Raw genomic sequence first — 70618 nt, 5'->3', positions numbered from 1 at the left:
GGAAGGTGTCCATGAAGATAGAAACTACAACAAACAATAAAAGGGAATTTCATGGGCACAGAGAGCTGAAAGAAAACAACGCTGTGAAAAACTTTTTGATTTTTCAAGTGAAAAGATATTTTTCGTCTTCTTCAACAATGGAGAAAAGATAACAAAATGTAAAAATAATATAAAAACCCTGTTCTCGTTGTTTTATGTAAAGTTTTTGTTATTGTAAGAAAAATATTGCATCAACAATAACAAACGAAACTTGTGATGGTAACAACAAATTTGCTGCCTTTTATACACAATCCATTGGACCGGAAATGTATTTTTATTTAAGGGTAACTTATATACTTACTCTTTCTCTCAAGGTTGAACAAACTTAATTCCTAACAAAATACAAGGAAGAAAAACAGTTCACTTTTCCCCTTTTTCCCTGGAATGAAAAAAGTAACAATAATTTACAATAAATAAAATCATAAATTTTCCTATGAGAGAATAATAATGTAAACAAAAAAGCTCTGTTAAAAAGCTGAAAGCCTTGCTAAATGGAATTTATACATAATAAAATTACACCATTTCTCTTGAAGTAGGAAACTAAAACTGTAGAGTCTTGCATCGTAAATATGTCAGCACATTCTTTTACATACCTACTATACAAAGAAAATGTTTTTCATGTTAAGAAAGAGAACGGATTTTTCAGTAAACAATGATGCTGAAATGAAAGTATGAGAGGAGAGAGGAGAGCCTTTGAGAACAGTTTCAGAGTTTAGGCAGGTGACAATGTGACCCACTGCCTCCAACATTCTTTTAAGTGAAATATTTAAAGCTGCCTCCTCTATTGTTTAAGAAGTACACGAACACTGCTTCTTTCTGATGATGTTCCGTGGAACGGCACCTACTCGTATTATCTCAGAGACCGTGTTCATGTACTATCTTGTGAGACTGTTCTTCAGTGGGGAAAAAATTCCTACTCGGTAGTTTTTCTTCTAGTCTTGAATGTTCTCAAAGCAATAATTCCTGCAAGTTAGTTATTAATCCCGTAATACAATTTTATAATGTCAAGTTCGAAGGACACAGGTAGGTAGTATAATGCTAGTAATGCTCTACTATTATGCTGCACAGGGAACTGAAAATTTATACTGCTTGATTAAATCGTGACATTCATAAAAAATGTAAATGAAATTAATGTATGAAAATCTCGAAACGAACGAACAAATAAGTAAAACTATAATTCATTTTGAAAAATGAAACTCCATTACACAAAGTAGCTACGAACATAGGTGGAAATAAGTTGCTATAAAGTTGCTAATGCAGACAAAACTTGCACTCACTGGAACACCCCCAAAGTAGTTTGAAAAAATCCAACTCATTCTTATCCAAAAACACAAAAGTCTGCAACTGTCCTGTAAAAAACTAAAATAAAGAGTATTTCTTTTCTTAATTTACCAACTAACAGTTTTCGCATGAGTTGCCAAGAGTGTAAATGAAAATAGTTTTTTTTTTTTTAAATTTCTCCCAAATAAAACTCATCAGATGCATGCACCTTCTTAGTTAAAGAAGTAAAACTTGAAGAACGCCAAACCTTGAGGAGGAATATTTCATGAAAGGCCATTGAAAAACATTTTGTACACAGTATTAATCTTAAAAGTACACATGTTAGAATCGATTAAAGCTTTTTCCTAAGTAAGAATAACCACAACTCTGAATGCAGAATAGGGAAAGTAACAAACGTTATTACTTGTGAAATACACAAGTAAAATGTATAATCACGAACATTAAAATTATTACTTAGGTAGGGTAAGTGTACCATTTATTCGCCCACCTAAAAAACGTACCATTTATTGGCCCACCTGCCCACATTTATTTTTCTAATTTTTGTTTTTATGACTACAATTTTTGAATAGCACTGGTTCGATAGCAGTCTTTAAGCCCTTTCTTTTGATGAAATTGGATCTTGAAAAAGTTCGTCCAGTTCAGACTTGTGTGGCGTATGGTACAGGTGGGCCAATAAATGGTACGTTTTTTAGGTGGGCGAATAAATGGTACACTTACCCTACCTTACCCGGCTTTACTATTACCTCTTCCTCCCTTTTTAATCCCTTACCTACTTTGACTTCCCTCTCCCTCCCTCTTTACCTGTCGTCTGGCGTACGGTGTACGATTTGTGACTAGTATTTTCTTTATTCACCCAGGTGTGATTATTACTTAACGCTTTGTCATGGTAATGGTTTGTGCCTAGATTATACAAAACATTTTCCAGCCCTTGAACGAATGCAGAATTCCTGATCCTATGACCTAGCTTGCGGCCGGTCTCTTAAAATTATTTCATCAGACACATACATACTACATAGGTACCTACCTACTAAATGTACCTTTTTCACGAAAGGAGAGAGAGAGAGAGAGAGAGAGAGAGAGAGAGAGAGAGAGAGAGAGAGAGAAGGAGAGAGAGGGAGGGAGAGAGAGGGAGAGAGAGGGAGAGAGAGAGAGAGGGAGAGCGAGAGAGAGTACGTCATTCGTGGTACAATCGACGTCATTTAAAGTCTCTTTCAAGGATCTTCCCCCTCCCGAATTATTTTCCCATTAGTCCCTCGAACTTTAGAAGGGTCAGAAGGGGAGAGGGGGTTATGATCTGACCATTTTTATAGTTTGCTCCGATCTCGGACTTTTCTCTATAATATACGAGATTCTTCTCCACGCAGCATTTATGCTGTGGTACAAAAACAAAAGCATTACGATAGCAAATATTTGAACAGCTGAAACTGTTTCCCACATTCTTACAGCGGGCGGGAAGTGTGTGTGTGCTGCAAGAGAAGTGAAGATACAAGAGAGAAGATGGAAGAAGAATTGGAGGAGATGGAAGAAGAAAGGAGATGAAAAGAGAACATGTGAAGCAAAAGGGAAATTCCTGTTTCGTTTTCCTTTTTTGGAGGATTCCTCTCCTTTATTTTATTTTTTAGATAATTTCCCTCCCGCAGTTTTAAAAAATAGACTCCCATATTCTCATGGGTTCTTGCGGGTGGAGTTTTTTTGATGCTGCTTTTTTCTGAAAATCGAGGAAAAAAAGTCGTTGTTTTGATAGCATGTTTTACAAAATGGAACGAATACCCCAAAACGTTTCGTATGAATTCCTATCTCTCTACCATGGACCGTGGTACACATGTGGTCAGTTGAGCATTTCTTGTGTAGATCAGTTCTACTTGTCCAGTGGGATTGCTTGAGTTTGTTCTAATTTTCAGATACATAACTAAATAATGTTTTTCTTCTCCCAAAGAAAACGTAGGACCCTCTTTTCTCTCTCATTAGTCTCTATTTCCTTTCATTCAAAATTAGAAAAAAAATTTTGAGGTATTTTTGGCACATCCACTAATATTCTACTTTTTCTCTCTCTCCCTCCCCCTCTTTCTCACCTAGTAAACTATACTGGAGAAAAGTACTTGTATCCCAAATGCAAGAACCTTGTTATCCTTTTTATGCAAAACTGCATGTCGTACAGCGTAGAACGTCGTAATAATTTCATGTTAATCCACCCGACGCAACGATGCGACGTCCATATAATTCTAGCCCAGTGCTTCTCAAAGTTGTTGTCATTGTCACCATGGTACACTTTTCAATACTTCTCTCTTTCCGCGGTACACCCCCCATCCCAGCACATACATACATGTTGTGTAAGAGCGAACATAAATATATTCTTTCAATAGCGCCACGGGCCTTTTTTTAATTTGGCCTGCGGTCTTTCTTTACAAAAATCCCAAAACTCGCGGCATATCTAAGGCGACCTCGCGGGACACTAAAGTACCGCGGTACACAGTTTGAGAAGCTCTCTCTAGCATGACATAAAATGCAACATAGTAGATACGTAGGTACATACTTGATGTGTATTATAGGGCACCTACTAGGTATGTTTTATGCTGATGATATGATAACAAATTATGTTCATAATGTATTGAAATGTACCCCCAGAGCAAAGATACATAGAAATAGCTATTATTATATATCTCTGTGGTCCTGGGGAAACATGATAACCAATTTATAGGTACGGTTATAGTCAGGTTTAGAGAGGGTGGATAATTAGGTACATACAGGGTGTTTAAACGGTTCTCGAGTTTTCAGGGGTGGCAACTTTTTTTTTTCAACACCCTGTATTTACGCAAATCTATAATTTTGTTCCCCGTTTCTTTCATAACCTCCGTGCATTTATGGTACCTACTCTTTGTACTTTAGCAAGTACATACCTACCATTTATTTTATATGTAGGAAAGAAGGTAATGAATGCTTCATTATTATTATTATTATTATTATTATTATTATTATTATTTTCTTTTTTCAGAATTTAGGGATTTAAAGTAAAGCGCTGACATTTCTGGCCCTCTTTAGGAGATGTGTATAGGAACCTGCTGCAAATGCCTGAATCTCGCATGCACACATTTTAGCAGGTATAATATTATTGACAGTATTGCATCATTTTATTAGACTCATAATACAGACTGATATATTCCGACTCAATGTATCGTTATTGCATATTGCCTCCGTATTATTGCAATGATAGGAATAGGAACTGAACTCAGGCTCGAATTCATAGCTCTGTGCCTCTGTGAGAACAAGTTAGTACCTTGGTGTTATTCAGTAGCGTGAGGGAGAGATAAATGATAGAGAAGAACAATGCGAAAATAGAGGAAAGAAAGATAGATCTCTTTGTATTGAGAAATAGAAAGAAGTCAAAGAAAGAAATAGGAAGACAAAGGAAAGGAATAGAGAGTGAGAGAGAGAGAGAGGAGAGATGGAGAGAGAGGGAGAGATAGAGAGAGAGAGAGGGAGAAAGGTTGGGGTGGGAGAGAGAAAGAGATAAGAAGAAAGAAAATGGAGAAATATTGGAATGTATTGGTGTGAACAATTAAACATGGCAGGTAAAAAGGGTCCACGTCTAATGAGGGCCCTACCCCTACCATTTCTAATGGGGGCCCGTGAATTCCCTCCGCCAACAACTGAAACCCGGGCCTGTCACAAACGTACATATTGACAGATAAATAGATACCCAGGTACCTACGACCTACTCATACTCTTCTGAATTCACAATATTATTTCCAGTTCAATTCAATTTTCAAATCTTCACCCAGGGGACCCCTCAGGAACACACAAGAATAGAACTCTATTGCTGTGCACGAAAGTAAACATTTAAATTCTTAATACCCCCCCCCCCTGGTCTTCCCTCTGCCATGTTCCTACAGCATTATACTGTACTTTTTATTTGAATTGATTTCTAATCATATGAATACACACAACATGTTAGGAGAGGGAGGTACTTGTATACCTTTAGGTACCTACTTGTACCTTAATACGGAATATTACCATGTCTACCAAGACCAAGACCAAGCTACCTAAGCTACGTTTGTATAGGTATAATGTGTCCACATATAGACGACACCGTCGATCGACGCGACGAGGTGAACCTGCATATTTATATGATGTATGTTCTTGAGGCAGTGTAAGGTTTCAGTCGACTTCGATCGAGCCGATCGACGGCGTCAACTGTGTGTGGACACAGCTGGTTGTAATGTTGTATGGAAATTTTACAACTTGCCTAAGTATGTGCTACTTGTAATATCATATTGGTAGGTATATAGATTTGGTTTCACTTCATCCGCTTCATCGGTATCCTAATTTCTCTTTGTTGGTCCAAGGAATTGTTCCTCAAAGGGTATTCAAAAATACGACGCGACCTGGCGACGGAGTTAGTCATCGTCATATTAACCGTGTTGACCAACTCCATACACAGAAAGCCCACTCCAAGGCTTAGGTGTGGGGGCAACTGCCCCAAAGGATGAGTTTAGCTTGTACGAATCTACGAAACCGTGTTGACCATAGCAAATTAAAAAGGCTGAAACAGCTTTACAACAAATTAATGACATTTCAGTCACAACACTAACGTTACTTTACACCTGAATTCCATCTTTTCAAAGTGGAAGCACATTCCTGTGGCGGAAACATAAATATGAAAATCACAATCACAGGCGCTGTAATGGTGAAATAAAACAGCAACATTATTAACTTGTGAAACATGTCATAACACAGGAGCTGTGAACTGTTGCATTGACGTTTTAGTGGAAATAATAAATTACTCGCATACCTAAATAGTGGCAAAAAATGTATCATAAATTATGTCCCATGGTTGCGTGCAAAGTAAGAAATGTATAAACATGGCGTCTATATTTTGTACAGGATGCTAAGAAAATTTTCCTGAGAGCATTCCGGGCAATCTGCTGTGCTGCAAACGTTGTAAAGGCCATATTGCTCTAAGAGTGATTTTTTTTCCATAATAAAAATGGATCAGTTGCTTTGTATCTGTACCTAGGTATACATTACAGTCATTATTGTATTGTGGACAATATTGCATTATGAACTCTTAGGAGACAATGATACCCCAACTTACAGTAATATCTGTTTTCATAATAATCTCAGTAAATATTTATAAAAACAACTGGATGTTATTTGAAAATTCTCCAACTTTTTTTTTTATTTTATTTATTTATTATTTTTTATTTTTATTATTATTATTTTTTTTATCAACGAGGGAAGTGATTCTAATAATAAAACACCTGCCCATAGGCATTTAGTTATCCATGTCGAATAAGCCAGCTTGTCTGATTTTTTTTTTTTTTTTTTTTTTTCAAATTACACAACGTTTCTATTGTTCCCGTCACGTCACGCTTGAGAGAACTGTGAAAATTATTATCCAAATTAATATCTAAATCAGATTCATTGATGAGTGAAACTTTTTTTTACTGCAAAAAAATTACATAAAATTTGAAATTTACTCCTGTCCCTTTTAGCCCTCCTTCTCCTCCCCCGAATGTTTTTCGTCTGATAAATCTCGTTCATGTAGAAATTTGAACACAGTAATTAACACGTTCGAATGCCCCTGGATTTTTTTTTACTATGTAAGTACTTGCGTACACTTTGCATTAGATTTCTTCCACCTTGAAGCTCAAGTTTTACATACTTTTTTCTTCTTCCATTACTAATTTCCACTTTCCTCCCAAGAAATCTAGAAATATTTCCGTTGTTTTTTCATCCTCTCTTCAATATCTGTCTGAACAAGTGAACACGGGAAAAGGCGAAGAAAAAGAATAAAATTAATACTTACCTAATACCTATACTCTTTTCCTCGAGAATTCCACATGAATTATTAGTTTCATTGTCTCATATCATCCAGGACACAGACAGGGGAGTGTTAAAATCTGGAACAAAACAATAATTATTATTTTGTGCAGATCCCCAGTTTTAATTAAACAATGTATTTCCTAAATAAATAATTATATTAATCAGCTTGGAACGCGAATATTTTTTATGAATGTAACTATGTATGGTACATATGTAGGTATATTGTGTTTTTAAATATGAAAAAAATCCCTTTTTGAATAAATTTAAAATATTCCAGATTGAATGTGACATATTTTTTGCATGCGAATATGAATATTTTGATAGAGTTATTATTATTATTAGGTAGGTAGGTACATAGATTTTAAAATAATAATGATGTTGCCCTACAAAGGATATTACCAGAACGATAGTGTAGGTTGGCCTAAACTTTAATTGGGAACTATGTATTTAACGTAGATACTTTCAATAGGTACCTATCTACATATCTACAGAGGAAATAAAAAGTAAATATCCAGAGAGTAGGTACCTATATTTACTTTATGTAGGTACCTATATAGGTATTATATGAAAAGTTGTAGTATGTGTAGATGAAAAGCTGTACCTACCTACCTTGTATTCAGGGAAGTATAACACGAAACTATACGAGACTCAGACTCCATTGTCTGTGTAAGTTTTGAGTGTTAATTACAGGCTCGTTATGCTTGTGTTAATGAATGACTGCCTTCCCCTTCTCACAGCTCCCTTTTCATTACTTCCTCCCTCCACCCCTGGCCTTGTACCCCTCATCTCTTCCTCCCAAATGCTTTTTCTTCTCCCGTTAGCTTTTGCCTTTTTGCTTATTCAATGTTGCCTTGTTTAAGCTCTAATTACATACATACAGTGAGAGCGAAACTGGGAGGGAGAGGGAGAGTATAGACATTTTCAATTTAAATTTCTCTTGTTTCTGTCTCCAGTTACAATTTCTCTGTCGTGTCTGTTGACGGCGGAAAGGCGTGCTTTATCGGCACCCTAAGAAAGACCGCACTGAATCAGCAGTGATACCAATTTCAAGCTCTTATTTCTTCGTTAGGAGGACTGAGTCCTATGTTGACATATATGAACGTTTTCCTTAAACGTGTTAGATGTTTACAGTCCTTGGAAAGAATTCAAATGTCCAAGTGATATTTGCAGCAAATAGAAATTGGCGACAAAGTCAATATTCAACATCTGTCGCAGTAGAGATGCTCTCAATGCTAATAGATTAACATGTCTACAAGATGGATTCCAACTAGAGCAAATGAGTTTAGAATAGTATTTGGGTAAAGAATAGTGAAGATCTGAAACTAATTTTGTTTGTAAATTAGGTAGGTACCAAGCTACCAAGGCTTTTTCAGGTCTCTAATTTCCCAGGGGTCCAAGTGATGCAACTTTCCTCGACGTTTTGACTTGTCGTTATTGTAGTTTATTCAAAACACTTGCTTCACTTTCCTATCTACAGGGTGATGACCTTCACTGAGGCTATGATAAGTAGAAAGCTACAATAATAAATACCTAGTGTTCGAATAAGACTATTAAGTCCCTTTACTTTAACCTCAACCCCGGATACAATTTCATGAATGAGCTTTCGATTACCAAAGAATTCACACCTCAAATACCCTATGAACGAAGACAGCACAGGTATGTCGAGTACCTTCTGGGAAAAAGTGCACATCCACCAATGATACTTGCATAATTTACACATACTCATTGGATCATCATTTTTACATGGGTTAATGATTTTAATCGGGTATTTGACGGGTAACCGGGTCTTAAACTAGGGCTGTTTAGTCCTAGTTTTGGTCGTTATCTAGTTGGACCAAATTACAAAATATGTAAGAAGGTAATAGTAATGATAGGTTCTTATAGCTAATACGTTCATACTATGATGGGTTCATACAGGCACGTCACACCCTTTATAAATCACAAACTTGGTACAATTTCGTCTTTGTGTACATACTCGTACGTACATATGGATAGAACAAAACATCACATCATATTATACGGCACACTCTCATCATCTACAAAACATACATTGTACAAAATCTCGTGCCTCTTTTATGTGATTTTTAATAACACGACAAGCAGGAGATATGGAAAAGGCCTGAATGAGAGCGCGTCGGAGATTTCAAGAGGGTTAATCATAAAAGCTGAACAAACTTGAAGAGCCCCTTGACAAAGATGAGAGTGTTGAGAGAGGAGAAGGAAAAGACGTGAGCCGTACAGCTAGAATCGTGAGCATTTCTAAAGCATTCATCATACGGAGGATATTCGAGAGGGAGGTGTTTCCAAAGAATCTCCCGGGGAAATAAACTTCACAATCTTCATGTGAATTCAAAGGGAACAGGTTCCTTTTTCATTCCGAGGAAGATGTATTGTAGCATTTATCTCCATGAGTTGCCCGTTTCAGTGTGTATATGCTCGTTTCGGCGTGCATACATACGTCCATCCAATTTGTCCAAGTATCCACATACATAATTATAGGTTTTACGAGCAAGTTGATAGGTTGGTGCCATTATTAAATTCAATTTATTAAAATTTCCCTTGATGACCTCATTTTCTCTCTCTTTCTCTCTTCTTTGTATTAAAAAGGCGCGAGAGAGAGAGAGAGAGAGAGAGAGAGAGAGAGAGAGAGAGAGAGAGAAGAGAAAAAAAATCTATAATAAATATTAATAATTAAAAAGAGATTTAATTATATAGCTTTTTTCTCTCTTTTTTCCTAATCATTTCGGTCAACAATGTATTTACCAATAAAAAATCATTTCGCCTTCATTCTTTTTTCTCTTCTCACCCTTTCCGTGGTTTTCATTCTGGAAGTGCGGAGCGTGATTTCAATCAAAGTCCGTGCAGTCGCAGCATCAGACAGGATTAATGAAAGCAAAGGCGTCTCGAATGACACGCTATAATATTTTTCAGCCTTAGGCTTGTGCTGATTGCTGACTGACCGTATTGAATTGCTGTTCATGAGGAATATGGAATGTCAGTGGTGTGGTTGCTAATTTGTAACTTCAACATGGAATAGAATCGAAGGATCTGGGCCTTATATTGTTCCTTATTGCTCTCGATATTATAATGATGTTCAATTTTTCACTGTGGCCCTTTAAGTCTAGGTACCTAGCTAATTATTATTATTTTTTAAATAGATAACTCCAAAAATACCTAGGTGTCTTTTCACATTTATTGATTTATGACTACATTACACATACATTGTGGGGAAAAGATACACCTAACTATTGTATTGTACCATGTTAAACCCATAAAATACACGAGACCTTGTTTAGACTGCTGGGGTAAAGGGACTTTTTAGTCTCATTTGAGCAGGATAAACAAGGTATATTCTATTCTATTCTAACTACTGCTAATCTTATTTTATGTGAAATGCTATACACTACCAAGGAAAAGCGTGACATTACTTCAAGGAACTACTCGGCTGCTCATTACAAAGTGTTTGGTCATGTTTTTCCTCCTTGCGCACTGATTTCCTTTGTTTTCCTTGCAAATTAATTTCCCAGCTCCAGATCTTTCATTTTTATTCACGGGGTTTTTCTCTTAATTTCCTTGAATTTTTATATTCTGTCTGTTTGCTTTTCAATTCAAAGGGTCCGTTGTTGTGTCAGCTTTTTTACTTTCTATTTTTATGGTTAGCATGTAGGTACTTTTGGACTTTTCCTTTTCGATCAAGAGATGTCACGAAATGTATGAATACCTAAAAATTTAGGTACCTACCGACTAAAAATGTAGGTACCGGAAATTAAATACATAATTAATTAACATTCTTCAGTTTGTGAGCCCAATAATTACTCGTAAATACCAAGCTACTTAAGAATTGGTTCGTAACTTTTAAATGTAGGGAGATACATATCTATCTAAATTGTAAATGGACACATAAAAACCATAAATATTCATTATCTTGTGAAAGATTAATATTTTTAAAATATTATTCTAGGCATACATGGGTATGACATTAATTTTGCTGTCACGAATACATTACTTTCCATTACCAGAAGCTGACAGACATGAACAGCGAATGTTACTGGGCCAGTAGGTAAACTACCTATTCGCAAAAAGTACTGTTTGTTTTGTGCATATGTACCTATACCTATACAGCTTACGTTAGGATGTACATAGAACTAAAATACCTACCTACTTGCCATCAGGCACATAAATTCATTCTCAAAAATCCCGAGGGAGTAATTTTTCACAAATAAAAAGCTTTCACTCTTTCACATTTTTATGTTGAACTGCAAAACGAGGTACATACCCATGCCCATGATACCTACATGCTTCACACCATCTCATAAGAGAATCCGCATAAAATAGAGGAAACTAGAAGTAGTAAGTAGATATTTCTCTCAATGGTGGGTTATTCTAGGTATGTACCTACAATAGAACAGAGACATTAATTAGGTGTGTATGTACTAATGTACATACCTGCACATAATAAATACAATTAATGTTTATTTTATGTCATGCTTAAATTTGCAAAATGTCTGTTTAATGTTACTATCCCATTTTTTTTTTTTTTTCAAGAAATTGACAGAATTTTCAACTGCTGCCTTTCTGTTTGCTTTTAATTAGTGTCAACTAAATATTCGTACCATGCTCTACTGTCCGTATAGCGCTTTGGTATTTGAATCCTGCTGACATGTTCTGGACAGTGTCACGCTGTCTTCATGACAGGTTGGGGCGTTACATTACCGCTCTAGAGTGACATATTCTGTTAGACAAACATGGAAAAAAAGGAAATGAACCCAAAGGAAGAATGTGGGAACGACATATCTACGTTCAGAGTCAAAGTAAATGTTACGGAAATGGACAGGTGTGAGGAAAGAGAAGATGTAGAGATAAAAGCTGGGGAAAGCGTCGAAAACATGTTGTACACATTTGCTGTTTCGCCCTCTTGGTAGCAAACATTAAATTTATGTGTCACTGGTGTCACACTAGTAGATGTACAGAAGTATTATCCTGTCTGGAAAATTTATTCGCCCACCTGAAAAACGTACCATTTATTGGCCCACCTGCCCACATTTATTTTTCTAATTTTTGTTTTTATGACTACAATTTTTGAATAGCACTGGTTCGATAGCAGTCTTTAAGCCCTTTCTTTTGATGAAATTGGATCTTGAAAAAGTTCGTCCAGTTCAGACTTATGTGGCGTATGGTACAGGTGGGGCAATAAATGGTACGTTTTTTAGGTGGGCGAATAAATGGTACACTTACCCTAGGTGAATGTGAGTACAAATTGTTGTTCTTGCTTTACATTCTATTACATTAGGTATGTCTCCAGAAGAAGCCAATGCAAACATAGAGAGAAAGAATAGAGGACCATGAGGAACAACATTATAGATAGCAAATAGCAAGTACATATACTTATGTAGATATAGACAGCAAAATTCCCTGAGAGAAAAGCACGTTCTGTGGTTTGTGTAACAAATGGCATGTAAGAATTAAATGTTAAATAGGAATATGGGAAATATATAATGGAATGTATGTTTGTAGTGTGCATACTTACTCCTATCTATGCAGAGAATTTCGAGAAAATGTGGAAACCATTCAAGAAATTCCCATTTAATTTGTCTGAGAAGAAAACCAGGGCTGTGATTTATATATTTGACAAAACCACCGTCCTTAGAAGTTTAGCCAAATGGGTTACAATAAAATTTTCAATGGTTTTTCTACATACATAACCTTAGACTGCATCATATCTGACATCTGACACTCTCCTGTTGAAATCTAAACGTCCATGTGGCTCCTTAGTTCTAAATTGAAAGGAATCGTACCTAAAACATAAAGAAGAATTAAAAATTCCATGTTTTTGCTGGGATTCGATCTCGCGCCCTTTCGATCTCGAAACTGTGTTTCCGAGGATGGTCTGATATTTACGAGTACCTACCTATAGGTATGTGTAGTTTGTGTAGGTTCATAAAATGGATTTAAAAAGATTCATTTACCTACCTATTTGAATTCACTAAAGCTTCCCTGATGCCAGGTAACCCATCGTTTTCTGTATAGGAACTTTGTACCTTTACGGCCCTGAACGGTGCAGCAAAGTTTACACAGTGGATATTTTGTTTCATAAATTTCTACTTTCGAACACAATTTATTCCGTGATTACAATTGAACTTTGGGCTTGGTGTATTTACCATTGGAACATTAATTTATTTGGGGTTTGTGGTTACGAATTCCGTTTGAGATGTATTATTAATTTATTAGGGGTTTTGGTGTGTTCGGTAACAGATTTTTCTTCGTGCCTTTTTATACCTTATTGTATCGCTATACCGGATAAATTTATTGTAGCAATGGAACCAAAGGTTACCGAAATATTATCCTAATGGGGGACAGCGTAACCAACGAGAACATCAAACACATAGCCAAGAACATCCACACCAACATCGTGAACGATGCAATCGAAGGTTACATGTCCAACCGTGTTCTCGGTACCAATGTGGTCCCGGACATCGACAGTGCTGAGGTGTCACTTCCAAGATCGACCCGAGCCACCCTTGCCCAACTCAGATCCGGCTGGTGCAAACTACTGCAGCACTACATGGCCAAAATAGATCCATCTGTGCCTGATCGATGTCCCAGGTGCAGTGGATCACCTCACGACGTCCACCACCTGTTCAACTGTCCAGACCTTCCAACCATCCTGGACCCAACAGCCTTATGGACCAACCCTGTAGAGGTGGCGCAGCTCCTGGGCCTAGAGACGGAGATGTAGTCGCCAACGTTAACAACAACAACAACAAATATTATCCACAAAATAAGTGGTTGGTTATAGGTACCTACTAGTACTTCTTTTTATTTGATTTTGTATTGCGATTAGAACCTGATAGTACCATCATCTTGTCTATTAGGACGAATATTCGTCAATACTTTAATTTGCTAAAAATGGTGCATCGGAATGGAAATATCTACATGAGTAATCATGATTAGATATTAGAGATACATACATAATTATGTACAAAATTATATGCATCTAGAACTGAGTATAGATACCTACTAAGCTACTGAACATACATATTTATATTATTTTGGTAAAATCTGGAGCAACCATTAAAGAAATTAAAGTTTTTATCATTTTCTATTTGCTTGTACGGAGTGGTTAAAAAAACACCGGAGTTCAAGGACTTGAGTCTCTTTGTTGTCAATCAGCATCGAGTGTTCTAATCAAAAATTGAAAATTGGAATGAGTATTCTAAAAATTTTACAGGTATTGGGTTAAACTGCCTTCGTGTTAAACTACATAATTATGTCGAGTTGGACGACTAACAAAATGGGCCCGAGCAACGCTGTACCAGATACTGACCTAAATATTCAAACACTCTTTGATGCAATATACTTCATAAGAAGATTCTAATAAAACTGTAGAAACACCCTGTCATATCTCCACAGTTTACAATTTGTTGCAACGAAATGGTACAGGGTATACAGTACCTGAAAACCTCAAAGAAAATAATCTTGAGAAACTCTTTTGAGTACTTGGAACTTTTTTCTTTCTGGAATAAAATATTTAAAACATTCTTAACCTGCGACTTGGAGAAAAAATATTTCCCTTTTTCATTTGAAATGCTATTTCTAGCAAAATAAAACGAATTCCCCTCTACAAAAGAGAACCAATTTCATTCCAAGTTAAGAACTTTGTACACTCAAGATTACCTGCTTACTTTTGGAGTATGTTTCGAAACTCACGTAAGTCAAATAAAAGATAGTTGTCTCAGATGGCCCATATAATTAGCTGAACGTATGGTAAGTCAGAATAAAAAGTAAGGAAATGGCAACAACTGTAGGTATTGACGTCACAATGGCACAGGGTGAAAAAACATACTCATGAACCAATAATTCGTCACATTGTAGAGACCCTAATCATGTTTAATCCTTAGGCTACCTACTTGTATTAGGTAGGTATAGGAAATGATTGTGCGATCAAATTTTTAACCCATTGGCAATTGCTGCATGGCGGCTGCAGAACTTTTCCTCCTACCATTACAGAATAAGGAGCTCTTTGATGTTTTATTTTCTGCATTCTTGTGATTTGTTCTGTTGGATTGCTGTTGAGGTTGAAATATTTGTGTTTTTCCTTTCCTTGAGGTTTCAGATTTCATATAATTCTACTTCTTCGCAAAATACTTTTTGTCTGTAAAGGTGTGCCGTGTGCCCATACATAGTCGACCGGCCGTCGATCGATGTCGACTGAACCGTCCACACTGCCTTGACACACTATAGCTATAATACCTACCTATCCAGTAGGTATAACATAGCTGCCACTTTCTGCTTTGTTTTTCCACTAGCAATAATTTCACTGAGGGCTTTGGATAAATTTCTAATTATGTAATACTTTAAAAAAAAAAAAAAAAATCATTCCACAGGAAGTTCACAACACTTTGATTTTTTTCAAACCCAATGATTGACTCAGGGCTGTAATTGGGAGCTTTCCTCTAGAGACTTTCAAACAAGAGATTTTATTAAAGGTACAGAGGGAAATAACCCCGCTCCTGATGGCATTATGAATAAACCGGAAAATGAACTTTATTTACAGCTAAAAATAAATAAAATTGCTTGTTCGTAGACTTTGATGTTGGAAAAAAAAAAATCCCAATCAAATTTTCTTTTGATTTGTGCTGAAATGTTATTTCAAACTCAAATTGGAAAATGCCTGAAAAATGGAATTAAATTTCGATTTCCCATCTGTTTTGTTTGAAATCATATCTACCACTACACAGGTATAGAAATGAAATATAGGTATACCTACCTACCGAAGGTAAAATGATATTTTGTAATAGGAAATATAATATTTTATTACGTAAAGCGTTATTTCATTTGAAATCTGTGGTGGTAATAATAAACGTCAGCACACATTTTCTTCTAATTTATTACTCGTTTGAGCTATAAGCTCTATGTAAATCTATCTAACCACAAATAACTTAAAATCACGCTAGGAAAAACCAAATTTCAAATTTTCTATCCCAATAAGGGAGAGAAACAGGAGCCAATTCTCTTCTCTGATGGTTTTCATCGGGTGATTCATGGTTAATCTCCATTAATATTCACTGGATTTATCTCACTCATCTCTTACATCACTCTCTTCGTGTCTGACTTGATGTATTTTGTCATAAACAACATTGACTTAAATCTGTCGTCTCATAAACATCACTTTCAATGTTAATAGTGCGTACTCTATTAGTTCATCTTGTTTCCGAGGGCGTATGTGGGTTGAACCCTGGCAGATTGCCTGAACTTATTTGTAATACTGTGAACTGTGCAAGGGGGCAATTTGGAGTTGAAATTTATTTAAAACTCTCAGGATCCTCCCAGTTGTTGAATATTTATGACGGTTTGATGATGAAGAGGCGAAAGGGGAATTTAAAGACCCCAAGGAATGTGGTTAAGGTTATGAGAAATATCAATTTATGGAACTCATAATTTCATTATTATAAATGTTAAGCATCTGGGCGAGGATTGCCAAGGTGGATTAACATGGAACTTAATAGGGCCAAACATTTTTAATACACATAGGTTCCAATTTCCAGTAAGAACTCCTCGCTTGTGAGCCAGTTCTATTCTGCAAATCTTACCTTTTTTACCTACGTGTGTAGGTAACTTATTCAACTTGGTAAGATCCGGCCTGGTCGAATTGAGGCTGATAATTTGGCAAGAGAATTAAGAGATTGATCTCGATCCAGCTTAGCTCACTCTGTGTCGCAGAAAAACGAGGAAGTAGTATAATATCGCTTGAATATTGTTACGTCTCAATTATTATTATTTTTTTTTGTCACAAAGAAAAAACGAAGGAAAAACATTGGAACGGAAAATCTTGTTAGGTATGAAATTCAAAGGCGGCTGATAAAAAGAAAGTTTATCGATGCAAATTCGTAGCAATTTCCCTAACGTGGTGTAATGAGTTCCTTTGCATATACAGTGTATCTTGTATGAAACGTATATATTAGGTATGGCAGTCAGTTTTTTCCAGGTACCTAATTATTAAAGGACGTAACATTGTTTCTTAGTTGTTGGTCACTGGGATTTTTTTCATATCCTTGGATACTTCTGGGAATCTGTGTTGAAAATTTCAACTTTACATTTAAAACAAATTCCCTGCTCCTCTGTTATTCTGTTTGAAGCTACAAGTTTACTTTGCCCTGAAAATTTTATATCCAAGGGTTTTAATTAATTGCCTTTATTATCATCATCATTTGTTAGAAATAGAAGCACGAGAAGTGAGTTTGACTACAAATACGTACAAAACGTGCTGCCTCTAGGCGCGTTTTTACGCTCGGAAAAGCCTTTTGTAGAGAGAAAAACGAAGGTGTAACAATATAACAAGTATTTCATCTTTTTCCATTACTTTCCCCTACTCTGTTTCATTCTCCATTAATTTTTCCTCGATATACTATTCATACAGGGTGAAACACACTTACAAGCCTTGGAAACATGGTATGGGTTCAATCCCGCATCACAAGGCATTTCTCCTTACTTATTTGTTAAACCCCTATATTTGCTAAGTGCCCATTATAAAAGAGTAGAACTGGCAAAAGGCCAGGTACATAATATGTAAAAAATGTGTAATTTCTCACCCTTTCTAAAGCACCTCCAAGGAAATGTCCTTGGACGCACCCTGTACTTTGACGTTTTCCCGTGCTTTGTTAAAGTTACGGTAAAGTTGTCAACTTAATTGAGTGGTTTTCGAAATGCTCTTGTCTCGTCATGCTTATCATTTATCTACAATCTTCCTCGCTTTTCCTCGACGTTGTTTATGTGTTTCTCTTGATTGTGTCAGAAAAATGGTGATGGAAAAAATACATTTGGTGTGTAATAAACTCCTTTACGTAGAGATTTCTTCCTCTTATACTGTCTCATCATTGTGGGAATGGAAACTTACTTTTTCATTTAATAGCATGACTTGTTTAAGGACTCCAGACTTTTTCCATGTAAAACCCAAACATTTTTCTCACATTTCCTTGAAAAATAAAATCAACTGTGTAATATAATGATGATCATAGTATAGTGAAATCAGCATATATCCACTATTGACTTATGTATTAAGGCTATCGATTAAGTTATTAAGCCGTTTCTTCTTAATTGAAAAAGCGGCACATCCACTAATCATGCTCCTAGTTAAATGAAATGTGGGAGAATTTGCACATCCACTAATGAGGCTAAACAAGGATTTCATTGACTTAATTATAATTTATACTTATTTATGTACATAGTTATTATATAATTTATACTTATTTATGTACATAGTTATTAAACGTATATTAAGAAAGTATTAAACGTGTATTTCAAGTCTTTATTCAGTGCAGTGATATCAATTTAGTATAAAATGTGGGAATGGAAACTTTCAAGATAAGGCTAAGAATAGCAAGGAACATTTTACTCCCATGTCTACGTATACGTTGAATATACAAAGTTAATTACGTATAATTGAATGTTTTGAAACAAAACTTTCCAGAGCACACAATACCATTTTTCACAAAAGAACTTGAAGTAAAGTCTAGGTATAAAAGTTTTAAATCAAAACGTACTTTCATCCTTCTAGCTTTAAAACTCCCAAGTTTTCAACTGAACTATAAAGCTCTCTGAGGTTCATATTATTTTTCTCGGCACAAAGAAAGTACAAAACCGCTCTTATTTTTCTTTTTACATTTTCGTCAGAAAGTTTATGTTATATTAAAATATCACTTCTACACGGCTCTGTTCAATTTATCTTGAGATTTCAAACGTAGGGAACTTGATGAAAGTTCTCAAGGATGAGAAATGAGACAGCAGAACGCAAATTTATTCAGCAGATCCCGGGAGCTAGAAGTGGGCTCATTATCACAAAACTTCTATTGTTCAAAAAGTTGAAGACTTATAAGAAAGTTCAGGATATGAATATTATAGGTACCTAGGTATTCCTTCTGAAGAAGAATCTCTCGTTTTAAATCTACATAGGTACCTTCTGCCTAATCTGGGTATTTTTAATAATGATGTGATAAAGTCTACATTTTTCCAAATCAAATCTAATTCTTCCATCCATCCAGTAGTCATTGATGGTGCAGCTACATAAAATGCCCCATCCAAAAGGATTACAAGACACCCCTGGACTGGAAGGGTGGGGCTATCCATAATGACAGGAAAACTAAAGTCAGAAGAACTGTTTCAAATTTTATGAAAATTTATCAGGAAACTTTTACTATCTATAAAAGTTCAACAGAAGTGTTGAAAATTGCAATCAGCAAAGTAATAGTCAAGTTTGAAAATTATCGTGAAAATAGTAAGTATGAAACTTATAATTACCAGAACAAGTAGGTACTTTAGTTTTGTACAGTTAAGACCTTCTTAGCAAACAACATTTCATTTTATATCGGGCTTAAATGATTTCATCCCGATTCTAGCCCATTAATTTATCCGGGAGTTGATCTGCTTGTAGTTCTTTTAAATTCTTGTAGTTGGGAGGACCACAAACATCAGTTCGCCATTTATTTTTAGGGCAATTTATTATTTCTTACCCTCAATCCAGGGATTTTTGTAGGTCATGTTTAAATCCATATCTATACCAAGTTTAAATTTTAACTCATTAGCACTTTACGTATTGATTGATTGTTGGCAAATCTAAAACTTCTTTTAAACTGACGTAACTGTATACCTACGCTGTAGAAGGTAGTTGCGTTGCGACTTCGCGTCGCGTCGCGTCGGTAAAAAACAAACTCAGAGACAAGAATAGGATAGCTCTTTGAAATCCAAGAGGTAAAATTACTCTCAGCAGAGAGCAAAGGCTTTCTATGCATTCTTTCGTCTCAAGAAATGACATGAAATTGGCAACATTGTTCGTCTTAAGTTAAACTTAAGTTTATCTTTAGATTTCATACATACGGGGGTCAGATTCTCCCAACCATACCTACTAAACCTACTTTACAGATATTACCTAAATTTTTCGATTCCTGTTTTACGTTCCAGGTTTCTTTAAATCCTGTCAGAATATTGAAGCATGAGGCAGAAGAAGAAAAATCAGAAATTGCTCGTATGTCCAGTTTCATCGGGGCAATTGCTATCGGTGATTTGGTCAAAAGCACTCTAGGACCCAAAGGCATGGACAAGATTTTGGTGTCCATGGGTCGGAACAGTGGACAGGTATGATAAAATTGTGTGAACCATTCATTACATTCATTTGTTTTTGGTGCCAAACTATACATTCATTTGTTTGTCAGTCTAGGTAGGTAGGTAGGTAGGTAGGTAAAGAAGTAAATTTCTAAGCCTACTCAATTATGCTCTTGTTTAAAACCCCCATGTCTTCTGTTTGTAAATCAAAGTCCCTAAAGAGATCTCTTATTCTCCTTTAAATCATTTCATTACAATCTTACAGGTAGAGATTACTAATGATGGTGCAACCATTCTGAAATCGGTTGGAGTGGACAACCCAGCCGCCAAAATTTTGGTTGATATGTCCAAAGTTCAAGATGATGAAGTGGGAGATGGCACAACATCTGTTACAGTCTTGGCATCAGAACTCCTTAAAAATGCAGAGAAATTGATTGACCAAAGACTTCACCCTCAGACCATTATTGCTGGATGGAGGAGAGCTACAGACATTGCTAGGAAAGCACTGAGAGAAGCTTCTATTGATAATGGGTAAGAACAAATCAGTATGATAGGAAAATGAAAAACCTGCTGTTTAGTCTATATTGATTTTATTTTTAATTCCTACTTCCTTAACACCTTGTATAGCCTCCCTATGAGCCTACACATAATGGTAGAAAATTGAAATTAATTTGAAAAATGAGTCAGGAGAGGAGATTTTCTTATTAATTTCTTATTGCACACTTTCTCAGATTGAATTCAGAAAAGTTCCGTGAGGATTTGCTCAACATTGCTCGCACAACACTCAGTTCCAAGATCTTGTCACAGCATAAGGAATATTTCTCCAAGCTGGCTGTTGATGCTGTCCTGAGATTGAAAGGCTCTGGCAATCTGAGTGCAATTCAAATCATCAAAAAGAAGGGAGGCTGTCTAGAAGACTCATTCTTAGATGAAGGTAATGAGTTCTGTTGGTTTATTTTATTTTTTCAATAACTATTCCTGTGAAAGAGAAAAAAGGAGAAGAAGAGGGAAAAGATTGAAGAGGCAAAAATAGGAAGAAGAGAATGTGTTGTACATAGACTCATTATGTTTCTGCTTACACCATTGTTTTCTTTTTTGATTCTTGTTGATCAATCTACCATTATAAAGTTCAACAAATCTTTCTTGGTACATTTTCAGGTTTCCTTTTGGACAAGAAGATTGGCCAGCACCAGCCCAAACGAATTGAGAATGCCAAGCTCCTTATTGCCAACACCCCTATGGACACGGACAAGATCAAAGTATTTGGATCCAGAGTGCGAGTTGACTCCATGGCAAAGATTGCTGAACTCGAGTTGGCAGAAAAGGAGAAAATGAAGGACAAGGTGGAGAAGATCTTGAAACACAATGCAAATGTTTTTATTAACAGGTTGGTTCACATAGGTAGAGAGGAGAGGCAAAGAAGAAATTTGAGAATGAGGATGGGAAAGAGATACCTATTAAAGGAGAAAGAAAATGGGTTTGTGGGGACACCAATATATATTCATTTACTTTATGAACACTTTTTAATCCTTCAAAATTAAAAATATTTCTGCCACCTTCTGCAACAATGTTTCTACTCTAATGGAAGAATGTTGATTGCATATGATTCATCATTAGCTTTCTCTGTACATTCCCAGTTCCACCTCAAAACTCCCTCCCTGATTTTATTTTCCTTGACCCATTTTTTCTTCATTGCAGGCAACTTATCTACAACTACCCTGAGCAGTTGTTCGCTGATGCTGGTGTGATGGCTATTGAACATGCTGATTTCGATGGTATTGAGAGATTAGCTCTGGTAACTGGAGGAGAAATTGTGTCCACATTCGACAATCCAGATCAAGTCAAACTGGGAAAGTGTGATCTCATTGAAGAGGTATGTTTATGGACTAAGAATGTGACAGGCCCAACTGTATCAACATATAGTATATCAGGGTTTAGGTACATAGGTATTCTGTAAATTGTAAACAAAAAGGTACTCACGTTGATGATATTATTGATATTAGTTTTAAACAAAAGTTTGATTGGCATTTGGTGTCCGAAGTTCAGATTCGTTTTGATTTCATCTGAATTTAGATGGGTATCCTGACTATCTTGTTTGATTTTGGGGGTATCTCAGATTTTATCCAATAACCGATTTCGTTTCTGACTGTTTTGGTAATCGTTTTGTGGATTGGTTTGGTTTATTGGTTTTGTTTTTGTTATAATGGTTGGTGTTCGTTCATCTTTCATCATTCTGTCTTGTGTGTCATATATTAGTGTCAAGATATGTACATTTAACTTTCGTATTGAACTTGTACAGTCAAATAGGTAAATTTCCGATCCAATGATATTGGATTTATGTATTATTAAGAGAATGAGGGACTCTATCCTGTATTAGGTTCTTTCTTCAGAGATTAAGAGCCAAAAAGAAAGGGGAAAAAAGAATAACTAACCTGGAAAAACTTGATGATAAATGTATGATGTAAACTTTAGATCATAAATTGATCATATTAAAAACATTGATTAATGTTTTCCAAGTTAGTTTTCAAACTTTTCCTCTTTCTTTTTGACTTGTAGTCTCTAAAGAAAGAAGATTGAAGAAAGACCAGTTTTTAGTGTCAAAACACGTTTTGAGGTCCCTAGAGCCTAAATCCAAAGTTTCAGCCATTGGTCCGTGTGTGTGTCTGTCTGTCCGCCTGTCTGTCTGTCTGTCTGTCTGTCTGTCCGTCTGTCTGACTGTCTGTCTGTCTGTCTGTCTGTAAACAAAATATCTCGAGAACGGTAAAAGCTAGAGACTTGAAATTTGGTATGTAGCTGTCAAATGTGACAAGGATGCGACCTTTCCTTATCCTATAGGAAGGAAAGTAATGTAATCGGGTCAAATTTTCGATGGCCAGTTTTTAGTGCCAAAACACGTTTTGAGGTCCCAGTTTTTAATGCCAAAACACGTTTTGAGGTCCCTAGAGCCTAAATCCAAAGTTTCAGCCATTGGCAAATTTTCGATGGTCAGTTTTTAGTGCCAAAACACGTTTTGAGGTCCCTAGAGCCTAAATCCAAAGTTTCAGCCATTTTTCCGTGTCCGGGAGTTTCTCGTCTTTTTACTTTCCTTATCCTATAGGAAGGAAAGTAATGTAATCGGGTCAAATTTTCGATGGTCAAATTTTAGTGCCAAAACACGTTTTGAGGTCCCTAGAGCCTAAATCCAAAGTTTCAGCCATTGGTCCGTGTGTGTGTCTGTCAAACAAAATATCTCGAGAACGATAAGAGCTAGAGACTTGAAATTTGGTATGTATCTTTCAAATGTGACCCGCCCTAACGTAAGAACTTCCCACCTAGAGCCTAAATCCAAAGTTTCAGCCATTGGTCCGTGTGTGTGTCTGTCTGTAAACAAAATATCTCGAGAACGGAAAGAGCTAGACTTGAAATTTGGTATGCAGTTGTCAAATGTGACAAGGATGCGACACGAAACTTTTGGTTAAGGTCGGTGGGAACAAAACATCCAAATAAGCATAATTTAATAGGATAAGGAAAGTCGTGTGATGTTTACACCAGATTTTCTTGGACATAACTTACCATTATTGAAAGCTGAGAACATAAGCTTTCCAATGGTATAGGTTTCAAGTGTATTTTCCGTTGTTTACAAACCGTTTTAGTACTTCGTTTTTTGATTTCTGTACAATTGGAATTTCACACTCTGACTAGGTTCGATTTTTGGCTAACCAAACTGGTTTATGATCTTTTTTATTGAACATAAGTTACCAATATGGAAAGCTAAGAGAATAAGCTTTCCAACCACGAAGGTTTAAAATCAACTTTTCAATTCTAAAATACTTTTAGAAATGGTTTTCCAAAAAAATTGGTACCTACATTTCGCGGCTTTGAAATCAATGCCTGGAAACGAGGTACTAAAATGGTTTGTAAACGACGGAAAATTCATTTCAAACTTACACCATTAGAAAGCTCATACTCTGAGCTTTCCATATTGGTAACTTATGTCCAAGAGAAATTATTAGATCGCAGTCTGATTAGCCAAACACCGAACCTAGTCAGAGTTTTTGGATATTTCATCGGGGGAATAGAACACCGGAAATAGAAACAAATCAAAAATTCGGGGGAATCGACAAACGCCCGAGTTTTTTGCTGAATTTACGTACTCCATTTCCACAAAAGAACTACTAAAAGTGGGTTTCAAAAGTAAAAAAATCACTTCAAACCTACAGCATTGGAATGCCCATATTCTCAGCTTTCCAAATTGGTAACTTATGTCTAATAAAAAATATCACAACCCAGTCTGGTGAGCCAAATATCGTAAATAGTGGAATTTTTCTACTTCGTTTTACGCGAATCCATTATATAAAAATTGGCGGCAAAACGGCGCCGCTCGTAGCGGCTCTCCAGTATGTCTGACGAGAAAACTGTGAATATATAAAATGTAGGAAATTTTATCATCTACATTTTGTGGTTGTGTATGCGGTAGCGCTTCGCGCTCCTTTGTTCACGGTCGCGCTGCGCGCTCCCTATTACTACATAATATATGTACCTACATACTTTCATGTAATTGAAATTGAAAATCAAGACTAGAGCCCGTTCTTCTTTTATTCCTTTTAATTAATGTTTCCTAATAACTAACAATATAATGCTTAAGTCACCCATCCATTTATTGGCTTTGCTCGGCGTAGCTTAACATAGATGACGCTGAAACCGGTCTTAAATTAACGACTGAAGTGTTATCTAAAACTTTCTCGCTTTGAGTTCATAGGTCGTCGCGACAAATTTCAAGATTAGAGCTCATTTGTGTGAGAAAATGTGAAAAAAATCCCCAAGAACCAGTTTTTTTGGTTTTTCGCCCGTATGGCTTTCTGGACAAAATTTGCACCACCACTTTCGTATTCCTGGTAAAAAGACCTTTAATTTGATATATAGGTCAACCCGGTTTGGATAAGTCCTTCTGTGGGGACAGACAGACCGACCGACCGACTGACAGACACCGAAGCGAATACACTAGTCCGTCCCTTATATAGTGACGTTAGGGGTTTACCCTATCAAAAAGTGACGATCTAAATATCCATCTACCCTAAGTACAGTGCCGTCAAGCCCTTGGAAAAAAAGCACATTTTTGTCTGTATTTGACACCCTGTATTCGTCAGCGAATGAGTGAACGAATCTAGTGAGCCACCCTGTATATATTCTAAGTTTCTAATGTGTGTGATAAACATGTCAACACCCCAATGCCTAATGTTAATGCCTCTCCCTAGAGCTGGAGATTACGTCTGTAACTCTGAAATACTCTGAATAGGTACATATTGCTTACAGATTCTATTTCATATTAGACGGCTGTTTTTGACTTTCCTTATCCTAATTAAATTGATCCAAAATTAAAAAAAAAAAAAAAAAAAAAAAAAATGCTTTAGATTTCGATAGATAGATATGACCTTCACGGGAAAAGTGAGCTTTCAAGAATTCTCAGATTTTCATTATCAGACAAATTTATGCAAGACAGATTTTACCTCCTTAAGCAGTAGGTAATAATGGACGTTTTTAGTCCCTCTTCCTTTATTATTACAATAGTAATAAAAAGGTATAAGGGACGGACTATTGTATTCGCTTCGGTGTCGTCTGTCTGTCACTCTGAAGGACTTATCCAAATTTTTCCATTCAAAAAAAAAAAAAAAAAAAAAAAAAAAAAAAAACATTATAAAAAGCCTATCAAACTCGTCATCAATCGATAGCTGTGAATCAAAGGATAATAATAGGAATGTAATGAAACGTGTACCTTCCTAAAACAAGACATACTTTGCAGTGGCACCTAGATTTGGGCTTCATAGCAAGAAGAAGTATCGGAGTCCACCAACTTATCAAACGACCCTCGTAGCTGTACTACAGAACTGCATTTTGTCCTACTGGCACCAACTATTTAGCTGGCTATAGTAAAAAAGTACTGGCACCAGTCAGCTGGTCTCATATAATATAGTCATTTCATATCCGCTCCACTCACTCTGAAATCTGAATATGTTATCTTTGTTGGGATATTCTATTCGGTCATTCTTCAACTTCGAGCCTTCACAACAAAACTAAAATGAAGAAAGTAAAAAGAAATGTCCGTTCACTTTGTTTTTGATTTCAATTGACTTGAATGTTTTAGTTTTATTTGGTCTAAAAATACAATATGAAGTCAACTAGACACATCTCAGTAAACTGACGTTGCATAAATGGGAAATAAGCATGTAGGTACATACAGGCAGAAAAGAAAACACAATACAACGCAGCGCAAGGTTTCACAAACGAGAATTATTCGTTAATACAAGAAAAATAACAACTACCTACAAATAATTGTTATAAATTGCTCATTTATAAAATAAAGTTAAAGAAATATAAATTGTCTTCCCACTTCCCCTGTTATTGTCCTTACTGTTGTGTCTTTCAGAATAAGATACAATGTTGAAAAGAAATTTAGGTACTAAATAAAAGATCTCTTCTCATAATGAAATTATTTTGATACCAAAAATAAAAAAAGAATCAGCCTTCAACTACATACATCTCTATGTGAGTATCTAATTTAGAATTTATTTTTCTAGTTAACTATTTTACTAGAAAATGAGTTCTAGTTAATAGAATTTTTTGGAGTACAAAGAAAAATTACAATCAATATAGGAACATTAAAATAAAATTAAGTGAATGTTGAAGTTTAAACTAAAACTGACCTTTTGCCTTTTGAAGCCATGATTTTTTTTTTGTAAGAATAAAAAAATAAATGAATCAGAAAATGCTCAAAAATAAATCTCCTGAGTTGAGAACAAATGATACTTTGTGTTTATACCTCCATGGTACGTCATATTGAAATGAAACTGGCACTTTGAAGCCTTATTATGTAAAAAATTGAAAAATAACTAAATCTGAATGCACTTCAAAAATAAACTTACTGAATCACCTGGGAAAGCAAAATCTGCTCGTATACCCTACCTTAGTAATGAATAGAAAACACTTCGTGGAATGGAGTCCTGACAAAAAATGTGTTCCCTAGCTACATCAAAGGATGCTCATAACTCAAAATAGACATTTTGCAATCCCCGATAACCTTATCAAATATACATATCACTAGTATCATTTTGACCAAAACATGTGCCCTAACAGCCGGGGCTAAACTGAACTAGAAATTAAATTCCAAAACTCTAATATCCCTCTATTTGCATCATTATGGTTCGTCAGTTTTTGAATTATCGAAAGTGCAGAACCTCCAATAATTTAACCAAAACCTATTTTAAGCTTTTTGCATGAGTAGAAATCAAACCTCGTTTTATAATGGTTATCGGGAAGTATAAAATCTCTTTATTGCGTTATTATCAGAATTCTCAGCTCTTTAGCTGTCGTTATAATCAAGAGGTTCCTCTTTGACTCGTATACTTGGCGATGTTTCCTCTGGCTCTTGACTAGCGCTGGCGGTTTTGTTGTAAAATTCAGAGATTTCATCGCTCAGAACTCTTTGGATTTTGTTTTGGGTTTTCACAGCTACTGGGGTGGGTAAATATCGCAGTTGAGACACTATACATCTGAAAGTAAACAGATCATATTGTGATTATGGATAAAATATAGATTAACTCCCTCGGTGGTGTAGTGGTCAATACACTCGCCTAGTAAACAGGACGGCGCGGGTTTAATCCCAGCCGAGGTATGGAATATTATATTACCCTCCACATCATTCGAGTATTTGACCACAATAATATTGTTATAGTCTACTGCTGGGGTAACAGGTAATATTATCTCAGCAGGATAAGCGAGCTGAGTTTCAAGTTTTATCTCGATGACAGTGTATGTATTATTTCATCTGTATGTGTCTGCCTGTACAATACGAACCTCTTCAGAGTGAAGACTCCTGTACACTAAACTTGCCTATTAGTACAGTAAAATAAGACACAAAAGGCGGGGTAATAACCAAAAAAATATTACCTCTGTGAAACTTTGGGAATAACTTCATTTTAGCATGTACTTGAAGGGAAAAAAAAGTCTCTAGCAATTCCGGGGGCGGAACAGTGTTTTTTCCGCCAAAAACGACTTTTTTTACATTTTCGTGAATAACTCGAAAACCATTCACCGTACGAAAATAGTGTCCACTGACACAATGTAGATGATAAAATTTCCTACATTTTATATATTCACAGTTTTCTCGTCAGACGTACTGGAGAGTATGAGCTTTCTAATGGTGTAGGTTTGAAGTGAAAATTATGCTTTTAAAACGTGTTACTTAGTTCTTTTGTAAAGTTTAGGTACCTACATTTAGCAAGGAAAATCTGACTAGATTTGGTTTTTGGCTCACCAGATTACGTTTCATAAACGATAGATACCTAATTAAATAAATTGCATAACAACCATACTGAGTCTTGAGATTCAATGAGCGATGTATCTTGGCCTTTTTATATTCTGCTGGGTTAGGTTAGGAAACTCTTAGTCAAAGTTTCAAAGATCCAAGAAATGCTGGTTACTCACACTCAGACGGTCTGATAGGACCCAGGTCTGAGCGTGAGAGGCGGAAAAATCCGTCTGAGAAACCTGGGTTTCAAGCTTTTCCCAGCCGCGGTCTGAGGGTAAATGGCTGGCATAGGCATTTTTTGCATGATTTAACGGTTATACTCCATTACCTATACATTTACACTTGTACGAGCACAAATCTAACTTAAAAACTACGTACAAACTATTTACTTTAAAATTTACAAAAAGGTAAACTTCAAACTTTACGATCGACAGGTCGACACACTTATACTTACCTAGTTTTTTTACTGTCCTCCCAATAGGTACAACTATTAATAAAATTAGATATTAGATAATAGTAATTAAAATCAACAATAATTATTTGTCCCCGCGTCGCGGTTAGGTAGAATGCTATAAAGTTTGATTTTCCTTTCCAAATACTCGTACAGATAATGTGCGCAGGAAATCAGACTACTACTCAAATAACAGACACAACAAAAACTAAACACAATTAGGTAATGCAGATAAGTAAAAACAGTTAACAATAAAAAAATAATAGTTAATAAAATTTATAAAATACACAATAAAATAATATAGACACAATAATGACCCACGAGCACTAGAAGATAAGAACTGATTGAACAATAGGTAGGTAGGTATCCAGAAAATGTGTTGAAATTTCAAAGTGAATGCTAGTGGAACCTCTAGTAGAGGATGACCATATCATCTACATCAAGGTCAGTTGATACGTCTACTGCTCTCGGACGAAAATCCACTCAAGTTGAATTCAGGGTGGTAGGGGGTAGCATCAAACTGGTTGTCGAAATATGGATTTTTTGCCCTTTTTGCGTAAAACGGTTTTTTGAATAGAACGTGGTGGGCTCTATCTTCCAGCGTTTGAACTGCAGTGATAACTTTTTTTTCGATGAGTTACAGTGTTTTTTGTAAACATAGGTAGGTACTTTTCAAAGATTTTGATGAAAAATTGAAAACTTTAAAGTTAAATATCTCAGTTTGATGATTTTTATTTATTGTCCTTTTTGCACCCAGCTCCTCAATTATCATCAGCAAAAAACAATCTCTTTTCCTCCTAGCAAGTGACGTGCGGGTGTTGGGGGTGAACTTGGGATACATGATGTTGTCATAGTAAAAATATATTGTCAAGTTGTTTTCTTGGCATGGGTTAGAGGAGAGCTTGCTTTATTTTCGTACTCCCACCGCCATGGGCGAGATGAGCGCCAAATCCGAGGTAGGGAATGAGAGGAACAATATTATGGGCAGCTGGACACGGGAGAAATGTGTTTTCGCCGGGGTTTTTTCGTCAGAAAACACCGTTGCAGGGTCAGTGACATGTGTCAGGTGTGAGATACCTGGTAAGCATGAAAACCACCCACGCACAAGACAAACACTTACAGTTACCTGAGAGAAAGCTGAAATTTGGTAGGAATATTCCTTTTATGGTCTAGGAGTGCAATAAGAAAGGATTTTGCGAAAATCTAAACCGATCCTGAGACATGATCAATTTTTGGTGCTAAAATCTCTCCATAAGAAATACACAGAGTGCAGAGACTGCGGGAGAGAAATGTTCCGCTCTCGACCAACATTTTGAGTTTCGTTTGTTTTTAGTTTGATAACTATGCAGCTAATAGGGAGCGCGCAGCGCGACCGTATTACTTTCTATTTTTTATTATTTTCTACAAGTTCGGCCATGCCTTTTCTACAAGTTCGGCCATCCCTCGGGATGAACTAGCGGGATTCCGGAGCGAAGCGACAAATTCAGGTAGTACTGTATATTGAAGACTCCGAATTTCAGATACAGGTGTATGTCCCGAAAAATTAGGAGAGCACATACGTGTGACGTAATTGGCCGTTAGCTTACTGGTCAATGAAATTGGAGTTTAACTTATTGAAAGACTACTTGTGTCCAATTGTACATCATGCCTAGACACCGTAAGATCTATATTACACAAGGCCAGTAGATAAACACCACTGCCGTCCAGTAAAATTCCAGTCCAGTTGTTGGGTCAGTAGGTTTGTACCTAATTGTACACGGGTCGCTTGATAAGTTCGTGGACTCGGATACTTCTTCTTGGTATGAAGTCCAAATTTAGGTGCCAATACAAAGTATGTCTTGTTTTATTTAGGAAGGTACACCAAGTTTCATTACGTTCCTATTATTAGCCTTTGATTCACAGCCCGGCAAAACGGCGCCGCTCGTAGCGGCTCTCCAGTATGTCTGACGAGAAAACTGTGAATATATAAAATGTAGGAAATTTTATCATCTAGGTACATTTTGTCTGTGGACACTATTTTCGTACGGTGAATGGTTTTCGAGTTATTTACGAAAATGTAAAAAAGTCGTTTTTGGCGGAAAAAAACACTGTTCCGCCTCCGGAATTGCTAGACTTTTTTTCCCTTCAAGTACATGCTAAAATGAAGTTATTCCCAAAGTTTCACAGAGGTATTTTTTTTTTTTTTTTCTTTTCATATCTCGATTTTTACTGTACTATATTTTAAAATTAGTTGAAAAAGTTCTGAAACGAGAAAATAAGGAAAAACCCCTAAAGACATAAGAAAACCCTTGTTACTTGGAAAAATCTCCAACCCTCACTTACTTGGAAAAAGCTCTATAACTATCATCCAAGAAGACCTGCGCATTCTCTTTATTTTCGGCAGAGTCGTGCACTTGTGCTGGCGCTACTTTCCTCTTCTTAGCGATGGTGGTAGTGACGGAGGTAGTTGTTGTAGTGGTCTTATGTTCTACCTGGGTAGTTTCATTAGGACATTCTTCACTACGACTTGGGGGTGTCTCGATCTCATTTGGTTTGGATCCAGTCTGAGGAGGGAAGAGATATTTTTATTGAATGGTTGCATTCCAAAGGGAAGCACTTCAAAATTATTTTACCTAGGTACCTATGTTTCTGAGATATTGAAAAAGTGTATCCGGTAAGCTCGAAAATAGCACGCTCTATAAAAATAAATAAATATTATAAAGGATTTCGCTATTGTACTGTCTCAAACAGTTTCAATATAATAATAAAGGAAATTCAAGTATGCAAGCTTATTTAGTACTTCCAACTTTTTTATTAATTAGAAATCATCTTTATTTAATAGTGCTGTTATACTGCTCAATAGGACTGAAAAGTCCCTTTACTCCAGCAGTAGGCTACTACTATTATTGTGGTCAAACTCTCAAATTATATGAGGATTAGACTTACTTTATCATGGACACTCGTTGCTATCTTGAAAGCCCAGAAGAGGTTAGGTATAATAGTAGAACAGCCGCGGTAGACAGTCCATGATAAAGTAAGTCTAATTAATGTATTGACCGTTGCAATGAACTCTCAAGAATACGTAAGATTATAATAGGACTGAAAAGTCCCTTTACTCCAGCAGTAGGCTACTACTATTATTGTGGTCAAATTCTCAAATTATATTGAGGATTCCATACTACCTCGGCTGGGATTGAACCCACGCTCTCCTGTTTACCAGGCGAGCGCCTTGACCACTACACCACCGAGGCAGGTTAGACAAGAGGAGCAGATGCCTCCTACCTTGTTTGGAATGTCCTCTTGGAAATTCGGGTCCTCTGGTAACCCCCCTAATTAGTTTGACGGCCCTGGTGAATGGCATACAGTTGAAATTATTACACTAAGGCTTTACCACGAATAAAACAAACACACAGAGAGGAGGGAGGGGGGAGCCAAGGAGAGAAAGACAAGAACTTAAAAAAGCGAAGATTTTTAAGTACTTGGTGCTTTACTTTATTTACTTAAAGCTTAGTGAACTTTAACTTGAGAGTTATGGTACTTCCTCTGGAAATAAGCGCCGGAGCTTCCTACATTTTAAACCGATAGGAGAAATGTTTCGATGATAGATTTAAACCGATAGGAGAAATGTTTCGATGATAGATTTAAACCGATAGGAGAAATGTTTCGGAGAAACCGATAGGAGAAATGACTAAATTTCTGGTTAATGGTGGTACTAAAGTTAGAAAAGAAAAAACATCTCAAATTATATTGAGGATAAAATTCCATACCTCGGCTGGGATTGAACCCACGTCCTCCTGTTTACCAGGCGAGCGCCTTGACCACTGCACCACCGAGGCACAATATATTTCGCTTGTTGACTAGTGAGGCACTTTCTTCCCTGGTCTGTGGTTTTCATCACCAATCAGATCATGCTAGAACATATAGTCACTTACCTCTAAGCTCATTTCTTCCTCTTCCTCTCCCTCTTGTTCTCCACACACTTCCTCTTCAGTCTCATTGTCTCCCTCATCCATCTCCAAGTTGACAATTTCCCTGGATAGTAACTCCTGGATCTTCAGCTGTAGGAGAGCGGCCCGGTTGGCTGGCAATGATTTCAGCTTGGCTACCACCAATTCACTGAAAAGATGATAATATTTAGGATAATGGTTAAATTTTAAGTAAATACATAGTTCTATCGCTTTGTTTCTTTTTTCCTGTACATCTTAAACTCGAGCTTACAAATAAAATTCCAGAGAGCGAAGTTTAAAGGATTAACACTTCAAACCTAATTTTTTTGTAAATATTACCAAGTCCACACTTTAGGTAAAATTGTTGAACATAAGTGTGAAATTGGCTACAGAGAGTTCTCAAACAGCAATAGGTACTTTGAAAACCAAAACCATGTAGGAAATGTAAATATTTACTCCGTACTCTAAAACGCTTACCTGAAGGCTTGATAATTTTCATTAAGATTATCACTTGAACTGGTTGGCCTTTTTCTTTTGATCGGCGGAGGGGCAACGGAATCATCATAGATGGTGTCGTATGTATTATCATACGATGCATCCATGTTGTTTGTGCTGTCTTGAAGAACTGAAATGAGACGAAATTTTCACATCAAGGTTCATTCTTTTCAAAAGAGACCCTCGACCCACCTGCGGGCGCGGTGATACCCTAACCGTGGATCATATTTTAAATTGCCCTACACATCTCCAAAAACACTCCTCCCTCCAACATCGATTCGGCCTCAATGTACCTGAAGGCCATTGGATTATATACTAAGATCTAGGTAAACAGGGGTCGGCGCGAACGACACAAGAGAACGACCAAAATGTAGGTTCTAGATTTAGATCAGACTAGTTGTATCCAAAGGGTTAGGCAAAGCAGGGCTTGTTCGTGACTTGGTTTACTGAAAATCCAAGCTCAAATTGGGATTGATATTGTCAACATTGGACACATGGTGTTTACAGATGTCGTCAATGGATAATCAATTCAAAACGTTTTGACCTGCTCAAGAAGGAACCAACCTATCTTTACGCCAATTGCATCCTGTGTTCGGAACACTTTAGCGATAGTCAATTCACTAGTCAGCAGAGGAACCGACTGCTTGACATGGCAATTCCCACCAAGTTTCCAATCGGTATGAAGTCCGATTCCAACGAATTGCTTGATAGTGTTGGAGATGAAATATGTGAGCAAATTGAGAAGCAAATGAAATCAATTTCGCCTGGCGCCGTGAGCAAGGGAACTAAAGTAACTACTGAGAACCAACGCATGATCTCTACATCCATCTTCTCTGAATCCAAGGCACTTCTATCAACCAAAACTGTAACCTTCTCAAGCAAACCGCGTATCATCACTACTCAAATTCCGGCTAGTCAAATACAAAACTCTGAAGTAACCGTCACCAATAATACAGCAAGACAAATGACTTCAGTCAGCACTAATGACAAGCCGAGAGTGATTTGGTTGACAGGGCTGCCCGTGTCTCAGACAGTGCAGAATAAACCTGGAACAAGTTTGTCGAGCGTGGTCAGTACTGTAATGCAGCCTTCTAATACAGCAGTACATCCTAACATTGTACCAATGCCAGCTCAAACCATTACTCCTATCAGTGTTGATTCTTCTGACTGTTTTTTACCTGAGACAAAGTACAAGGTGAGTGAAAACTTGAAGCACAAATGGCGAGCCTTCATATTCAATATTATTCCGCCATTTCTTGAATGTAGGTAATAATGAAATTTATTAAAATATAAAGTTGACCTGATGATTAACCTTTGTTTTATTTGTTTGTTACAGATACCTGGAACTTCTGAGTCTACCAATAACAACTTTGCTCCCACGGCTGATTTCTCTTACCAAGGCTCATATGATGGATCTCACTGCGGTAATTCAGGTAATGTTTGTTCTTTGTTAATGTTCAATTACTTTACAACGTGTGCTATGTCAAAGCACGGCCATTGTAATGGACCCGTAATTTGGGTGGCTGAGATTGAAGTCCGAAAACTTTGAATTATCTGAATACAAAGATCTAAAGAAGTTGACTCTGCTGACCTGGTTAATCAATAACACTCTCGGGTTAGGTCACTATTGATGACTTAGGACCAGGGACTAAATATAAAAACGGTTCCAATATATGTATTTCACATGTTTATAGTGGATTTGGATATTACCTAATATGTATACAGTCTGTCCATAAAGTCCCCCCCCCTTAATTTTTGAATTGATGAATTTATAAAACCTGAAATTTTGTATGCGAGCCTTTATTTACCTCTAGTTTCTTATAGACTATGTAAAAGTTTAGGAACCTTTTCAGGGTTAGCCCCAGGAGGGGCTAACTTTAAAATCTTAAATGAAAACCCCCTATTTGTGATACATCAAATCAAAGGTCTCAAAGAGTCCTATAAAAAAGTGTAAGTGTGAGTGTTGGCAAACCAGTAATCATAACCGTAAACGAAATCCCAATTTGAGCTTTTTTCGATTTCCTAAAAATCCCAAGGTGTAAGTACAACATGTAGGACACAAAGATTAGTGAGGACATCTCTGAAAACACTCGGCCGAAGTTCAACATGAATAGTTAGAAACCTGACAGCTTGGGGAGAGTCAGGAGTCTTCTACTTTCTGTTCGCTATACAACCCCACGTTATTGATTTCTTAGGCGCGTGCTTAGTACAATCCCCCGCCTGGATGTACTTTTATCATCATCAACCCTCATTGCCCTTTCTAATACATAATATTTATTGCATGTACCCATGTGTATGTCGTATGTCTATATTATATGATATCATTTTGTAATTTGTGATAACCCCTCTAATGTTGATATGGGGTACAACTTTGAAGGCATTGAAAGATAAAGAATAAAAAATATTATTATCTAGAGTCAGATCTTGTGAATAGGTAAACTACCTACTCCTACTACCTACGTATTATGGGTAGATTTATATCTCATTTCGGACTTCTCTATTCTATGTAGGTACTTATGTTAACTAATCTGAGAAAACTCATATAGGATTTATTAGAATCTCGGTACTGGATCGCGTTGTGTGCTGTGTTGGACTAATTTGACCTTGGACCGAGTGTTATCAGAGAGTTCGAACTGACAGACACCGAAGCGAATACAATAGTCCGTCCCTTATACCTTTTTATTACTATTGTAATTATAAAGGAAGGACGGACTAAAAAGCGTAGTACTTTGGTACAAGTTTGAGCTCAATCCAACAACCAGGGCCGGAGTTATGGCCTATTCAAATTTTCATTTTTCCATGTTCTTCCGCCAATAGGAGAAGCACCAAAAACGGGAAACTCATATCAATTGATGATTTGTGCTTCAAAAAGGTCCCACTAATGATTCATATTGAAATTCGGTCCCAAAAATTAAATTTCGAAACATCCATCCGGGCTGAACCCCGGAGGCTATCAGGGCCGGAAGTCTAAATTTCATTTTTGGGCCTGAATTTCAATATGAACCATTAGTGGGACCTATTTGAAGCACAAATCACCAATCGATATAAATTTCCCATTTTTGGTGCTTCCCCTATTGGTGGGAGAACATGAAAAAATGAAAATTTGAATAGGTCATAACTCCGGCCCTGGTTGTTGGATCGAGCTCAATCTTGTACCAAAGTACTACGTTCGTTAGGAACTTTGATAAGATGTATCACAAACAGGGGATTCTCATTTAAATTTTAAAGCTGGCCCCCCTGGGGCCGACCCTGAAATTTTTCCTGAATTTTTAAATAGCCTATAAGAAACTAGAGTCAAATATAGGCTCGTATGCAAAATTTCAGGTTTCTAAATTGATCGGTTCAAAAATTAAGGTGTGGGGGGGACTTTATGAATGCACTGTATGTAGAAGACTATCGTCGGTTCCTCTGCTGACTAGTGAATTGACTATCGCTAAAGTGTTCCGAACACAGGATGCAATTGGCGTAAAGATAGGTTGGTTCCTTATTGAGCAGGTCAAAACGTTTTGAATTGATTATCCATTGACGACATCTGTAAACACCATGTGTCCAATCTTGACAATATCAATCCCAATTTGAGCTTGGATTTTCAGTAAACCAAGTCACGAACAAGCCCTGCTTTGCCTAACCCTTTGGATACAACATTCTTATATTATACCGTTATGTACAAGTGAAGTATTCCCTAACAAACAATAAACACTGGCGTGTCTAGAACATGCGACCGTGTAAACTAGGCTTATGAAAATCTCTGAATCCTCAGGTGCGCAAGTAAACTTCTATTTATTCAAACACTAAACAGACCTACATATAATATTGGTGACACTACGTACTACGTACTGCTCGAAGCTGATTAAGCTGATGTAGTACTCATCTAGTTGGCATCGAACTCTCTGATAACACTCGGTCCAAGGTCAAATTAGTCCAACACAGCACACAACGCGATCCAGTACCGAGATTCTAATAAATCCTATATGAGTTTTCTCAGATTAGTTAACATAAGTACCTACATAGAATAGAGAAGTCCGAAATGAGATATAAATCTACCCATAATACGTAGGTAGTAGGAGTAGGTAGTTTACCTATTCACAAGATCTGACTCTAGATAATAATATTTTTTATTCTTTATCTTTCAATGCCTTCAAAGTTGTACCCCATATCAACATTAGAGGGGTTATCACAAATTACAAAATGATATCATATAATATAGACATACGACATACACATGGGTACATGCAATAAATATTATGTATTAGAAAGGGCAATGAGGGTTGATGATGATAAAAGTACATCCAGGCGGGGGATTGTACTAAGCACGCGCCTAAGAAATCAATAACGTGGGGTTGTATAGCGAACAGAAAGTAGAAGACTCCTGACTCTCCCCAAGCTGTCAGGTTTCTAACTATTCATGTTGAACTTCGGCCGAGTGTTTTCAGAGATGTCCTCACTAATCTTTGTGTCCTACATGTTGTACTTACACCTTGGGATTTTTAGGAAATCGAAAAAAGCTCAAATTGGGATTTCGTTTACGGTTATGATTACAATACAGCGCGGCACACAGGTTATAACCACCACCTCTTTTCGCCATCTTTACGATAAAGCACACAAATTAAGTTTTACAAGTATTCAATGAAGTAAAAATAATCAAATTTGATTTATGTATATATATATTATAATATTATAAAGAAAACTATGGGACAGCGTGCATCCTCTTGGAAGACGAAAATATAGATGCACAGGAAACACTTTTGTACAAAGACACTTGAGGGAGAACAAGAAATTGAAAACTTTTGACGACAGAAATGTTAATAATTATGAAATAGAAACACACTCAATAGCGAAGAAAACTTTCTATGTTAGAGATTTAAAATACAAAAGTAGTTAGGTACCTAGAATTAGGTACAATAATTATAATTTATTTTTTGTATAAAGGAAAAAAGAACAAATATATAATCAAACAATATAGTCGGGATCTGTAAACCAGTAAAAACTGAAAATCACAAATGAACAAAAAATAGATTACTCATAAAACTAGACTAAAGTAATATGGCGTAGCTCCCAGATGGATAAAACACTCTTGCCGACGTAGAATAGAAATGTTCAAAATGATTGCGACAGGCAACAACAAAAAGTGGAGTAAAAAACTCAAATGGAGGAGAGAATTGATAAATATATCGCAGTAAAACTTAACAGACGCTAGCAGTAAGCGTGCTAGGCCGTTTAGGCGCATGTCCGAGTTTGCTGATAGCACGAGGGGGCCAGGGATAATATAGAGTACAGAGCATGTGTCATGCTAGGTATGAGCATTCACTGGATGCTTAACACGACTCAGCTCTCAGCTGTTGTAACATGACGTTATACGAACGCCACGACAAACGTCCCAAAAACAATTCTCTTAGGGGGGGATCTGGTAAGTTATACATAACTTATCTAGGCACATACGAGTATAAACAAAAGAATAAAATTTTGATCAAAATAAAATATTTATGAAACATACTATACACATTTGGAATCTAACGACAAATAATTTAGCATCCAACGCCAGCACTTGTAAATTATAATATTAAGTAGGTAGGTACAAAAATATCTAGTGCAGAGAAAACACAACAACAGTGAGTGAAAAACAATTAGGTTTCACTTACCGTCAGAATGGTTTCACATAAATTTTCATGGGGAATGACGAGACCCGAAAAGTCGGCAACTTTCTTCGACCGATTTCGCGGCGTTAAGTTCCGTTTAGCGCGACTGATATCCGCGGAGGTAATTTGACATCTTAGATCTGGTGGCGCGCTCAAAATTTCCAACGGAATATCTTCCTTCTTGCCGTGTTTTTGTTTCAAGTTGTTGGAAATAAATTCTCGTGGAAGTTTCTTGCTCATGCCGTGGTTATGTTCTCCCATTTTCTGAATGACTTCCTCCTCCTTTTCATGGTTGGTCAAGATCTGAGCGTTACAAGTGCTAACGGTACAACGCCACTTCTTGCCCATGTGTGTTTCACGATCTCTGCGGAACTTGAAGCCGTCCAGAACGATAAGTTTATGTCCCCGCTGACTAAACATGGTGAAAAACATGGCGGATGATGATTCAGATGAAGATTCCGAGTCCTGCTGGGGACAGTGGAATTCAGATTTACAACCAAGTGGCAACACTCCAATGACGAAGAGAAGAGCTTTCTATGACTTTTGCCCTGAATCCAAACTCTTTTTATTTGTTTTATCTATCACCCCGATGATCACTTTACTCTTCACTTCACAAGAGTCAGTTACTGGTAGAACAATATGATTTGGTTGACATTAAGCTGAGGGATGAGTACCTACTATGGAATCAGGTAAGTTTTAGGGCTAGGTAATATTTTCTTTCTTTCTATACTTTTAAGCGAGAATAACTACACGAAACTTTCGCTAAGCGAGACTAATCAATTCACCTACCCACCGGCCTGACGAACTTTAGGAAATGAATAACAAATTATTTACGACTCAAAGAAAGGCTGATACAAACTGCGATCAAAACAAAAGCTAAACTGAAAACGTTCTGAGGACGGGTGGCTCACCCTCAGTTTCGTGACGTTATTTTCAACCCCCACAGGAAAATGTTCTACAAAGTGAGCGAAAGAACGCGCAGCTCGATCGATGATGTCCCCTCTTGTATCACGTTGAACGTTTTCACTATTACAGCTTTTTCCAACCTTTATTAACTTAATAGCAGGGGATTTGAAGTTTTATTTCGTTCGATGAGCCCACTGCAAGACACAAAGCCAATGGCATGCAGCATGCTAAGGCAATTCGTTCTTTACATTTACGAGTACCTAGCTACTTTTTCCTACTTTTTTTTGTGCACCTAAAAGTTCACCAGTAACTGAAAATAACTCTATTGAAGTAAAAAAAGATAAGTAGATATTTACATACATCTAACTCGACGAGATTTGAGCCCAAGTTTTGCCCAATTATTTAAACAAAGGTTAGAAGTTGAGACACCCGAATTTTCGGTTTTCTACCAAGAGACAAACAGACATAAAAGACTTTCATTACAAGGTGAACTAACTAGCCAGCGATTAGCTCTTCTCCCAACACCAACAATATCCAAACAAAACTCAACAATAATAAAGTTCCCAATTCCTTACCCTCCGTTTGTTTCTCTCGTTTTTCAGAAGTTCGAAACTCGTGTCCGGAAAAGTGTCATGTAATGTCTGGATGCATCCTATATTCGGTGGTAAATCCTCATCATCAGCATATTCTTGACTATCAGAATCTACGTTGTTTGCTTCTACATCTCTGATAAAACTCAACATATCAAAGTACCATAGTCTCGGCTTGTACACATCTCCTGATTTCTTGTTAGCATTTATTTTCTTCAGTTCTTTCCGAATAGAACCTCTCATATTTTGGACTTTCTTTTTCACCCACAGGACATCTGCATTTGGGAACAGGGTTCGACAAAAGTCGGTCAGATCTTCCCAGCCTGTCTGTCGGGCGGCGTTGTTGGAATAGTCTGGACACTTGATATTCCATAGACAACTCAAGGATTGGTATTTCTTAATGAATCCTGTTAGGAACGTTGGCGAGAAGAAGGATTTGTTGATGATGTGCATATTTGGGTCGGTGGGTTTTGATTCTAGGAGACTAAGATAGGCGTCCATTTTGTATTCAAGTACCTACTTGATAGATAATATTGTATTTATGAAGTTCTTGTAGGTCAGAATGGTATTTTCCTGCGATCTGTTGAATTTCACCTTCGCAAACGATAAAACTTTTCTATACCTTACGTTTCGAAGAGTTAGATATGCTCATCTTCATGTAAATCTAGCGTAAGTCGAGCGGAATTTTTCTTTACATAAAAATATAAAGGCAACAGTTTAATTTTAATTATAAAATGCAGAACGATCGAACAATTGAAGAAGTTAGAGAAAATTAAGAGAATAAATACGAGCTATTTATATTATATTTCACTTTAGGAACCTAAACAATTCACGTGAGTTTGTTAGCCCGTTACATAATGTATTTAAAGTGAAGTTATTTATGACGACTTGGAACAATGGAACACGGGTGAGACCTGTTGTGCTTAACTGTCGGAACTGCCAGCTGCTAGGCTCTATACCTGCTCACTGCGATACCCTCTCACATACCGGATCTGTAGGTGTGTCCTCTCGTCCCCTCAAGACCTTGAAGCTAGTACCTCACAGCGCAGTTGGTAAACAGTCTCTCGGTCTCAAGGTGGTATTGATTGTCTCAATGGACAAGGGGGCCTCAACCTTCGTGATAGTCCCTAGCCTGTAGACCTCCCTACTAAGGTTTCAGGGGTGACCAAAGATATTATATTATGAGGTCACGGTATGGACCGGTAGTCAGATCTAGTGGTTTGTACAATAGGGGTCTTGTGAAGAAGGTAGGAGTCAAATGAGTGACCATTAGTATCACAGTCACGGGAAGGGGCAATAATTAAAATAGTGCTAATCTCACGGCATGGATAGAATAAGAATTTAAATCAGAAACATAGTTCATGACCATTATCCAGATAGTTTTACACTAATCATTGGAAGTCTACCCGGTCTTTTGTTCCGAGAAATTGTCAAGTCCGGATGGGATCAAACAGAAGAAACCTTTAGGAATGTTATGATTATGAATTTTGTATGCTTTTAGCTAATTATTGTTTCTTTTGTTTAGACACAGGACGACCTACATACTAAATAAGTACCTACATGTGTAAATTAGAGACGTATGTTAAGACTGCGTAATTTTCAATATTTATATTACTGAAATTTAATATTGTGTATGAGTATAGTTAGAAAGAAACGTGTGATATTTTTCGAGGGAAAAAACAAATCGAAAAAGAAAAACCTTTGAAAGAAAAAATAAAAACACTCGACTCTTGGGCGCGGCGCGAAACAGGCAAGACTGGTGAGTGAGGATTCACCTGCCTTGTCCATTGTCCTTGCCTCACCACAGTTCTTCCCTTTCACTTGCGCAAAACTCACAGGTCAGATCTTCATGGTTCTGGCTTGGACGCCGCGCCGCCAGGGGGATTGTAATACTAGGTCTGACGAAGGGTATAATGTAAATTTATAAATGCTATACAATAATGTATATGTAATATGTTTGTAAGTATATAGGTGTCCACTTTTACCTACGAGTCTTAGCGATGAAGTGTTGCTATGTTATAAGTATTGCTGTAAAAAGCGAGGAAATTTACGATATTTTCCACAAAAAATGTTATGTACAATTTAAAATTTTATCAAACACCAACGGAACTATCAACGAAACTTCTTTAGGTTCAGAATGTTTTTTTTTTAACATTCTCTAAAGTTGTGTCCAAACATCGTCGATCGACGAGGAAGAGCGAGGCAGTGTGAACGGTTCAGTCGACATCGATCGACGGCCGGTCAACTTTGTTTGAACTCACCCCTTAAGTCTCTAATAATAATAAAAATACTAAAATTTGCGTTTATAATAGCATGACGCGATGTATATTAAATGGAGATGAATAGGAAGGAAGTTCACTGAAAATAAATTTACCTCAATCTCAATGTTCAACATGTCCTCTAGGAAGTTGGAGCCTCTCTCCTGTTCCTTTACACACACCCGGTGTAGAAACTCATCCATATACTTGTAAGGGAACCACCGGACTTGTACCATGCGACCATTCTGACCTTCTTCTACAACCTTCTTCAGTTCACGCCGATAGATGGTGCGTAAATTTCTCCAACGTTTATCAATTTCATGAACGTTCGTGCGAAACACAGCCGCTATTTCGGTCATACCGACTTGGCGGTACTTTTTGTTTTTAAAGTAGTTTTCCTGTGTCGAGTCCCAGAGGTTAGGCCGGATTTTAAACTCGTGAATAAGACGTAACAGCTGATCAGGTTGACGCCAAGAGTCGCGATGCATTTTATAACACTGATGATAAATTTATTCCGTTTGATAGAGTATTTCAAAGGCTCTTATTATAAATCTATTACTGATCTAATTCGCGTTAAATTACGAACTTCATCCAACATATAAAAATGGATATTTGTTTGTTTGTGTGTGTTATAAATCTATTACTGATCTAATTCGCGTTAAATTACGAACTTCATCCAACATATAAAAATGGATATTTGTTTGTTTGTGTGTGTGTTTGTTCGAACACTTTATGCCTGGCCAAACAGCTCATCCGATTGCTATGAAACTTTGTGAACTTAATGCTTGCACTCCCGTGAAGGTTATAGGCTATTTTCCGGTTCCTTTTTGTTAAGCTACGCCAAGCAAGACCATTCATTATATATAAAAAATGTGATTTCAATGCCACTAATCCATAATCTCAGCATTTACCCGGTCGGTAGGTAGGTAGGTATGAACATGAACACTAGTAGACTTGATATCACTCGACGAACCTTTTCAAATCGTATAGATACCTATTGTAATTCTTATAAATAAAATGAGCAAAAATAAAATAAAAATATAACGCAACTTTCAGCGCGAACTACGTTGTACGACTTCTCACTTCACAACTGTAACCTAAAACTCAACCCCACATTGATTTTTTGTTCGCCATGCAACTAAAATGTGAAAGTAGGTTGTGTGACTTGTACGTACTCGTAGATTTCACTTGAGTCTCGTCTTGTGTTGCACAACGAACCTCGTTAGTTGTTGGTTAGTTATAGTAAACACCAAATTAGATGGCTCAATAACGGATACAGACTGTTAGTTCCTAATTTGGCAAGACAATATACGTACCTACCTATAGATTGAATTTGGATATTGCACGATTCAAATAAATGCAATTCAAATACCTAGGTAGCTACAAGTACTGACCGATCTTTCGAATACTAAAAGAAGACCGTTCTTTCGCATACTAAAAGAAGACCGATCTTTCGCATACTAAAAGAAGGAATTGAGAAAATTTTACCTTAGCAGCATAATCTTCGTCGAGGTAATAATCTGGTTTAATGATATCTCCACCGACTTCTAATTTGAAAGCTTTGGGCTGATAGATCTGATTCATGAACTCGAAATGTCTGTAGAAATAAAGCTGAGGTTCATAGTGCAAGTTCTCTTTCTTCTTCGAATCCACTTTGACCCTCTCCCGCCGATAGGATGAAAGTAGATTTGCCATCTTGCGTTTCAAATCAATAACCGGCAGTTGAAAATAGTTGGAGATCTCATTCCAAGCCCGTGTCTTCTTGTTGGTACTCTTGTATCCTGCACATTGCATATTCCATAGTTCTGGATAAGACTCGTAGGCGCGTATCAAGCTCACCACGTATTCTGCCGTCCAAATGAACGTTGTAGAGTTCTGGCTTTTAACTTTGTCTATTTGAGTTTCGGTATACTTCTCAATCATGGAGGAAAATGAATCATCGAATGGGACAATAGCATTGGAAGTGGAAACATCTGAAGAGTTGGCCATTATTTAAATGAAGTATTTAAGTATACACTATACACAGATACAAAAGTCTAGCGAAATAAAATAATGATAACTCTCAACGCAAGCACAACAAAGTTCATTTAAATTACTCTTTGTTAGGTTAAAGTTAAAGTAACAAAACTGCTACACGAAAAGTTTTAAAAAAAAAAAAAAAAAAAAAAAAAAAAAAAAAAAAAATACAAAGGTTTAGAGAGAAGCGTTTGTAAACTTTCGTTATTATACACGAGTCCGTTAGTTCATAGTAGTAAATAAATAAAACGGTTGCACGGGCTATGATTAGAAAAAAGTAAAAAGAAATCAATGATAAAATAAGAAATGCAGCAATGACTGGAATAGAGAGCACTCGAACATACGAACGAACCGACACACACTAACTTGAATTAGGTACTTGAAAACTTGAACGCAAAACAGAAAGACAAACGAACTCTCCTCTCTCCCCTCATTTTAACTTCGTGTAGGATCGTGTGAACTCGGAGCTGTGTGTTGGTTGGTACGTAGGTTTGAGTGTGTGTTAATCTGTTGAGACTGCAGCTGGCGTGTGTACTGTGCATTCTTCTATTGATCTTTTATTGTTTACTACTTCATTTTATAAAAATACTCGTACCTCTAGCTCTATACCGGGTAATTATGTTGGCTGTAGGTAACTTGCGTACTATTTCAATTTTTACCTCCTAGTTGCGTACTAAAAAATGAAAAAAAGATGTCCGACTTGTGTACTGGGTCTTTTTTGTTTATTTTTCAAAAGGTTCAGGGATTTTTTTTATTTTTATTTATTATCTACCATGAGACAAAAACATTCCCCTGTTTTCCTAATTTTGCTCAAATAATCAAGAAGTCTTTTTTATATGTTTTCTAACCCTATCCTATACTAAAGCCAATAACACACAAAAAGTTGATCATTTGTGAAAGATCTTGCTGTGTACTACCTAACCCTATCATTCCCAGAAAGATGATCATTTGTGAAAGTTCTTTTCGCGTGCTACCTAACTCTATCATTCCCAGAAAGTTCTCAAGAAACGCTAAAGCAAAAATCTACCGCAAAACATGTGAATATAGGTAGGTAATTATAATGTACTTTTGGATTTTGGACAAAAAAAGGGAGTTCCACAGTTTGATTTAAAATATACATATAGTTTATAGTTCAAGCAGTTAATCCGGTAGGTAATAACAGAATTTTTGCTTCGAGATTACCAAAAAACATCCCCTGGGATTTCGAGGTCGAAAATGTGGTCCCACACTCACCTCAGCATACCTAACAATCCTGGCTAGGAAAATTGTTCAACTTTGAAAGAAATTCCGACCATTTTTCGGCCACCTACTTGCCCTACAGGCTGCTGTAACAGCACTATAAATGAACACAAAGTAAAGTTTCACCACACTATCATGTGGGAAATTTTGTGTACTTTAATTTTGATCCCCCATCAAAAATTGCGTAGGACGCACGGTTTAGGATTATAAGCGAAAAACTGAAAAAAGTGCGAAATTTCGGGCATTTTCTGGCGGTTTTTCCGCCGCCAAAAGTTTTCTCCTCAACTCTTGAGGTCTTGATTTTAGTATGACACTTCCCCCACCATACCTAACGATCCTATGAAAAAAAAATCGCTTGTTCTAATTAATGCAAGGTGGATTTGTGAAAGTTCTTTTCGCGTGCTACCTAACCCTATCATTCCCAAAAAGTTGATCATTTGTGAAAGTTCTTTTCGCGTGCTACCTAAACCTATCATTCAAAGAAAGGTGATCATTTGCGAAAGTTTTTTTCGCCTTCTAGAATTGTTTTGTGGGATATAATGAGGGATTTTTTCCGTGGGACCAAATTTTGAGAGGTATTTTTCCCCAGTCTACCTGGTTTTTCCAGTACGCAAGTAGTACATCTTTAGTACGCCAGTAGTACTGTCTACCTGAAAATTTAGTACGCAAGTAGTACTGCAGTACACAAGTAGTAAACACCGATTATGGAAAGGTAATTTATGTAATTTATCATGCAGACAAAGGGGTCGAGGATCAACTTGAATTGACCCACCTTCTTTATCAAAGAAAACCATACCTACTGGGATGTCAAAGGACAGTTCGTTATTAAATACAGTTTACCAAATTGTTTCTCTCTAAAGTAGATATCAAAGAAAAAAAAAAATCACAAAAATATTAATAATTATAACCCAATTTATTGTCTTGTGTAAGCTGATGGATCTATGCCACAAAGCCAGAAGTAGGTATAATAATCATAATTATGAGCAAAATTGAAAAAGGATGGCTTTTAAGAAAAATGGACCAATTAATTAGGACCCTAGCAATTGGGAACAAGTTGATTTTACGACCCAAAACGCATAAATCACACACTCTGCAAGTACTTGATTGTAAATATTTTAATTTCATTCATCATATTAATGTTGACCAGCAGGCACCATAATTATGTTGTTATAAACTCACCGCTTCAATACACAGGAAATCCCCCGGGTTAGGTCGATTCGCTAAATGTTTCTGTCGCTCCCGGTGTAGTGATGATTTGAGCGATAAGTAAGAGGGTACATTGTCAACACCTCGATCCCGTAGCGGTGTAAACTCCTCAGCCACAATGCGTGAGATGGGTGTGTGAATATCTTCCCTGACCCGACGTCTACATGCATGCAGTGCGGTGATAATATCCACGCGTGACGGATCCGGTATACATGTGTGTGATATTGCCTTCACTATAGTATTCCCAGCCGTGGCCATGCTACCCTTGCACTTCTCCTTGAAGTATCTCTCGCAACGCCAGAAGATAATATCGAAACAGTTCTTCTTACTGAACAGATAGCGGTGACCTGCACGTAGGGCACAAGGCTTCCTCTTGGGCGTTTCCAGGAAAATCACAGGATCAGGCTCCAGGAAATGTTGCACGGAGGACTCCATAATAACAGCGTCCGTACCAAGCACACAAAGAGTTAAGCGTCACACATTCCACACTACAGATTAGACTACTAGCTGTTAGTTAGGAGGATATAAAAACCTCTCGAAATTATTAACATGACCTGAACAAGGCAATGGTGGTTGTTATACTGAGAATACTCAACAGAGTTGAGAACTCACAATGAGAATGAGAGTCCCGTTCGTTGTACTTGATGAGGGACCGAGTTGTTCTAGTGGGAGTGGCCACGGTGTTTATAAGAGTACTAGTTGTGTACACACGCTACTTGCTCCAAGGTCAAAGTATGTCAAACAATTTGTCTGGTGTAGACAAAATTATTTCTTACAATTTATTAATGGGTAACGATGGTCTTCTACACAGTAGATTAATAGATTTTTAAGTCCGTCCTTCCTTTATTATTACAATAGTAATAAAAAGGTATAAGGGACGGACTATTGTATTCGCTTCGGTGTCGTCACTCTGTCTGTCCCCATAGAAGGACTTATCCAAACCTGGTCGACCTATATATCAAATTAAAGATCTTTTTACCAGGAACACGAAAATGGCGGTGCAAATTTTTTCCAGTAAACCAAAAAGCCAAAACCTGGTCGACCTATATATCAAATTAAAGATCTTTTTACCAGGAACACGAAAATGGCGGTGCAAATTTTTTCCAGTAAACCAAAAAACTGGTTTTGGGGGGGGATTTTTTTCACATTTTCTCACACAAATGAGCTCTGATCTTGAAATTTGTTGCGACGACCTATGAACTCAAAGCGAGAAAGTTTTAAATAACACTTCAGTTGATCATTTAAGATCGGTTTTAGCGTCACCTATGTTAAGCTACGCCAAGCAAGGTCAAAAATTGGATGGGTGACTTCAGTACTATATTGGTAGTTATTAGGAAACATTAAAAGGAATAAAGGGAGAACGGGCTCCAGTCTTAAATTCTGGAGGGACGGGCTCAGCTTTTTTTTTTAATTACCTACCTATGTATTTTCTAGTTATGTTAAGTAGAAATTACAGTGGAAGTGATGTCTACGTAACTCTCAAATATATTTTAATCACCGTTGTTAAAAAAGAAAAAAAATCATAGGGTTAAGCATGAAATCATGAATGCTTGTCACAAATGTCGAGTCCCGAATCATACGAAATTTACTCAAATTTGCCTACAATAGCTAACCACCAACTTACTACATTACACTTAATTTAGAAATAAAATAGCCTATGGTTCATTCAACTGTAGAACTCACTTAAGAAAGGCCCCAAACGTCTGATGGGGCCACAGTAAAATTTCCTTCGTGTATTGAACAAATCTGCCAAATTTTATTAATATCGGAGAAATGCGTCGGACAAATGTGGTGAAATAAACATGAGTAAAATTGTCGCGTTAAAACTTGGAACTTGCTTCGTTCGTTAAGCTTAATCCAGCGAGAGTTTACTAAGCAGTCTGCATACTGGCATCGTGCAGCGCAGCGTTACCTGACTAGGCTAATCAATCTTGCTTAAAAAACCTCTTGTATTCTGAGTACAACGAAAAAAAAAAAAAAAAAAAAATCTCAAATCACAGGACTTACCTTGGTTAATTCTTCTTTATTCATTCCGTACATTCGTTCAATTCTTTCCTTCACATCATCATGAATATCAATCATATCTTCTGGGTCTGTTTTGACACTGATAGTTTCAACTCTGTCCACTCTATCTGAAATTAGAAATACAGAATTACAGAGGTTCTCGGTTTTACAATCACAAAATCAAATTTACTCGGCCACAACAATAATTCTGCTAATATATGTAGAGAAAAAGTTATATTCCTGGTATCTGGATGGGATGCTGTGTGCAGTGTGTAATTCTTTGAAATCGATAATGCTCAGTGGTAAATTTAGTAAAGAAAGGTTTCGAATCACCTTTTGAAATTGAAATGAGGTACCTACCATATTCTTTTAAATTTCAATATATATGCCACTCTTGTCTAATTATAGGACACCTTTGTGCTCTGTAAAGAGTGTACGAGTACCTACCGATATAAAAAAAATGGTAGAATTTAAATTAAAACAAATAAATTAATTTAAAAAATTCAATGATTTATTTGATACTTTATTTCACCTGAATTAAAAACAAGAGGATTACCTAAGCTGTTAATAAGATTACCTAAGCTACATAGTTCAGGTGTGGATGAGCTGCATATTTCTTCAGGATTGTCTGGATCGTCATTTCCCTCGCGCTCAAGATCAGGAAGTTCTGTAACTGAAGATGGAGCAAATACTTCAGGGGGAATGACCTCGGGGTTGTAAGGATAAATTCCAGTCGCACTGAATCCTGATTTGATGTTACTCATAGACATGCATCTGTCCCACACACCATTGAAGACTTTGCCGAATTTCCTTTTCCCTCGCGCTCAAGATCAGGAAGTTCTGTAACTGAAGATGGAGCAAATACTTCAGGGGGAATGACCTCGGGGTTGTAAGGATAAAGTCTAGTCGCACTGAATTGTTACTCATAGACATGCATCTGTCCCACACACCATTGAAGACTTTGCCGAATTTCCTTTTGGTCAACACTCTGTCCCCGTGGTGTTGCCAGAACTTCATTAGTTCTTCATCCCAGAAATGCTCAAATTATCTGAACACCGCTTTATCCAATGGTTGGAGTTCGTGTGTTGTATTAGATGGTAGACAGTACAGAACGATTTCGTTTTTCTCAGCTTCATCTACAATTTTCAGATCAATATGACACTTTGCACTAAAAAGGCAGTAAATTTTAAATTAGAATAGAAAAAAACATCGAAGTTCAAGAAACGCTAAAGCAAAAATCTACCGCAAAACATGTGAATATAGGTAGGTAATTATAATGTACTTTTGGATTTTGGACAAAAAAAAGGGAGTTCCACAGTTTGATTTAAAATATAGTTATAGTTTATATATAGTTCAAGCAGTTAATCCGGTAGGTAACTTTTTTGTGGGCACTTGATTTATTTTGGGAGGAACGACTTGGCGGGGTCTTTTTTATGCCACGAAGTGGTATTTTTTGGGGGGATCTATTAGACCACAACGGCGACCATAGACACAGCTTTGATCCTAGTCTAGAACTCTTGGACTTGGACCAGGCTGTCCAGTGCCCTAAATCACCAAAGTATGGAAAAGTATTTACAATATTCCATATTTCGATATGATGCGTCCAAATTCAAAATTCTGCTTTTCCATTGGCTATTACACTTGTAAGATACTTTTCCATACTTTAGTGAATTAGGGCACACAACGGAGCCTGGAACCTCCTGCTTATTTGGATAGGTACCTACGCTTGAAAATTTTGAGGTTGAAATGTTATCAAAAATATAGGTACCTCATCGGTAAGTATACAAAACCATCGCAAGAAAAAAGAAACTTACGTACTAGGCTCAATTTCTTCTGTCTGCGAGGGTCGGTACTATGGTTGGAGCTAAGCATGGTTATTCACTAGGACTAGGCTATGGTCGAGAGTCGGGACTCCGTTATGCCTAGGCTACGTAACATTACCTGCGCTCTAGTGACAGAAGGGTAAAGCTCATACACACGGTACATACCACGCAGTCGCTTCCTACATCACACCATGACCCCATCACCCCACGCTACAATACATACATGTGTGTCATGTGTCTGTGTCTCATCATTACTCTGCCGACTCTGTACCATCACGGACCGTGTAGTTTCTCAACTCATGAATTAAATGTGAAGTGAATCGTACGATTCGAGCGGTGAGTAGTCAACCACGTGGTTGCCCCCTCTAATATTAATTCTTGCGTATCGGGAGAAAACGGTTGCTTGAGTAAATTCACCACATCAGTACTCGAGTTTATTATCAGGCCACGTGCTATTGGCATCATAGTGTCAGTTGAGTACTTGTAGTGTTGCGCACCGATTCCAGCAGAGGTGATAATATAATATTGTGTTAAAGTTAAGAGTTTGCTAACCATGAAACTAACACGGCGGTAACATAGCCCCGTGGTCACTCGTTTATCTTTGTGGTCAAATATACAGTAAGTACCTACCTACTATACGGAGTACCTATTAGGTACTTGGTACTTAATAACTTTCGATATACCTAATAGGTACCTGGGTAGAATACCTACCTACTATACGGAGTACCTATTAGGTACTTGGTACTTAATAACTTTCGATATACCTAATAGGTACCTGGGTAGAATAGAATATACCTTGTTATACCTTGTTTATCCTGCTGAGATAGGTCTTCCCATTTGTTTGAATTTACCTGTGTGTTTCATTGTTTTTTTCCGATTTTAAAATAAATTTGAGGAAAAATAACAGAATAGAAATTTTATTTTATAAATATATCCGGTAAGTCTACCCTTTACCTATACCTAAGTAGGTACTCATCGGTAGGTAGACAGAGGTAATTTACCTTTAAAATAAATTTGAGGAAAAATAACAGAATAGAAATTTTATTTTATAAATATATCCGGTAAGTCTACCCTTTACCTATACCTAAGTAAGTAGGTACTCATCGGTAGGTAGACAGAGGTAATTTACCCAACTTATTTATAGATACTGTCGCCTTATAAAGACATAAATAAACTAAACTAAAAAATCCCATTATGCCAACAGTTTATTAGAAAGGTCACATTCTCTCATTTATTTACATCAGTGACAAGAATGTATTGTGATGTTTAGAAGAAAAATAGAGCAATAAATACAAATAATACCTAAAATAAGTAGGTGTATACCTACCTGAGAGGTAAAGCAAACAACAAACAAGTTGCACCTAATCAAAAGGTCAATGGGATAATAGACCTTTGCATGGTAATTTCATTCTTCTTTACACTAGTAAGTATAATGGGTAGGTACGTAGGCACTAAATAAACCGTGCATACGTATACCCACCTATCTACCTGTTCAGCGTTTTATTTTCTTTAAGGAAACAGAGTATAATATGTAGGTTTGATTGTACTGAAGCGAAAGGAAGGATTTGAATAATGATTTTCGAGGGGTGCCCTAAACACTTTGTGGAACCATATTGAGCAGCTAATACATCACATTTTCTCACACAAATGAGCTCTGATCTTGAAATTTGTTGCGACGACCTATGAACTCAAAGCGAGAAAGTTTTAAATAACACTTCAGTTGATCATTTAAGATCGGTTTTAGCGTCACCTATGTTAAGCTACGCCAAGCAAGGTCAAAAATTGGATGGGTGACTTCAGTACTATATTGGTAGTTATTAGGAAACATTAAAAGGAATAAAGGGAGAACGGGCTCCAGTCTTAAATTCTGGAGGGACGGGCTCAGCTTTTTTTTTTAATTACCTACCTATGTATTTTCTAGTTATGTTAAGTAGAAATTACAGTGGAAGTGATGTCTACGTAACTCTCAAATATATTTTAATCACCGTTGTTAAAAAAGAAAAAAAATCATAGGGTTAAGCATGAAATCATGAATGCTTGTCACAAATGTCGAGTCCCGAATCATACGAAATTTACTCAAATTTGCCTACAATAGCTAACCACCAACTTACTACATTACACTTAATTTAGAAATAAAATAGCCTATGGTTCATTCAACTGTAGAACTCACTTAAGAAAGGCCCCAAACGTCTGATGGGGCCACAGTAAAATTTCCTTCGTGTATTGAACAAATCTGCCAAATTTTATTAATATCGGAGAAATGCGTCGGACAAATGTGGTGAAATAAACATGAGTAAAATTGTCGCGTTAAAACTTGGAACTTGCTTCGTTCGTTAAGCTTAATCCAGCGAGAGTTTACTAAGCAGTCTGCATACTGGCATCGTGCAGCGCAGCGTTACCTGACTAGGCTAATCAATCTTGTAAGTATAATGGGTAGGTACGTAGGCACTAAATAAACCGTGCATACGTATACCCACCTATCTACCTGTTCAGCGTTTTATTTTCTTTAGGGAAACAGAGTATAATATGTAGGTTTGATTGTACTGAAGCGAAAGGAAGGATTTGAATAATGATTTTCGAGGGGGTGCCCTAAACACTTTGTGGAACCATATTGAGTAGCTAATACATAGTATTATTTCCTATACATATTATGTATAAGACTATACAGGGTGCTGCATTAATCGATGTCCACCCGAAAATGGCGAATACTACAGGTCAAGGGCTACAAAAAGTTCCCCGACCCCTTCTTCGAAATCTCCAGAATAACGGAGATATCCGCCATAGTGTGAACGGATCTTAACTTTTGAAAATGAAATTGGTCTTAAAAGAGAGGTAATATTGTCTTCTATCTACACATCTTACTAGTTTTCTTCTAGCTTTAACACATTTTGTACCATGGTCAAATGATTGGAGCAAGGTCGGGGTACCTGAAAAAAACACAAAATGGCGGATATCTCTGTTATTCTGGAGATTTCGAAAAAGTGGTTGGGGAACTTTTTGTAACCCTTGACCTGTAGTATTCGCCATTTACGGGTGGACATCGATTAATGCAAAACCCTGTATAGGTACCTAAGTAGGTATGTACTTTTTTCCTTCAGCAAAAACAGTGACCGGAACTCTGTGAACTTATTGCGCTTGCACTCCCGTGAAAGGTTATAGGCTACTTTCCGGTTCGTTTTTGTTAAGCTACGCCGAGAAAGACCACTAAATGGATGAGTGACATGAACGGCCATGCCTTAAGGATTTCGGCTAGTATGTAATAATATTTGCGTTAATCACGTGGTGCACATACATACACATAGAAACTCGTACGCCTTATACTTTTGTTAAACTTTCTATTGATCTTTGAAACCTGCGTGTTTACGTATTACGTACATCATAATCACGAAAAATCCATAATAATTATATTTTACATCAGGCCTTTATCAAGAGTGTAAATGCAGTGTAAGGTTTCATGAGTCATTAAGGGGTCCACTACATTACATTGAAATGGGGGTCTTTTCTGATGAAATTCCTGTGTGCGGAGTCCAGTATGTAGGACCATTGCACCCCTAGGGGTCCACTAAACTAGGAACTAGTTCATTCAGTAATAACTACAAGGATGAACTCGGGAGGGATAACAATATTTCACACACAAAACAACAAGTCTTCACCTATTTTTCCTTCCTCACCCCATGGAATTCTTATTTGATCAGAGCTTATTCGGAAATATCAAGTAGGTAAGCGACATTACTGAGGATAAGAGAGTCTAACCAAACAGATCTTTTTGATAAAAAAAAAAAAAAAAAAAAAAAAAAAAATCTCAAATCACAGGACTTACCTTGGTTAATTCTTCTTTATTCATTCCGTACATTCGTTCAATTCTTTCCTTCACATCATCATGAATATCAATCATATCTTCTGGGTCTGTTTTGACACTGATAGTTTCAACTCTGTCCACTCTATCTGAAATTAGAAATACAGAATTACAGAGGTTCTCGGTTTTACAATCACAAAATCAAATTTACTCGGCCACAACAATAATCCTGCTAATATATGTAGAGAAAAAGTTATATTCCTGGTATCTGGATGGGATGCTGTGTGCAGTGTGTAATTCTTTGAAATCGATAATGCTCAGTGGTAAATTTAGTAAAGAAAGGTTTCGAATCACCTTTTGAAATTGAAATGAGGTACCTACCATATTCTTTTAAATTTCAATATATATGCCACTCTTGTCTAATTATAGGACACCTTTGTGCTCTGTAAAGAGTGTACGAGTACCTACCGATATAAAAAAAAATGGTAGAATTTAAATTAAAACAAATAAATTAATTTAAAAAATTCAATGATTTATTTGATACTTTATTTCACCTGAATTAAAAACAAGAGGATTACCTAAGCTGTTAATAAGATTACCTAAGCTACATAGTTCAGGTGTGGATGAGCTGCATATTTCTTCAGGATTGTCTGGATCGTCATTTCCCTCGCGCTCAAGATCAGGAAGTTCTGTAACTGAAGATGGAGCAAATACTTCAGGGGGAATGACCTCGGGGTTGTAAGGATAAATTCCAGTCGCACTGAATCCTGATTTGATGTTACTCATAGACATGCATCTGTCCCACACACCATTGAAGACTTTGCCGAATTTCCTTTTGGTCAACACTCTGTCCCCGTGTGTTGCCAGAACTATGTCATTAGTTCTTCATCCAGAAATGCTCAAACTATCTGAACACCGCCATTATCCAATGGTTGGAGTTCGTGTGTTGTTATTAGATGGTTAGACATACAGAACGATTTCGTTTTTTCTCAGCTTCATCTACAATTTTCAGATCAATATGACACTTTGCACTAAAAACTGGCAGTAAATTTTAAATTAGAATAGACAAAAACATCGAAGGATCAAGATAACGCATAAAGCAAAATCTACCGCAAAACATGTGAATACTAGGTAGATGGCACGTATACCATTTATAAAAAAAAATGTAAGTTCTGAGAGTTTTGTCGATCAAAAAAAATGGAAACTTGTTAAATTAAATTTTCTGTGGCAGTACTGCCAGTAAGTTTAGTGTAGGTACCTAAGAAGGTATTAGGTATTTATCTCTCCTTTGAAAAGAGCGAAGTGCTATTTCAAGAAGGTTGTTTTTACACTCCGACGCTTCTCGTAGAAAATAATTTTATTGCCAATTATTCCCATTTGATTTGAATTATTGTATTGTATTTGTTTTGTTTCTCAGGAACTCCATGGCCTATGACGATGTTTTACTCAAGTTGGGGGAGTTCGGACGTTATCAGAAGAGGATTTACTTTCTCCTCTGTCTTCCAGCTCTCTCCTGCGCTTTTCATAAGCTCATAGGTGTCTTCCTCAACCTCAAAACCCAGTACAGGTATGTATGTATTTATTATTCAACAATTCATTTGATGCTTGATATTCCCTACCTATGTACAATATACCCACTCCATTCTAGGTTATTACCTACCTACTGATTGTTTTCTCTCTTACCTGAGTTGGTGGGTTGGAGACTCGTACTGAGATGGAGGTCTGGAATAAACAAGATGATACAAAAAATAATAAGTAGCCATTTTCAAATGGAAAAATAACTGGAAGGTAGAAGGCTCATCAAATCAGGAGGAAGTGGGTTCGGAGTTCAGACCCCCACTTTCCTACTCACTCTGTCACTCCATTTTCCATCTTATGTACCTATTACTGTACAATTTCAAAATAAATCATAAACGACCTCTGAAATTTTCAATTTCATATTGTCCTAGAATAATTTCAGAAAAGAATGAGTCAATGATGAATATTTACCTCCCATATTCCCAGTGTCATAATAATTTTTCCTCTCTGTCTTCATGTTTTGCAGCAACTTTTTGCACTGTTTAGTTGTTCTCTGGAATTAAATCAAACAGAATTATGGGTAATATACTGTGTGGTTGCCACAACATAAAAAAGTATATCTGATATCAGTAATCAGTATGTGTAAATGGTGTTGTGTGTCACACAGTTCATGTCTATTCTCAACTTTGCTGCTGTGGTGCTACAGAGACCAAACAAAATTTCCAAATTGACGGGGCACTAGTCAATTTGTATTATTATGTTTTTAACTGCCTCTGCAATGCTTTAAGCATGGGAATTGAAATCTGGGGCACTTGAGGAATCATTGACATTTTTTTTCATGAATATATCTTGAGAAATAAAGAAATGGGATCAAAAACAAGAAAATGTAATTTTTTATGTATGAATCATAGGAGTTTTGATTTTATTTTTATAATAAGACTAACTTATTAGTCTTATTATATTATTATTGAATTGTACCAAAAAGCGGCCGAAATGCCGGCAAGCATTGCACTGATTTTAACCAAAAGTTTTGTGTTGCATCCTTGTCACATTTGACAGCTGCATGCCAAATTTCAAATCTCTAGCTCTTACAGTTCTTGAGATATTTTGTTTACAGACAGACACACACATAGACCAAAGGCTGAAACATTGGATGTAGGCTCTAGGGACTTCAAAATGTGTTTTGGCACTAAAAACTGACCATCCAGACCATCGAAAATTTGACCCGATTACATTACTTTCCTTCCTATACCTAGGATAAGGAAAGTAACTGATAAAAACAAACATACATAAAAATACACAAATAAAAATCAACAAACAAAATTATTCAATCTGGCCCCTGTCAGTTGAAATCAACTGCTAAAATTACGGAAATTATCCATTCTGGCCCCGGCAGTTAAAAATAACTGACAGAAATTATCCATTTGGGCCCAGCAGTTAAAAATAACTGACAGGGGATCTATTTGGGGCCTGAGGGTAAACTCTTCATTTTAGTGTGGGCACTGAGAGTGTTAAATTTTACCAGGTGATGGGTGTCAGTACTTTTCTTGGCAGTTGCAACAACTTCTTTGACTTCCATTATACTGGCATAATCTTCATCACTACTTAAAATAGGATCTTCTCCAACTTGGACTTCATCAATGAAATCAGATTCAGGTAGTTCTTCATCAAAATCTGGGGTGGAAGAAGTACATGGTTGAGGTTGGCTAAGAAGATCTTGGACCATAGCCTGATGTTTCCTTTTCAGGGATGACTGCCTTGGAGCTTTAATATGAGCTGTTGTTTGTGACTGTTGGCATTTAAATTTGTGAGGTATTACTCCTGGATGTAATCTGATTGGACCTTCTTTCATGATTTGGAATCTAATGTAGTTCTCCATATCCTGTTCCAGCTGAAAGATTAACAGAGACAATCAAGTTTTTAAAGTTACATACTTACCTACATAAAAAAAATAGAACTATCAAACTTCTTTTTCTTTAGGAATGTATAATAGGTATTTTGTCAAATAAGAAAAAGACCTTAAAAAAAAAAAAAGAAAAAAAAAAACAATTTTTTTTATAATATTTAGATCATTCCAAAGTTTTGAGGTTAGAATGGAGTAAAAATAGCTCTTTTTTATAAGTGCAGCCCTGCTAACATCTTCCAGATTAGGTATATGAAATCCTTTTAGTAATTCTGGGGACTTTTTCACTTAGTATACTTAAAAACTATATTTTGACTGAGCCAGCTGACGGTTAGAGCTGAGCCAATGCAGCCATTGTGATAAGGGCTTGAGCCTATAGGTACTGAGCCGTTATCCCGCATGTATTGTGTTCATCAGTTATAGAGCAAGTAGCCATTGTGATAAGGGCTTGAGCCTATAGGTACTGAGCCGTTATCCCGCATGTATTGTGTTCATCAGTTATAGAGCAAGTTCTTTTCTAGCATATAAAATTGTGGAGGCACCTTGAGATAGAGGTCTTATCGTCTCACAATTGAAGAGAGAAGAATAGGAGAAAGCTAGCCGTTAAGAAAACGAACCTTATGCCAACCATCTCGTCTGACAGACTAAGGTCTCACAGACCGGTCTGTTGTCATTTTGACTTTTAAATATAGGTACCTATTTGGGATGCATGTATATTTAGGTACTTACATTAAAGTGCTCTTCACAAACAAATGCTGTGGTTTTGTTTGACAAGGGATCTGCTCGTCTCATGGCTGTTAACCAAGCCTTTCTCTGTTTTACATCTTTGGGCACATGAATAAAAAGTTTATCAGGGGTAGCCACTGTAGTACTAGTACATTTAGGTACAACACAATATTTATATGATCCTGACATTATAATGGTTATGAGACACTAAATTCAAAGTTTATAGAGAGAATAACACAGGGTCCAACTTTACAGCATGAGTTCTCAGCAACCCTTAACTTTAACCTTTCAAACAAAAAGTAATTAATAGACAATGTTCTTTAGAAACCAAAACAAAGGTGTGTTCCGGCGGAACATTTGATTTTTGACAAAAATACGGATTGTTCCGGGAAATAACGTACGGTTGGCAACCCTAATAGAAACTGAAAATGTTGAGTGGAGGTCTGGAAGAGCCAACAGAATTCTGAATCTTGTCTCTGAATAAATAACTAAAAGAATCTACTGTTATCTGGGGTAGTAGGTAGGTAGCTATTAGCTATTATTCGTTTAGTGGGTAAACTCAATAAAGTTGTCACATCTTTTAAATAAGTGAACTGGGTATTTCCACTAAATGGATGAGTTTTCTGTCACAGCCCCCCACTCATTGAGTTATCTCCTACTTTGTACGATAGTTCAGTCGGTAAGTATACTTATTCTGGGGTCATGATATTGACGTGCAACAAATTTCGCACAGATAACTGCCGATGCCCTTTATTTCATTCCTTAATTCCCAGCCGTTTCTGAGATATAAGCGTGGTTCGCAAATCACGAACCACCCTGTATATATATACCTATGTAGGTACTTATTATGGATGAATATTGTTTTCTGATGAATTGAGAATTAAACGCCCTTTATTTCATTCCTTAATTCCCAGCCGTTTCTGAGATATAAGCGTGGTTCGCAAATCACGAACCACCCTGTATATAAAAAAAAACGGGGGAAAAAAAATCCATATGGAGATTTTTGGAAAGTAACTAACATAAGTAGTTGTTCTTTATAATTGTGCATAATACATAGGTAAATTAAAAAAAAAAAAAATCTGTGATTTTTGTGTGAATTTAGCTGTTTTGAGAATTTTTACTGAACATTCTATTATTTACTTTAATGTTTTTCTTGATGTACCTAGTAAAAAAAAAATTGAACAGGGCTGAGATAGGCCATTCTGAGATGTTCTTGGCAAGTGGAAAATGATGTGGTAACTTAACACAGATGTGTGAATTTAGCTGTTTTGAGAATTTTTACTGAACATTCTATTATTTACTTTAATGTTTTTCTTGATGTACCTAGTAAAAAAAAAATCATGTATTCTTCTGGATCTCGCAAGTAGGTATCTCTTGGAGCCTGAGCCAAGTAGTACCTACATACACATCTTCACGATAGTGACCCAAAAATTGATCAAATTCATCCATATTTAAAGAAAAAAAAATGTATATATGAAAAGAAAAAAAACAAAAACAAAAACGCACCTAGTTAGAACTGAAAATCACACGATAAATGATCAAAAATTCAAGGTAGGTAGGTTTAGAGGTCAGATGGTCACCATCCAGGTACTAACCACGCGCAACGTTGCTTAACTCCAGTGATCCGTGGGAAACTAGTGCATTCAACATGTTATCATTCCAAATGAAAATACTTGTTTTGACAAATCCCGGGTAAAATTACAGTGTTGCCAACGAGTATCACACGCTTAGCATCATCTTAGGTAAAACCGGTCTTATCCCTTATCGGAATTGTTTATAAATACCATTCTATTTTGAACGGGCTCAGAACGTGCTTACCTCTGAGTACGTTTTTTCCCAAGTACATTCTCAGAACGATCTGAAGAACTTGTTTATAAATACGGGTGTGGAAGTGTGGGTACTAGTACCTACCAAGTTCAGACGAGTTTTTTTTTTTTTTTTTTTTTTTTTTTTTTGTAAAAAATGTGAACAATTACCAGATGATAAACGTCAATTCAAACATACATAATTGACATAGACACCCACTCAATGACACATGACATTATTTTTATCATCAGTTGAGTTATCTTCTCTTTTCCATACTCGGGCAGTTATCTGTGCGAAATTTGTTGCACGTCAATATCATGACCCCAGAATAAGTATACTTACCGACTGAACTATCGTACAAAGTAGGAGATAACTCAATGAGTGGGGGGCTGTGACAGAAAACTCATCCATTTAGTGGAAATACCCAGTTCACTTATTTAAAAGATGTGACAACTTTATTGAGTTTACCCACTAAACGAATAATAGCTAATAGCTACCTACCTACTACCCCAGATAACAGTAGATTCTTTTAGTTATTTATTCAGAGACAAGATTCAGAATTCTGTTGGCTCTTCCAGACCTCCACTCAACATTTTCAGTTTCTATCCAAATGTTTGTTAAGGTTCAAGCCAACCGTACGTTAGTTACCGGAAAATCCGTATTTTTTAAACCGATTTTTTTTTTTTTTTTTTTTTTTTTGCGATAGAAAAAAAATGTGAACAATTACCAGATGATAAACGTCAATTCAAACATACATAATTGACATAGACACCCACTCAATGACACATGACATTATTTTTATCATCAGTTGAGTTATCTTCTCTTTTCCATACTCGGGCAGTTATCTGTGCGAAATTTGTTGCACGTCAATATCATGACCCCAGAATAAGTATACTTACCGACTGAACTATCGTACAAAGTAGGAGATAACTCAATGAGTGGGGGGCTGTGACAGAAAACTCATCCATTTAGTGGAAATACCCAGTTCACTTATTTAAAAGATGTGACAACTTTATTGAGTTTACCCACTAAACGAATAATAGCTAATAGCTACCTACCTACTACCCCAGATAACAGTAGATTCTTTTAGTTATTTATTCAGAGACAAGATTCAGAATTCTGTTGGCTCTTCCAGACCTCCACTCAACATTTTCAGTTTCTATCCAAATGTTTGTTAAGTTCAAGCCACACACACGTTAGACACTTGAAAATTGACAACTGGTGGTCAAATGTGAATTCTGTGAATTGGTTACCTAGGTTCAAGTACTTCAATACAAATAATTTTGTTACACCATGTACCTACTCAACTAGGTATAAACACCGTACAATAAATCATTAGGTATTGACTGTTGGGCCTTGTAGCAAATTGATAAAACTAATAAAACTTTATGGCTCTCCTTCACACACGGTCACACGCATACACTATATCGTATTAAATGTGAGTGAATGTTTCACTATTTGGTTAGACTCTGAAAGTCACCTCCGGCGTGCAAGACTAGTGTGATAACCACTCGGCCACGGAGGCATAATCAATTCACCGGGTATGGAGTTTATATCAACAAAATTGGAAAAGTTCATACCGGATAGTGTGATAACCACTCGGCCACGGAGGCATAATCAATTCACCGGGTATGGAGTTTATATCAACAAAATTGGAAAAGTTCATACCGGATAATTTATTATTATCAGCAACATTAGTTCAGTGTCAGGGCAATGTGCTCAAATTTAACTTAGTTACCATTATTATCATGATAAGTTACTACTGATACCGACATAAGTTTATCATTCAAATAAAACTTCTATTTATTTAATAATACCTATTGAGTAGGTATTGATAGTCCAATTTTGTATTTGTTCAATTAAGGTCATATTCATTTGAATGAATCTGGCATTCTTGATAAGCATATTCAGAGTTATCTGAGTGGCAATGGGTGACCCTAACCACAGCATTTGTTTGTGAAGAGCACTTTAATGTAAGTACCTAAATATACATGCATCCCAAATAGGTACCTATATTTAAAAGTCAAAATGACAACAGTAATATCCACCTGTTTGAATTTTGGTTAAATTTGTCTTCATCCCAGATTGAAACTCAAAACTAAAGCTAAGATCCTACTATTTGACAAACAGGTAAATTTTTGGCTAAAATAGAGACTATGCACTCATTTTGGAAAGGTTTTAATGGAGTTATAAACATAAAATCTTTACTTACCAATTGAGCACATAGTGTTCTAAAATAGAGACTATGCACTCATTTTGGAAAGGTTTTAATGGAGTTATAAACATAAAATCTTTACTTACCAATTGAGCACATAGTGTCATTTATTTAATAATACCTATTGAGTAGGTATTGATAGTCCAATTTTGTATTTGTTCAATTAAGGTCATATTCATTTGAATGAATCTGGAATTCTTGATAAGCATATTCAGAGTTATCTGAGTGGCAATGGGTGAGGGCTATGATATGGACCTCATTCACAAACTACATAGGTACATAGATTACTAGACGATACATTTTACCCTCAATACTTCTATTGAGTCATGAGAGTACGGGAAATAGATACCCATGCGTAAATCTAAGTAGGTACGTAACTACTCCCTATGTATAGAAAAGAAAACAGACCCTTGAAATTTTTATCTTATGATCAGAAATCCAATCATACCCACACATGTTCACCCTACAGCTAGAGATAACACATAGTGTCGATTTGAGCCAAATATATTTGCCTGTTTGGCAAATGGTGGGATCTTAGCTTAAGGGGGGAAGGTAGAAATGAAACTTTTTGCTAGGACTTAATAAATAAATGTCCAAGGGAAGGTAGATGTAGATACTTGGGTATTTTAAGAGTGTTCAAAATATAGTTTTTAAGTATACTAAGTGAAAAAGTCCCCAGAATTACTAAAAGGATTTCATATACCTAATCTGGAAGATGTTAGCAGGGCTGCACTTATAAAAAAGAGCTATTTTTACTCCATTCTAACCTCAAAACTTTGGAATGATCTAAATATTATTAAAAAAAAAATTGTTTTTTTTTTTAAGGTCTTTTTCTTATTTGACAAAATATTATACATTCCTAATCAGGCCTAAGGCCAGCCACTCACTATCAGGTGGACCTCACAGGTAACCTGATCAGGTCCACCAGTCAAGTCTACCTAATAGCGTGTGCTCATCAAGTATAGGGTAGACCCGACAGGCGGAACTTTTCAGCCGTACCTGTCAGGTTTAAGTTTAAATGATAGTGTGCGTACTCATGAGGTATCAGGTAGACCTGACAGGCGGACCTGATCAGTGCACCTGAGATACATTCCTAAAGAAAAAGAAGTTTGATAGTTCTATTTTTTTTATGTAGGTAAGTATGTAACTTTAAAAACTTGATTGTCTCTGTTAATATTGACATTCCTAAAGAAAAAGAAGTTTGATAGTTCTATTTTTTTTATGTAGGTAAGTATGTAACTTTAAAAACTTGATTGTCTCTGTTAATCTTTCAGCTGGAACAGGATATGGAGAACTACATTAGATTCCAAATCATGAAAGAAGGTCCAATCAGATTACATCCAGGAGTAATACCTCACAAATTTAAATGCCAACAGTCACAAACAACAGCTCATATTAAAGCTCCAAGGCAGTCATCCCTGAAAAGGAAACATCAGGCTATGGTCCAAGATCTTCTTAGCCAACCTCAACCATGTACTTCTTCCACCCCAGATTTTGATGAAGAACTACCTGAATCTGATTTCATTGATGAAGTCCAAGTTGGAGAAGATCCTATTTTAAGTAGTGATGAAGATTATGCCACTATAATGGAAGTCAAAGAAGTTGTTGCAACTGCCAAGAAAAGTACTGACACCCATTTGATGAAGAACTACCTGAATCTGATTTCATTGATGAAGTCCAAGTTGGAGAAGATCCTATTTTAAGTAGTGATGAAGATTATGCCAGTATAATGGAAGTCAAAGAAGTTGTTGCAACTGCCAAGAAAAGTACTGACACCCGTCACCTGGTAAAATTTAACACTCTCAGTGCCCACACTAAAATGAAGAGTTTACCCTCAGGCCCCAAATAGATCCCCTGTCAGTTATTTTTAACTGCTGGGCCCAAATGGATAATTTCTGTCAGTTATTTTTAACTGCCGGGGCCAGAATGGATAATTTCCGTAATTTTAGCAGTTGATTTCAACTGACAGGGGCCAGATTGAATAATTTTGTTTGTTGATTTTTATTTGTGTATTTTTATGTATGTTTGTTTTTATCAGTTACTTTCCTTATCCTAGGTATAGGAAGGAAAGTAATGTAATCGGGTCAAATTTTCGATGGTCTGGATGGTCAGTTTTTAGTGCCAAAACACATTTTGAAGTCCCTAGAGCCTACATCCAATGTTTCAGCCTTTGGTCTATGTGTGTGTCTGTCTGTAAACAAAATATCTCAAGAACTGTAAGAGCTAGAGATTTGAAATTTGGCATGCAGCTGTCAAATGTGACAAGGATGCAACACAAAACTTTTGGTTAAAATCAGTGCAATGCTTGCCGGCATTTCGGCCGCTTTTTGGTACAATACGAGGTATGTACATAGGTAGGGAATATCAAGCATCAAATGAATTGTTGAATAATAAATACATACATACCTGTACTGGGTTTTGAGGTTGAGGAAGACACCTATGAGCTTATGAAAAGCGCAGGAGAGAGCTGGAAGACAGAGGAGAAAGTAAATCCTCTTCTGATAACGTCCGAACTCCCCCAACTTGAGTAAAACATCGTCATAGGCCATGGAGTTCCTGAGAAACAAAACAAATACAATACAATAATTCAAATCAAATGGGAATAATTGGCAATAAAATTATTTTCTACGAGAAGCGTCGGAGTGTAAAAACAACCTTCTTGAAATAGCACTTCGCTCTTTTCAAAGGAGAGATAAATACCTAATACCTTCTTAGGTACCTACACTAAACTTACTGGCAGTACTGCCACAGAAAATTTAATTTAACAAGTTTCCATTTTTTTTGATCGACAAAACTCTCAGAACTTACATTTTTTTTTATAAATGGTATACGTGCCATCTCGGACCCGTGCCCGAGTATGGCACGTCTTGGGCATAGGCTCTAAATGCCATACTCGGGGGGGTCCGAGATGGCAAATCTTGGGCATAGGCCCTAAATGCCATACTCGGGCACAGGTCCGAGATGACACGTCCAGGGCATAGGCTCTAAATGCCAATAGGGCAGAAAAACGGCATAGGCCGTAACGTGACATAGGTCACAGCATCTCGGTTTAGGCCGTATAGTGACGGAGGTCACATCGTCTTGGGTATAGACCCTAGTGTGACATAGGTTACACCTACCAGGACATAGGTCCCATCGTCATTCACAGCGACTATGGTGGACAACTATTTAGTTCCCCCCCATATTTAGTACATCAAGATCCCGCATTTAGTTTGGTAAATGATCGCATTTACTACAACGTGAGAAGCGTTGAATATTGAAATCACTTTCTCACTATCCCCTATCCCTACTTTTTTGGTATAATTCAATAATAATATAATAAGACTAATAAGTTAGTCTTATTATAAAAATAAAATCAAAACTCCTATGATTCATACATAGAAAATTACATTTTCTTGTTTTTGATCCCATTTCTTTATTTCTCAAGATATATTCATGAAAAAAATTGTCAATGATTCCTCAAGTGCCCCAGATTTCAATTCCTATGCTTAAAGCATTGCAGAGGCAGTTAAAAACATAATAATACAAATTGACTAGTGCCCCGTCAATTTGGAAATTTTGTTTGGTCTCTGTAGCACCACAGCAGCAAAGTTGAGAATAGACAGGAACTGTGTGACACACAACATCATTTACACATACTGATTACTGATATCAGATATACTTTTTTATGTTGTGGCAACCACACAGTTGGTAAATGATCGCATTTACTACAACGTGAGAAGCGTTGAATATTGAAATCACTTTCTCACTATCCCCTATCCCTACTTCCTGAGACCTGAGACCCTCCCCTTTGTAAATACATAGCTTGCATTCCTGACACGACCCTTTAACCTTTAAAACTGCATTTACCAGGGCCGGAAGTAGAAACATGAATTGGGGACTGGTATGTATGTGCTGCGCTTAGCATAGAAGGTAACCTCAACCTTACAAGACGGGTGAAGGCCTCAGAGGGTAGTACTTACTTTAGGCTGCATTCCTGACACGACCCTTTAACCTTTAAAACTGCATTTACCAGGGCCGGAAGTAGAAACATGAATTGGGGACTGGTATGTATGTGCTATGTGCTGCGCTTAGCATAGAAGGTAACCTCAACCTTACAAGACGGGTGAAGCCCTCAGAGGGTAGTACTTACTTTAGGCTAGCTACAAACGTTTCAGTAAAATTGAACTTTATTGGTGTATTAGAGGTGTCTATCAGTAGGTAGGTATATACCGTTATCTGTACATCGATGTACATCGTTTCAGGTAGAAAATGTGAATTTTTCATTTTCGTTGGAGCCCTCCAGAGACTGATCTAGCTAGACAGAGTACTGACTACAGACTACCTATAATGTCTATCAGGGTACAACGAAGCATCTGTATAGTACATATAGTGAGTCATCTTCGGATTCACCATTGTACAATTCACATTGTTATAGATGAGAGTTCTTTGTGGGCGCTCATAATATGTACGCTGTTATAATCTGTGCTTATAAAACCTGCTCTGAATGATGATAATTTGTTGATTCCCTACCTATATTTATTTTGCACCACGGTTGAGCCAAGGCTGGGTGCGGCGGGGTGAGACTTGTTTCACCAACTCTTATGTTAGGTAAGCTACGAGTAAGTAAGAGTATTACTAATCAGGAAATGAAGTACATACATATTAGATCTGTTTGGTTAGACTCTCTTATCCTCAGTAATGTGATAATTTGTTGATTCCCTACCTATATTTATTTTGCACCACGGTTGAGCCAAGGCTGGGTGCGGCGGGGTGAGACTTGTTTCACCAAGGCGTACTTACTCGTATGTTAGGTGAGCTACGAGTAAGTAAGAGTATTACTAATCAGGAAATGAAGTACATACATATTAGATTTGTTTGGTTAGACTCTCCTATCCTCAGTAATATCGCTTACCTACTTGATATTTCCGAATAAGCTCTGATCAAATAAGAATTCCATGGGGTGAGGAAGGAAAAATAGGTGAAGACTTGTTGTTTTGTGTATGAAATATTGTTATCCCTCCTGAGTTCATCCTTGTAGTTATTACTGAATGAAATAGTTCCTAGTTTAGTGGACCCCTAGGGGTGCATTAGTCCTACATACTGGACTCCGCACACAGGAATTTCATCAGAAAAAACCCCCATTCATAAAAGTGACCTATATTTGGCAAAAAATGGGCCGTTTTGCAAAAAAAATTGCAAATTTAAAAAATGCCATTTTAATTATCATAGAGATAACAATTTAGATATTTAGGAGAGTGTGAAATATTTACACCGGTTTTCAACCACACGTTTTCAACAATACGAGGTAAGCCTAGTTAGCTTGAAAGGTAGCGCGTCTGCCTTGTAAGCCTATGTCGCGGGTTTGTCTCTGTTTAAATATACATAAGTGTACAGTTCTATGTGTATGTATGTGCACCACGTGATTAACGCAAATATTATTACATACTAGCCGAAATCCTTAAGGCATGGCCGTTCATGTCACTCATCCATTTAGTGGTCTTTCTCGGCGTAGCTTAACAAAAACGAACCGGAAAATAGCCTATAACCTTCACGGGAGTGCAAGCAATAAGTTGACAAAGTTTTCCGGTCACTGTTTTTGCTGAAGGAAAAAAGTACATACCTACTTAGGTACCTATACAGGGTTTTGCATTAATCGATGTCCACCCGTAAATGGCGAATACTACAGGTCAAGGGTTACAAAAAGTTCCCCAACCACTTTTTCGAAATCTCCAGAATAACAGAGATATCCGCCATTTTGTGTTTTTTTCAGGTACCCCGACCTTGCTCCAATCATTTGACCATGGTACAAAATGTGTTAAAGCTAGAAGAAAACTAGTAAGATGTGTAGATAGAAGACAATATTACCTCTCTTTTAAGACCAATTTCATTTTCAAAAGTTAAGATCCGTTCACACTATGGCGGATATCTCCGTTATTCTGGAGATTTCGAAGAAGGGGTCGGGGAACTTTTTGTAGCCCTTGACCTGTAGTATTCGCCATTTTCGGGTGGACATCGATTAATGCAGCACCCTGTATAGTCTTATACATAATATGTATAGGAAATAATACTATGTATTAGCTACTCAATATGGTTCCACAAAGTGTTTAGGGCACCCCCTCGAAAATCATTATTCAAATCCTTCCTTTCGCTTCAGTACAATCAAACCTACATATTATACTCTGTTTCCCTAAAGAAAATAAAACGCTGAACAGGTAGATAGGTGGGTATACGTATGCACGGTTTATTTAGTGCCTACGTACCTACCCATTATACTTACTAGTGTAAAGAAGAATGAAATTACCATGCAAAGGTCTATTATCCCATTGACCTTTTGATTAGGTGCAACTTGTTTGTTGTTTGCTTTACCTCTCAGGTAGGTATACACCTACTTATTTTAGGTATTATTTGTATTTATTGCTCTATTTTTCTTCTAAACATCACAATACATTCTTGTCACTGATGTAAATAAATGAGAGAATGTGACCTTTCTAATAAACTGTTGGCATAATGGGATTTTTTAGTTTAGTTTATTTATGTCTTTATAAGGCGACAGTATCTATAAATAAGTTGGGTAAATTACCTCTGTCTACCTACCGATGAGTACCTACTTACTTAGGTATAGGTAAAGGGTAGACTTACCGGATATATTTATAAAATAAAATTTCTATTCTGTTATTTTTCCTCAAATTTATTTTAAAATCGGAAAAAAACAATGAAACACACAGGTAAATTCAAACAAATGGGAAGACCTATCTCAGCAGGATAAACAAGGTATAACAAGGTATATTCTATTCTATTCTACCCAGGTACCTATTAGGTATATCGAAAGTTATTAAGTACCAAGTACCTAATAGGTACTCCGTATAGTAGGTAGGTACTTACTGTATATTTGACCACAAAGATAAACGAGTGACCACGGGGCTATGTTACCGCCGTGTTAGTTTCATGGTTAGCAAACTCTTAACTTTAACACAATATTATATTATCACCTCTGCTGGAACCGGTGCGCAACACTACAAGTACTCAACTGACACTATGATGCCAATAGCACGTGGCCTGATAATAAACTCGAGTACTGATGTGGTGAATTTACTCAAGCAACCGTTTTCTCCCGGTACGCAAGAATTAATATTAGAGGGGGCAACCACGTGGTTGACTACTCACCGCTCGAATCGTACGATTCACTTCACACTTAATTCATGAGTTGAGAAACTACACGGTCCGTGATGGTACAGAGTCGGCAGAGTAATGATGAGACACATGACACACATGTATGTATTGTAGCGTGGGGTGATGGGGTCATGGTGTGATGTAGGAAGCGACTGCGTGGTATGTACCGTTTGTATGAGCTTTACCCTTCTGTCACTAGAGCGCAGGTAATGTTACGTAGCCTAGGCATAACGGAATCCCGACTCTCGACCATAGCCTAGTGAATAAAACAAACCATGCTTAGCTCCAACCATAGTACCGACCCTCGCAGACAGAAAAAATTGAGCCTAGTACGTAAGTTTCTTTTTTCTTGCGATGGTTTTGTATACTTACCGATGAGGTACCTATATTTTTGATAACATTTCAACCTCAAAATTTTCAAGCGTAGGTA

At 36.8% G+C, this 70618-nt stretch overlaps 7 protein-coding genes and 2 long non-coding RNA genes across 14 annotated transcripts; 4 read left to right on the top strand and 5 right to left on the bottom strand.

The window, feature by feature from the left end:
• The first annotated feature begins 18908 nt into the window (after positions 1-18908).
• On the top strand, positions 18909-26646 carry LOC103506598 (T-complex protein 1 subunit beta). The gene is made up of 7 exons (XM_026821627.1): positions 18909-19019; positions 20023-20271; positions 20504-20769; positions 20970-21172; positions 21397-21625; positions 21937-22139; positions 26642-26646. The coding sequence occupies exons 1-7, from the start codon at positions 18909-18911 to the stop codon at positions 26644-26646; spliced, it is 1266 nt and encodes a 421-aa protein (XP_026677428.1).
• Positions 26320-33547, bottom strand: LOC103506587. The gene is made up of 4 exons (XM_008470981.3): positions 33377-33547; positions 32885-33068; positions 31296-31516; positions 26320-27764 (listed from the first exon to the last, which is right to left on the bottom strand). Exons 1-4 carry the CDS (start codon positions 33499-33501, stop codon positions 27575-27577), a joined length of 720 nt encoding a protein of 239 aa, XP_008469203.1. The 5' UTR covers positions 33502-33547; the 3' UTR covers positions 26320-27574.
• A 338-nt stretch (positions 33548-33885) lies between these two features.
• LOC103506597 lies at positions 33886-35111 on the top strand. Its single transcript, XM_026821624.1, has 2 exons — positions 33886-34589; positions 34731-35111. The coding sequence occupies exons 1-2, from the start codon at positions 34044-34046 to the stop codon at positions 34941-34943; spliced, it is 759 nt and encodes a 252-aa protein (XP_026677425.1). The 5' UTR covers positions 33886-34043; the 3' UTR covers positions 34944-35111.
• A 1687-nt stretch (positions 35112-36798) lies between these two features.
• Positions 36799-42892, bottom strand: LOC103506586. 4 transcript variants are annotated; one of them, XM_026821616.1, is made up of 4 exons: positions 42087-42892; positions 40512-41346; positions 39034-39498; positions 36799-36926 (listed from the first exon to the last, which is right to left on the bottom strand). In XM_026821616.1, exons 2-4 carry the CDS (start codon positions 41025-41027, stop codon positions 36891-36893), a joined length of 1017 nt encoding a protein of 338 aa, XP_026677417.1. In that variant the 5' UTR covers positions 41028-41346; positions 42087-42892; the 3' UTR covers positions 36799-36890. The 4 variants fall into 4 exon arrangements, with proteins under 4 accessions (XP_026677417.1, XP_026677416.1, XP_008469202.1 ...); XM_026821615.1 differs by lacking the exon at positions 42087-42892 and having other exon boundaries at positions 40512-42079; XM_008470980.2 differs by lacking the exon at positions 42087-42892 and having other exon boundaries at positions 39034-39495; positions 40512-42079.
• Positions 40854-47240, bottom strand: LOC108252054. Its single transcript, XM_026821620.1, has 4 exons — positions 47219-47240; positions 44273-44914; positions 42901-43182; positions 40854-40933 (listed from the first exon to the last, which is right to left on the bottom strand). The coding sequence occupies exons 2-4, from the start codon at positions 44771-44773 to the stop codon at positions 40907-40909; spliced, it is 810 nt and encodes a 269-aa protein (XP_026677421.1). The 5' UTR covers positions 44774-44914; positions 47219-47240; the 3' UTR covers positions 40854-40906.
• Positions 47241-49252: 2012 nt separating this feature from the next.
• Positions 49253-59347, bottom strand: LOC103506596. 3 transcript variants are annotated; one of them, XM_026821622.1, is made up of 6 exons: positions 59019-59347; positions 57909-58277; positions 56858-56939; positions 56552-56590; positions 53935-53999; positions 49253-49377 (listed from the first exon to the last, which is right to left on the bottom strand). In XM_026821622.1, the coding sequence occupies exons 1-6, from the start codon at positions 59202-59204 to the stop codon at positions 49324-49326; spliced, it is 795 nt and encodes a 264-aa protein (XP_026677423.1). In that variant the 5' UTR covers positions 59205-59347; the 3' UTR covers positions 49253-49323. The 3 variants fall into 3 exon arrangements, with proteins under 3 accessions (XP_026677423.1, XP_026677422.1, XP_026677424.1); XM_026821621.1 differs by lacking the exon at positions 49253-49377 and having other exon boundaries at positions 53625-53999; XM_026821623.1 differs by lacking the exons at positions 49253-49377; positions 53935-53999 and adding an exon at positions 54889-55013.
• LOC113466318 lies at positions 51415-56433 on the top strand. Its single transcript, XR_003390756.1, has 2 exons — positions 51415-51690; positions 56286-56433. It is a non-coding gene; the product is annotated as an uncharacterized LOC113466318 (long non-coding RNA).
• A 3422-nt stretch (positions 59348-62769) lies between the features above and the next one.
• On the top strand, positions 62770-64739 carry LOC103506595. The gene is made up of 2 exons (XM_008470993.2): positions 62770-62794; positions 64311-64739. Exon 2 carries the CDS (start codon positions 64323-64325, stop codon positions 64737-64739), a length of 417 nt encoding a protein of 138 aa, XP_008469215.1. The 5' UTR covers positions 62770-62794; positions 64311-64322.
• Positions 64740-65443: 704 nt separating this feature from the next.
• Positions 65444-70176, bottom strand: LOC113466317. The gene is made up of 2 exons (XR_003390755.1): positions 69901-70176; positions 65444-65592 (listed from the first exon to the last, which is right to left on the bottom strand). It is a non-coding gene; the product is annotated as an uncharacterized LOC113466317 (long non-coding RNA).
• Positions 70177-70618: the final 442 nt, after the last annotated feature.

This window comes from Diaphorina citri, unplaced genomic scaffold (genome assembly GCF_000475195.1).
Source record: "Diaphorina citri unplaced genomic scaffold, Diaci psyllid genome assembly version 1.1 scaffold249, whole genome shotgun sequence".
NCBI lineage: Eukaryota > Metazoa > Arthropoda > Insecta > Hemiptera > Psyllidae > Diaphorina > Diaphorina citri.
The sequence above is the reverse complement of the archived record's forward strand: the minus strand, read 5'-3'. Positions and strand labels throughout refer to the sequence as shown.

Excerpts from the sequence above, each read along its gene's own strand:
- LOC103506587 (XM_008470981.3), bottom strand. The coding sequence starts at position 33,501 with ATGGATGCATCGTATGATAATACATACGACACCATCTATGATGATTCC. Across the intron at positions 33,069-33,376 it reads GAAAATTATCAAGCCTTCAG|TGAATTGGTGGTAGCCAAGC; the intron begins GTAAGCGTTTTA and ends TCATCTTTTCAG. Across the intron at positions 31,517-32,884 it reads AGGAAGAAATGAGCTTAGAG|ACTGGATCCAAACCAAATGA; the intron begins GTAAGTGACTAT and ends TTCCCTCCTCAG.
- LOC103506596 (XM_026821621.1), bottom strand. The coding sequence starts at position 59,204 with ATGTCAGGATCATATAAATATTGTGTTGTACCTAAATGTACTAGTACT. Across the intron at positions 58,278-59,018 it reads TTTGTGAAGAGCACTTTAAT|CTGGAACAGGATATGGAGAA; the intron begins GTAAGTACCTAA and ends TTAATCTTTCAG. Across the intron at positions 54,000-56,551 it reads TCTCCAACCCACCAACTCAG|GTACCCCGACCTTGCTCCAA; the intron begins GTAAGAGAGAAA and ends TGTTTTTTTCAG.
- LOC108252054 (XM_026821620.1), bottom strand. The coding sequence starts at position 44,773 with ATGGCCAACTCTTCAGATGTTTCCACTTCCAATGCTATTGTCCCATTC. Across the intron at positions 43,183-44,272 it reads ACGAAGATTATGCTGCTAAG|GAAAACTACTTTAAAAACAA; the intron begins GTAAAATTTTCT and ends GACTCGACACAG. Across the intron at positions 40,934-42,900 it reads TGTTGAACATTGAGATTGAG|GATTCATTAAGAAATACCAA; the intron begins GTAAATTTATTT and ends CGTTCCTAACAG.
- LOC103506595 (XM_008470993.2), top strand. The coding sequence starts at position 64,323 with ATGGAGAACTACATTAGATTCCAAATCATGAAAGAAGGTCCAATCAGA.
- LOC103506598 (XM_026821627.1), top strand. The coding sequence starts at position 18,909 with ATGAGAAATGAGACAGCAGAACGCAAATTTATTCAGCAGATCCCGGGA. Across the intron at positions 19,020-20,022 it reads AGTTGAAGACTTATAAGAAA|ATTCTCCCAACCATACCTAC; the intron begins GTTCAGGATATG and ends TACGGGGGTCAG. Across the intron at positions 21,173-21,396 it reads AGACTCATTCTTAGATGAAG|GTTTCCTTTTGGACAAGAAG; the intron begins GTAATGAGTTCT and ends GTACATTTTCAG.
- LOC103506586 (XM_026821616.1), bottom strand. The coding sequence starts at position 41,027 with ATGGACGCCTATCTTAGTCTCCTAGAATCAAAACCCACCGACCCAAAT. Across the intron at positions 39,499-40,511 it reads ACGAGAGAAACAAACGGAGG|CAGGACTCGGAATCTTCATC; the intron begins GTAAGGAATTGG and ends CACTGTCCCCAG. Across the intron at positions 36,927-39,033 it reads TATGTGAAACCATTCTGACG|ATGTCGTCAATGGATAATCA; the intron begins GTAAGTGAAACC and ends TGGTGTTTACAG.
- LOC103506597 (XM_026821624.1), top strand. The coding sequence starts at position 34,044 with ATGGCAATTCCCACCAAGTTTCCAATCGGTATGAAGTCCGATTCCAAC. Across the intron at positions 34,590-34,730 it reads TACCTGAGACAAAGTACAAG|ATACCTGGAACTTCTGAGTC; the intron begins GTGAGTGAAAAC and ends TGTTTGTTACAG.